We start from the raw sequence: 72,089 nt of genomic DNA on the forward strand, positions 1-72,089 counted from the left end.
GAAGACATACCCACTCGTAGACTTAGAGTCTTTTATATCGGATATCCAACTTGCATCGCTGTATCCTTCGATTACAGCAGGATATCTCGTATAGTGCAATCCATATTCACGAGTATACCTCAAGTACCTCAGTACTCTTGTTATCCCTTTCCAGTGCTCAACACCGGGATTACTCGTGTATCTACTCAATTTGCTTACTACGTAGGTCAAGTCTGGTCGAGTACAACTCATCAAGTACATCAGACTTCCAATCACTCGAGAGTACTCTATCTGCGAGATACTTTCACCTCGATTTTTCGATAGATGTTGACTCGTATCTATCGGCGTTCGTGCCAAAGCAGTATCACCCTTGGTGAATTTTTCAAGAATTTTGTCCACGTAATGGGACTGACTAAGAACAAGTCCTTCTGTCGTTCTAAGAATTTTGATTCCCAGAATCACATCAACTAGGCCCATGTCTTTTATGTCAAATCTTGAGTTCAACATATCTTTGTGGATTTGATTATCTTATCATTACTCCCAATGATAAGTATGTCATCTACATAGAGGCACAAGATGACATAGTCACTCTCTGTGACTCTCATGTAGACACATTTATCACATTCATTGATCTTGAATCCACATTCCTTCATGGCATTATCGAATTTCTCATGCTACTGCTTTGGCACTTGTTTCAAGCCATATAATGACTTCACCAATCTACATATCTTGTTTTTCTGTCCTGGCACAGAAAACCCCTCAGGTTGGTCCATGTAGATTTCCTCTTCTAAATCTCCGTTTAGAAAAGCTGTCTTTACATCCATTTGATGTATTTTGAGATTCCATAGAGCGGCAATAGCCAACAATACTCTAATGGAAGTTATTCTCGATACCGGAGAGTATGTATCGAAGTAATCAAGGCCTTCTCGTTGTCGGTATCCTTTGATTACCAATCTGGCCTTGTATTTATCGATCGTGCCATCTGACTTCATTTTCTTCTTGAAAATCCACTTGCAACCTAGTGGTTTACTTCCCGGAGGAAGATCCACAAGTTCCCAAGTGTGATTTTGCAAGATAGATTCTATCTCAGATGCAATTGCCTCTTTCCAGTGAGGTCCATCAGAAGAGCCTACAACTTCTGAGTAACTACGGGGCTCACTCTCCAACATGAAAGTGATAAAATACGATCCATAGGATTTTTCTACCCTAGCTCTTTTGCTCCGTCTAGGCTCAACCTCCACTGGTTCCTCATTGTCATCATTTTCTTCTTCACCTTGTGTTTCATTCGCCCGTTTTGAGGAGCTAGCATCCTCACGGGTCTTATATGGAAACACATGCTCGAAGAAAGAGACATTTCTCGATTCGATTATCGAGTTCTTATGTATCTCCGGTATGTGTGACTCATACACACAAAATCGATAAGCAATTATGTGCATATCCAATAAATATGCAATCAACAGTCTTTGGTCCTATCTTAATCCTTTTTGGATCAGACACCAACACTTTGGCAAGACACCCCACATTCGTAAATATTTGTAGGACAGTTGTCTTCCATTCCACAACTCATAAGGGCTCTTATCTATTTTCTTCCGAGGCACTTTATTTAAAAGGTAATTAGCTGTTAACACAGCTCCCCCCCACATGAACTCTAGCAATCCAGAGCTTAATAGAAGAGCATTCATCATCTCCTTAAGAGTTCGATTCTTTCGCTCAGCAACCCCGTTTTGCTGAGGAGTATAAGGAGTTGTTGTTTCATGTCTGATCCCATGTTCAGCACACAACTCAGCGAACGGTGACACATATTCACCGCCTCGGTCACTTCGAACCACCTTAATCTTTCTATTAAGCTGGTTTTCAACCTCGTTCTTATAGAGAGCAAATTTCTCTATAGCTTCATCCTTACTTTTGAGAAGATACACATAACAGTATTTTGTGTTATCATCTACAAAAGTGATGAAGTATTTATGTCCACCACGCGTTGGCGTACCTTTTAAATCGCACACGTCAGTGTGGATTAGGTCAAGTGGTTCGTTACTTCTTTCAATATGTTGAAAGGATGACCTTGTCATTTTCGCTTCAACACAAATCTCACATTTGTGTTTTGGGTTAAGATGGAATGTAGGTATGCTTTGCATGTTTATTAATCTACGCAATACATCGTAGTTAACATGTCCTACTCTACCATGCCACAAACACGAAGACTCAAGCATATAAGTGGAAGAGCTTTCAGTTTTATTTATCTTGGGCCTAATGGCTATTACATTGAGCTTAAACAACCCATCAGATACATAGCCTCTTCCTACAAACATCCCATTTTTGGACAATACAACTCTGTCCGACTCAAAAACAATGTGAAAGCCATGCTTGCTCAGAAGTGATCCGGACACTAAATTCTTCCGAATCTCCGGAACATACAGCACATTGTTCAGAGTGAGGTCCTTGCCCGAGGTCATCTTCAACACCACCTTTCCTTGGCCCGTGATGTCCAAGGTTGCTGAGTTCCCCATGAACAGTTTGTCTCTAGTGACTTCTTCGAAGTTGCGGAGCAGCTCCTTGTTACAGCAGACATGTCGAGTGGCTCCAGTATCGATCCACCATTGTCGCGGGTTTGAACCGATCAGGTTCAGCTCAGAGACCACAACGCAGAGGTCGTCCATTTCTGGTCCCTCGTTCAGGTTGTCCTCCTGCTTCTTCTTCGGCTTTCTGCACTCCAAAGATTTGTGACCCACTTTGTCACAGTTGAAGCACTTCCCAGAGAATTTCTTCTTGCTGATGCCTCCTTTGGGTCCTATCTTGGAAGACTTGAGGTTCTTCCGTTTCAAGCTTTGTCCGTGCTCGACCACGTTGGCTTTGACAGTAGCCGGAGAGAACAACTTTCTCTCTGAACTCTTGTTGTCTTCTTCGATGCGAAGTCGAACGATGAGTTCCTCCCCATTCATCTCCTTCCGCTTGTGTTTCAGGTAGTTCTTGAAATCCTTCTAGTCGGGAGGCAGCTTCTCGATGATAGCAGCCACTTGGAAGGTTTCACTCAGAACCATTCCTTCTGAGTGGATCTCGTGCAAGATCACCTGAAGCTCCTGGACTTGACTGATCACCGTCTTGGAGTCAATCATCTTGTAACCGACGAGGTATAGTCATTCTTTCTCCAATCCGAGCATTTCATCCCACAATGCTTTAGTCATTATCTTCATGTTATATACATTATACAATGAATCAGCAAGGCGATTGAGGATGTAACTCCCATAAGGAACTCAAAATGGTTTCATGCGTCAACAACACTATCAACTTGGATATCATTGTCATCCTCAAATGGCTTAGGAGATTCCTATGTTAAGAACCGAGCCAAATTAGTGTGGTCAGACAAAAGATCATCTTCTGCCATCATCCCTTAAAGTTCAACCCAATGAACTTCGTTGGCTTCTCCTCATAGCTAACTCGAATAGTCACAACCGGTGTAGAGGAGACCTACAAGTGTTGAGCATCAACATTATCTGTGGTAAGTTCAACAGAGTGAATATGTTTCAAGACTATTGGAGATATTTGCCGAAGATAATCAAAATTATAGAATCTAAAATCACTAAATGTAAAAGACTTAAGACGACCCGAGCAGATAATTTAAGTTTTCCACAGAGTTGTTCTGTCTCGTTCCTGTGCATAGGCAAAGTTATGAAGTAGATGCAATGCATAGTAGAATCGAATCGGAAAGGGAGTACGTTGAGTAAGACACGAAGGTTCGCGCTCAACACAGTTTCCTTGAAACAGATTCGCCCCACCTCCGGCTGTGCTTCGAGGTTCTCTCGGATCGTCTGTGTTCCATGAGATAATGGCAAAACTACGCACGCAACCAAGCATTTAATTTGTTGTTTGTGACGAACTGAGAATGTATCCGAGTGCTATCACGAATAGTTTAGCCGAATGGATGCACGACTGAGAGAGTATTTGTGGGAGCACATGGAGGAAATTCTCCTTTCGCTTTGCTTTCGCTTTTTTCTTCTTCGCTTTGCTCAAGATCCAGCCTCCTTATATAGGAGCTCTCATCTTGCCTGCAATAAATGATCAAATTATGATCATTTAGTGCTGAGTTTAATTTCGTCATTAATGGCTTTAATGTCTTCATTAATGTCGAGACGTTACAGAATCATTATTAATGAGATTAATGTCGTCATTAATACTGAGACGTTACGAAATCACCATTAATGAGTTTAATGCCGCCATTAATGTCGAGACGTTACGGAATCAGCATTAATTTCACATTAATGCTTCCATTACATCCTTGAGCAAGATTCAAGTGGCTATATGTTGGTTCATTCTTTTGGATAAATTTTACCTCAACCGGTCCGGCATTCGACATGCACAAGTCGTGCTCGCGCACGAATCAACCTTGGTTCGGTACAATCCGGGCCCTGGATTTGCACCCACCCCTGCGCACTCACGCGTGAGAGAGTCTCTCCTCATGCATATGTTTACAACGTCAATGCATGTGTCATAATTTAAACCAACAAGAAAGCCAAGAGACTTCTAATGTGGGACTAAACTCATGCACAATAGAGTCTCTTCGTCTCCATCTCTTTATTCCATTCACATTTCCAACATAAAGGACATGCATTTCCATTTGCATGTACTCTCCATCTTATTGGACGTGGTCAATTGGAGTTCTTAGTCTTATGCAAGCATAGACATATATGAAGATAATACTTTCAAAACAAAAATGTTTTGAGTTCTAATTTGCTTATTTCTTGTTTGTGCTGCAGCTGGTCACAACTTCTGGAAACCCTCCCCCTTCCAAATGTAACTATAATCTTAAACATCTCTTATGTTGTTTCTACTTATAATGGATCCATCATTCTCATAGTATTTTTTTCCCATGTAGATTAAGTGGATATGCCCAACTGCTCCTACCAGGCCTGTAGCTGTTTTTGGAGGATTTCCTTCATCTGCCTGTAAGTTAATTCATGGTTGGGTTTTGGGTCTTCTAAGGGCATCTCTAATCGTTAAAGCTCTAAATGAGTTTTTTTCTATGATTCCATTATGCCACATCAACATTATAAAAACTCATTGAAACATCCCCAATGGTTAAAGCTCTAAGTGAGCTTTTCTGTGATCTAATTCATAACATGTAGTTGGATGGCTCCATGCATATTACATCAATTTCGATACAAAAGAGTAGGTTTGAGTTTTCACTACTGCTCTTAAACTGTAAACTTCAAACCTCACCTCTACAATGGTTCAAACTTTTATATTCAGCTTTTTTTTTTAAAAAAAAAAAAAACCTCTCACAAATCTTACATTGGAGATGCCCTAAGCTCACGTTATCTCATCATTTGTGCAATTATTCAATGTTTGACTTAATTGGAAAAGATAACATGTGATGGAAATTAGCACTACTAAATTTTTTCACGTTATCTAGGGTTTGATGTTGGTGATTTGTCAGAAAGTGGCCCTGATGATGTTGAAGGAATGGATGCATCAGCTGCACATGTCGCAAATTTGTTGTCGGCAGAACCTGCAGATGGTATGCTCCTCAGAAGTTATGCTTGCTTGCTTGCCTCTGTTCCACATAGCAATTCATTGATATCAAATTTTTAAGTCAATGTCACCTATCCACACTAATTAAGTTTTTCTAAATCTTATCGAGTGTTCCATCTAGCTCAATGGAAATAGCGGATGTACCCAGTTGACAAGGTTTTGGGGGTTTGAATCTGCCATTCACCATGGTGGTTTATCCTCTAGTGCAGATTCCAACAAAGAAACTTTGAGAAAAATTCATTTCTTCCCATGGAATGTATTGTCTCTTTCAAAAAATTCATCAAATAACGTTAACATTTTAAATTTACTCGACGGATATGTAGCATGAGACAATGGTGTCAATGAGTTGGGGTGAAATGGTGAGAGTTTGAACATTTTAGAGGATATTTTTGATGATTTTACAATTTTTTACCAGAATTTATTATTTTCCACCGATGAATAAGGCATCTAATTCTGAGCTTAACATAATTTACCTACATTGTTCTTTCTTTTTAATACTGAAATTAAAAGATGTCACTGGCTATTCATGTTGACCAAAAAGAATCATGCATATGGACTCGGGATAAACCACTTCTATAGTATGTGCTGAATACAATTTGATCAGTATAGATTAACAAGTTTGATGATTTGACTGGTTTTTGCAGTCAAACTTGGTGTTGGCGGCTTTAGTATGGGTGCTGCCACGGCCTTGTATTCTGCAACTTGTTCAGCCCATGGGAAATATGGAAATGGCAAGTTGTACCCTGTGAATTTACGTGCCGTTGTCGGTCTAAGTGGATGGCTGCCATGTGCCAGGTAATATTGTTAAGAAACAAAGATGGTTCCTATGACTATACTGTTTCCTTTTTGTAATCTATATCAAGATAGTTCTTATTTGTAATGCCATTTTGTTCTTTTAGGAGCTTAAAGAACAAATTAGAAGGTGATACCGATGCTGCAACAAGGGCTTCATCTTTGCCTATTCTACTTTGCCATGGAAAAGGTATATTGATACATGTGCTTCCTTATTATGTCTTTTAGCTACACCCATTTTTTAAACTTAACTTTTGGAAATAAATTTTCATTTAAATAGATTGAGGGAATTAATGTTTGACTTTGGTGGAATCAATTCTGTGAACAAATTTTCTAGCTATATTTATGAAATTAATACCTGATCCTTTCTGGAATTGATATGATTTCATTGCTCTTAAGGTTATTTTTTTTTGAGAGATCATTGCTGCTCTACTGGTGGGAAATGTTTATATTGTTTTCTGGCCTGTGGTTGTAGGTGTTTGAGCAAAACAATGAAACACTCACCTTAGGCACAATTTTTTTACTTCGATTTGGAAGCAAGTATAGCCTAAATGGGGTATTGCTTCATTTGTTCGACACATCATTTTGTAGAAGTTTTTATACTCGGTCTATGAGGTATCGGTGTCGACATGAGTGGTGCTAGGGAAAAGATCCAACTAAGTGCCATTGCAAAAACTTCTTTTTGGAATAATTGGCATTTGACAGTATCCGTCTTAACTAAACAATTTTATCTTGTTTGCAGGAGATGATGTAGTGCCATATAAACATGGAGAAAAATCTGCTGAGGCTTTAAAATCATTTGGTTTTGAGAATCTTCGTTTTGAAACATACAATGGGTATGTAAAATATGCTTCCTTGAAGATTTTATGAACCAGATAAAAATATTTCTCTTCAGTAAGAATTGTTAGCACTTGAATTATCTATATTTAGGCTCGGTCACTACACGGTCCCTGGAGAGATAGATGATGTTTGCAAGTTCCTTACTGCAACGCTGGGACTTGACGGTTCTCAACCTTAGTCAAGGAACAATCCTTTCGTCATGTTCACCACTGGGATTGAGAAGAATAAATTGTTTGGTGTGGTAGATGAATAGATTTTCCATTTCATACAGTTGGTGTGGGATTTAAGATAAATATGGATCACGCTTGAGTAATGGCATTTCATATATTTGATTTGGGCTTTGTTATAATATCGATCATGCTTTTGAGCAATGGTATCTTGATGGCAATTGTATTAGCCTGAAATATTTATTTTTAGAGATGTTGGTTATTTGTATGAATTTGAAAAGGCTTAATGATAAAATTGTTGTTTTTTTTAAAGAATGCAGGATAAAATTGTATACAATGGACTGATTGATTCTTCTTCTGAATCTCATATCGGCAGGAGTCTTATTTTTTATATGAATTTAATTTGAGTGGTCTCAGTAACTCTTAATCGGGTTGGTACATTACAATTGGTTTTGCTCTCAAAAAAAATAAAAAAAAATGTGAAACTCTGGAATATTTCTGCATGTCAGATAGTTGTTTTTTTTTTTCAAAAAGATGAAATAGGGAGTTTTCGTCTTCTTTTACTTCACAAACTTCATTAGGTACAATTTCAACTTTGTCAATGTATAACCTCGTCCTCATCGACCTTCGTAAGCTACCTCACCACTCACCAGCCTTTTTAGCTTCTCCCGGAAAACTTTCCTTTGCAATTGGAAATGAATTTTCATCAAGAAAAATCTGGGAAGTTGACTGGGTATGGACTTATTTGTACTTTCAATTAAATCAGTTCAATTTTAAATTTTGAAAAACGATTAAACTGATTTTTATATATTAAATAATATTTTTAAAATATATATTAAAATAATTTATTTTTTTATTAAACTGATTAAATTTTTATAATATATATATATATATATATATATATATATATATATATATATATATATATATATATATATATATATATTAAATCAATTAATCCGATTATCAATTGAATAAATTGATTTTATATTCATTTTAATAGTAAAATTGAAGGGGAGCCTTGGCACAATAGTAAAATTATTGTCATATGATCAAAAGGTCACGAATTTGAATTCTGAAAATAATCTCTTGCAAAAAATAGGATAAGGTTGCGTATAATGGATCCTTCCTCAGGACCCCGCATGACGAGAGTTTCGTGTACCGGACTGTCTTTATTTTTAATAGTGAAATTCAATTCATTCAATTGGTTGAAAAAAGAATTTCAATTTATTCGATTTTGGATACTTCGATTCGATTCTATACCATTACAAATTTTATGCTGAAGCTGTTGGATCGAGAAGCGCTAGAGGGGGGGTGAATAGCGCTCGTGGCTTTCACAGTCGATTTTGGAATCGTAAAAGTAAACGCAGCGGAAAAGAGATAACACAAACACAGAAGACACGAGAAGTTACTTCGTTCGGAGCCTATCTCGACTCCTACTCGAAGGCCCGCGGTCGTTGACCGCTTTCAGTGGGCAACAACTATATAGCGCAAATCTTTTACAAGTGAATAAGTACAAGTATTAAACTTTAAAAGATTATACCGACAAATACAAATATGAAGTGGTTGTCTATTGCCGGAGTAGCAGAGTCTAGTTGAAGCTTTCGGAGCAGCGTACAAGGTCACACGTTCTTCTATTCGAATTGATGTCTGAGTTGCACCTCAAGGCCTCCTTTTATAGCTTTGCATAGTCTGATTCAGATCCCCAAGCTTCGGGATCAAGTTTGACCCGACGCGGATCGGTCGACCGATCCCCTGTTCGGTCGACCGATCAGGCGATCTTCTCCCATCCAATCTGCCTGATCCTCTCGCTCCACTTCTATCTGGTCAAACTCCATCCGAGGTTCGGTCGACCGATCACCATGTTCGATCGACCGATCAGCTCTCCTAACTCTATCAACCTGGCCTGATCCAGTCAACGGCCAACCCTGGTTCGGTCGATCGATCCCCTGGTCGAGCCTGGTCCAACCTCTGGAGATCTGATCTGCTGGCTTGTGGGTTCGGTCGACCGATCCCAAGGTTCGGTCGACCGATCCTGGTCATTCCTAACCCTGCACAAAAAGATTAGTTTCCTGCAAAACAGAGTTAGAACACAAAAGATAATATATAGAAGTAAATTTGACAGTCACCAGACTGTCCGGGTCTGACTTCGAGTTTCCGACCGGAAACCCTAGGTCGACCTGACGCCTACTGTTCCCTCTTCCGGGGAATGCGTCCTCACCTACTCCTCTCAGGAGATTTTACCTGTTGCCAGTACGATCCTCCAGATCGATTGGACTTTTGCTCAGCGTCCGATGCTTCCGGTCTTCATGCTGAATGTCTGGTCCTCGACCCATCAGACTTCTACCCGGTTCGCGATACCAGGATTTTAACGTAGGGTTACCACCCCCTAGGATTTTTGCCCGAAGCGTCGACCCGCCAAGACTTCCCGCACAGGGTTACCACCTCCTAGGATTTTTGCCCGAAGCGCCGACCCGCCAAGACTTCCCGCACAGGGTTACCACCCCCTAGGATTTTTGTCCGAAGCGCCGACCCGCCAAGGCTTCCCGCACAGGGTTACCACCCCCTATGACCTAGGGTTACCACCCCCTAGGGTTTTCCCTTGCCTAACCGCAGATAGGACTTTCCTGAAACACTCAGTCAAACACATTAGATAACAATTAAACTTAACTTTGAATCTCTTTGTCATTATCAAAACTAAGGTTCCATTGTCGGATGCTTCCCGCACCAACAATCTCCCCCTTTTTGATTATGGCAACCGAAATTCAAAGTTAAGTGAAAAAATGCAATAGAGGTAAATATTAATGAGTACAAACATAAATAAAACCTAAGCACATTGAAGCTCCCCCTTAATGGGAGCTCCCCCTTAAACTGATTTCTTTTAGTTTTGAATTTTTTGAATTTTAGTTTCCTTTTAGTTTCCTTTGAATTTCTTTATACTCTCCCCTTTTTCCATATATCAAAATAAAGAGGGGAGTAAAAAATGAGTACTGAAGTAAAAACTTAGCTTTTCAAATTAATTTTCTTGTAAACATTAAAGTCTAAGTATTTATTTTAAAATTTTAAAAAAAAATCTTTTAAACTCTAAGTTTAAGAAATAATTTTAAATTATTTTGAAATAATTTTCAACGTATTTTTTCAATGCTTTTTAAAGGATTATCCAAATCACTTTAAAAGATTTTTAAAAGCATTTTGAAATTTATTTTTCAAAGCGTTTTGAAATAAGTTTTCAAAATAGTTTTTCAAATAATTTTTAAAGAAGTTTTTAAATAGTTTTTCAAAGGATTTTTAAATAAGTTTTGAAATTAATTTTCAAAGGATTTTTTAAATAATTTTTGAAATTTATTTACAAAGGATTTTTTAAATAATTTTTGAAAATTAATTTTCAAAGGATTTTTCAAATAATTTTTGAAATTTATTTACAAAGGATTTAAATTAATTTTGAAAGTATTTTTCAAATGAGTTTTGAAATTAATTTTTGAAGGATTTTTCAAATAATTTTTGAAATTAATTTTCAAAGGATTTTTCAAATAAGTTTTGAAATTAATTTTCAAAGTATTTTTTTAAATAAGTTTTGAAATTAATTTTGAAAGTATTTTTCAAATGAGTTTTGAAATTAATTTTCAAAGTATTTTTTAAATAAGTTTTGAAATTAATTTTTGAAGGATTTTTCAAATAATTTTTGAAATTAATTTTTGAAATTAATTTTCAAAGGATTTTTCAAATGAGTTTTGAAATTAATTTTGAAAGTATTTTTCAAATGATTTTTGAAATTAATTTTCAAAGTATTTTTCAAATGAGTTTTGAAATTAATTTTCAAAGTATTTTTCAAATGATTTTTGAAATTAATTTTCAAAATATTTTTTAAATAAGTTTTGAAATTAATTTTGAAAGTATTTTTCAAATGATTTTTGAAATTAATTTTTAAAGTATTTTTCAAATGGGTTTTGAAAAAGTTTTGAAATTAATTTTCAAAGTATTTTTTAAATGAGTTTTGAAATTAATTTTTGAAGGATTTTTCAAATAATTTTTTAAATTAATTTTTGAAGAATTTTTCAAATGAGTTTTGAAATTAATTTTCAAAGGATTTTTTAAATAATTTTTGAAATTAATTTTGAAGAATTTTTCAAATAAGTTTTGAAATTAATTTTCAAAGTATTTTTTTAAATGAGTTTTGAAATTAATTTTTGGATAATTTTCAAAGGATTTAAAATTGTTTAAATAGATTAATTTTTGTTAAATTAATTTGATTAGATTACATTGATTATAGACTAAGTTCAACCTTGATCCATCTCACTTGATTTTAAGTTACCAATCAGGTAATCTTAAGTATTTTTGTGAGATGATTATCTTTGATTTAAATTATTTCTAAGGATTAATTTACATTTGAGTTAAAGTTAGGTTTTCCAATTAGTCAATTAAATAAGTATTTCAAAGATTGATTCCCAGGTCAGGGCGAGGCTCTAGGCCTTCTTGGGTATGAGATCATTCATCCCTTCCTAGACAGAATCGCTCAAAGAAATATATATTTAATTTTCTTTTTGAAACTCATAGATTTAACTAACAAGTGTAAATTATGCCAAGGTCCTTAAAGTATCCTAAATCTAAACATGCATAATGTAAAGGAAAATCAAGCATTAAACAATTCTATCCATTGGAAAAGATGGTCTTTCTATTTGCTCCCCCTGGATCATAGCCTCGATAGGGTCTATCAAGGTAATGGATTTGATCCTTGGGGACCCAATATAGCCCAAGTCCAACTTGATTAACCAAGTTTGTCTTGGGGACCCATGCTTGAACTATAGTTTTATTATTTCTATTTACTAAAGATAAGTATGATTTAAATTTGTTTTGGTCTTAAATCCAAGTCCGGATTTGTTGTAAACGGCTCGCTGTTTTCCAAGAATCAGATCCAGATTCTTGGAACCCAAGGTGAACCGTTCCAACGTGTCCTTGAGTTCTTTAATTTAAGTTTTCAAATTGGAATTTTCTTCCTCAAGTTGTTGGACTTGAGTTGAACTTCCAATTTGAACTGACTCAGTTAGAACTGACTCAGTTAAAGAACTCAAGTCAGTCGCTCCCTTAAGGGCTGTTACCTCCTTCTGGAGCGACTTAACCCGGATGTTGGATTTAGCCAACTTTTTAAGCAAGTATGGAATTAAATTTTCCGAGTCATCTAAGTTAATACTAGACATTAAAGCACTTACTGTGGGTTTCGGTCCTTCAGAAACGGATGCGTATCCATGGTTCGCTCGGACTCAGTTTCCGACTCGCTCTCGGTTTCGGACTCGAATTCGGACTCGGTTTCGTCAATATTTACTTGTACTGGCAACGCGAGGAAGCTTGTCGGTTCTTCTACGTCGGAATTGGATTCATCTGATGACTCGGACCAGGTCGCCTTTAATACCTTCCTTCTTTTCTTCTTGTTTGGACAATCTGGCTTGTAGTGCCCCTTCTGGTTACAGCCATAACAGGTGACTTCAGATTTGTCCTTCATGTTTGTTTGATTTGCCTTTTTCGACTTGCATATCTTCCGTACGAGCTTTATCAGTTCAGAAACAACTTCGTCATCGTCCTCTGCATCTGATTCATCTTTGGACTTGGGCTTAGTTTTGCGCCTCGACATTGGTTCACGCGTTCTGCTAGTATCTGCAACCAAAGCAACACCTTTCTCGACCGGGCGTGCATTAGTCTGTTCATGCAATTCTAATTCCGAAAAAAGTTCGTCTAATTTGATTGAAGAGAGGTCCTTAGAAACCTTGTAAGCATCAACCATGGATGCCCACAGGGTGTTCCTTGGAAAAGCGCTAAGTGTGTACCTTATTATGTCACGATTTTCTATTCTTTGGTCGATTGCGTGAAGGCCGTTTAGGAGGTCCTGAATGCGCGCGTGAAGCTGGCTTGCCGGCTCATTTTCCTGCATTTTTAAGTTATACAATTTATTGAATAATAAATCACGCTTACTTACTTTGGTATCGGAGGTCCCTTCGTGAAGCTTGATCAGCTTCTCCCATAGCTCCTTGATGCTTGAGAATAGACCGACGCGGTTTAGCTCCTCCTTTGTTAGTCCACACCGGAGGGTACAAGTTGCTCTGGCATTCACCTCCACTTTCTTGATTAATGCAGGTTCCCAGTCCTCGCAGGGTATAGGATTGTCGTCTTTATCCGTTGGCAGATCCAAACCAGTCTTGATGATCATCCACGTCTCGAACTGGATCTTCAGGAAGTTCTCCATTCTGCCCTTCCAGTAACCAAAGTCCTCTCCGGTGAAGAGCGGGAGGCGGACAGTGCTATAACCCTCTTGTTGGGCCATTTTAGATCAACTATGAAGAAAATAAACGACAAGAAAATTCCAGGACTTGGTCCTGGATTAGTAGTGCGGGAAGTATTTAAAAGAAAATGTACTCGAGTGGTGTTGCACCAACTTCGAGTAAAAACCGATTCGAGAAAAGAATTAGAATATAGCTATAAAGCTAAATTCTAATTGACTCCGAAAAATCTGAAAATACCACGAAAAATTATTTTAAATGGTGGTTGCACCGATTCAAAACGACCCCGCTCTGATACCAATTGTTGGATCGAGAAGCGCTAGAGGGGGGGTGAATAGTGCTCGTGGCTTTCACAGTTGATTTTGGAATCGTAAAAGTAAACGCGGCGGAAAAGAGATAACACAAACACAGAAGACACGAGAAGTTACTTCGTTCGGAGCTTATCTCGACTCCTAATCGAAGGTCCGCGATCGTTGACCGCTTTCGGTGGGCAACAACTATATAGCGCAAATCTTTTACAAGTGAATAAGTACAAGTATTAAACTTTAAAAGATTATACCGACAAATACAAATATGAAGTGGTTGTTGATTGCCGGAGTAGCAGAGTCTAGTTGAAGCTTTCGGAGCAGCGTACAAGGTCACATGTTCTTCTGTTCGAATTGATGTCTGAGCTGCACCTCGAGGCCTCCTTTTATAGCTCTGCAAAGTCTGATTCAGATCCCCAAGCTTCGGGATCAAGTTTGACCCGACGCGGATCGGTCGACCGATCCCCTGTTCGGTCGATCGATCAGGCGATCTTCTCCCATCCGATCTGCTCGATCCTCTCATTCACCGCTTTTATCTGGTCAAAGTCCATCCGAGGTTCGGTCGACCGATCACCATGTTCGGTCGACCGATCAGCTCTCCTGACTCTATCAACCTGGCCTGATCCAGTCGACGCCCAACCCTGGTTCGGTCGACCGATCCCAAGGTTCGGTCGACCGATCCCCTGGTCGAGCCTGTTCCAACATCTGGAGATCTGATCTGCTGGCTTGTGGGTTCGGTCGACCGATCCCAAGGTTCGGTCGACCGATCCTGGTCATTCCTAACCCTGCACAAAAAGATTAGTTTCCTGCAAAATAGAGTTAAAACACAAAAGATAATATATAGAAGTAAATTTGACAGTCACCAGACTGTCCGGGTCTGATTTCGAGTTTTCGACCGGAAACCCTAGGTCGACCCGACGCCTACTGTTCCCTCTTCCGGGGAACGCGTCCTCACCTACTCCTCTCAGGAGATTTTACCTGTTGTCAGTACGATCCTCCAGATCGACTGGACTTTTGCTCAGCGTCCGATGCTTCCGGTCTTCATGCTGGATGTCCAGTCCTCGACCCATCCAGACTTCTACCCGGTTCGCGACACCAGGATTTTAACCTAGGGTTACCACCCCTAGGATTTTTGCCCGAAGCGCCGACCCGCCAAGACTTCCCGCACAGGGTTACCACCCCCTAGGGTTTTTCCTTGCCTAATCGCAGCTAAGACTTTCCTGAAACACTCAGTCAAACACATTAGATAACAATTAAACTTAACTTTAAATCTCTTTACCATTATTAAAATTAAGGTTCGTCAGATGCTTCCCATATCAACAGAAGCTACAAGCGACGATAACAAATCATTAGATTTTAGTACATGTTTAGTTAGATGGTCTCACTGAAAAACTACCTCACCAGCCTTTTTAGCTTCAATGACCTTCGTAAGCTACCTCACCTGCCTTTTTAGCTTCTCCCGGATAACTTTCCTTTGCAATTGGAAATGAATTTTCATCAAGAAAAATCTGGGAAGTTGACTGGGTATGGACTTATTTGTACTTTCAATTAAATCAGTTAAATTTTAAATTTTGAAAAACGATTAAACTGATTTTTATATATTAAATAATAAATTTTAAAAAAATATATTAAAATATATTAATTTTTTTATTAAACTGATTATTTTTTTATTTAAAATTATATATATTTTAAATCAATTAATCCGATTATCAATTGAATAAATTGATTTTATATCCATTTTAATAGTGAAATTCAATTCATTCGGTTGGCTGAAAAAAGAATTTCAATTTATTCGATTTTGGATACTTCGATTCGATTCTATACCATTACAAATTTTATGCTGAAGCTACAAGCGACGATAGCAAATCATTAGATTTTAGTACATGTTTAGTTAGATGGTCTCACTGAAGATAACATAAATGGACCCATTCAGAGGGGATAAAGGGATCTACAAAGAGCTTGCAATGAGCCGAGATGGGGGAGAAATGTGGAGACGATGGGTGCGGGGATGGAAGGCAGAGGTCACATGGGGAGGTGTAATGGACCCTAGAAAATATAACTAAAACTAAACCAAGACACCCCCCAAGTTGCAGAGACAGAAGAGGGGTAACACCTGCAAGGATGCATAAACCCTTTTCAGGCAGATAATAATTCAGCACTCCTACTAAGTTTTGTTCATACTAAATATTGTTTTGCCAATGCAATGAATCAACGAAGACACTCCAACACATCCCCAATTGAATGTCTCCCCAGTCGTAGCAATTGCATAGCCAACTTTAGGCGAAAGAAAACTTCTCATTAATTTGAACTAGAATATAAACCTACTTGACCCACTGAGAAATGTAATGAAACAACATATGATGTAGGCACTTGGTGTCGGATTTGCAATAACAGCACAGATATGAACATTATTAAATTTTGAACTCATGTATTGCTCGTTAGAATGAGAATGAAGTGCATACATCATATATATATGATCAGGATAGATAGCTCCTTCAATCCGTTTGTTGGAATTTGCTGTCGGGAGCTCTATAATCGGGATAAATATCAGCGAGACGACAGCCACTGCATTAAAAATTTGTGCCTCTGCTACACAGGCGAATAGAAGGGAGGAGCTAACAACCATAGTGACAATTTCTGACCATAATTTGACGTGTTAAATTAGAATAGCTGGAAATGTAAGCTTGTAGAACCATCAGCAAATGATCTGAGGTCTGCTGGTTTCACCAATGCTCTGCACAACGGGCATGTTCTTTCTCGCTCAAACCTGAAAAATAATACTGTGATGATAAAACGCTGCATGTAAATAGAAGTGCTTTTAGCAATGATTGAACTAAAAGAAGGAAAGAGATTTCTCAGTGCTTTTTATATTGTTGGGAAAGAGATAGCATGCTCAGAATCTCCCTCTCACAGAAATTCTAAATTTTAAAGGAATACGCAACTTACCATTCAGAGACGCAATCTTCACAGAAGATATGCTTACAGCTAAGAAGGATTGGAGCATGCATCTTCTCTTGGCAAATAGCACACATATCGCCAGCAGAAATTACCTGCACTAAATCCAAAAGCATCTGGTAAATTGTCCTAGACTGGACCGGAAGCAAGAGTGAGAAGATCACAACATTTCATGTCATCGCTAGACAAGTGACACTTCAATCGGCAATTTCATGAAATTGAGTCTCGCATTAGGCGATCCCATGAGAGAAAAAATCTCCAAAGAAGAAAATGCTATATTATTGATTGAATGAATGAAATAACGAGGGGTGAGTCTCTTTACAAGCTTGTCATATTGTGATTGAATGAATAAAAATGTTATATTATTGAGTCGCTTTATATTATTGATTTATTTCAGTAGAATTGGTAAAAATGAAAAAAATAAACATCCGTATTTTAGACCATCTGAAATTCAAATAGTATATTAGGCAAGGAACCTGTTTGTTTTCTTGGTTTGTTTTCATTCCAGATTATTCTATTTTATGCAAATGGTCAAAACTTACAAAAATATCAACATTTTTTTCTTCTGAGTTCTGAGCACCGTGTTGGGCATAAAAATAAAGATCTTAAATGAGTTACTAATATAAAGTAAATGTTCAAATATGTTTTCAGTAGCAAATGGCAAGATTATAGTGCAATTAATTTATCAAAGACAGTAAGAAGATCATTAATTGATTAAGGGTTGTTTGAGATAGGAAAGATTTAAACCTGTTCAGTTGTTGCATAGGAGCCATAATGTGCATCTTTACGTGACAATGCCTTCAATGAAGTAATCAAGGATTGAACCTGGAATCAGACTTGAAAATCAGAGATTCATGACTCTCTTGCAGGAAAATAAATAATGACAAATTGAGAGATCTTCTAGTATTGATAGAAGAGATGATGGAAGTTCAATAATCATTATGATGAAAGAATAAGAAGAAAAAGGCTACCTTCTCTACAACTGAAGTCAACTTGAAGGTAAGATAAAGACCTGTAGTCAGAGATGAAAAGATGCTCCCATATTCTTTGTTCAAAAAAAAGCGGTACCAAACAGGTGTCGGCAACAATGCCCGGTACAAAAGAAGAGCATACTCTACAAGAGTTAGCATCTGACCCTAAGAACAAAAAAAAAGTAAGCCTTTAGCTAATGGAGCATTGTAAAACAGTATTGAGCAAGTTTAAAAAACACCCTGCACTACCATAACCTAGGGCCATATTAAAGAACTATGCAATTTATATTCGTACAGGCAATACAATAAAGTTTTAGAGAAGTGAAGTGTATTCTTGGTCAATATTAAAGAAGTATACAATTTATCTAACTAGAGGCAAGTACAACAAGGTTTTAGAAAAGTGAGGTGTATTGGTGATATATCTTGGGCATCATGCCAATACAGATTTTTTCCACATTCATGCATTTACCAAATAATACATATTAGGATTTAAAAAAAAAAGATTTTGAAAAAGGGATTTATTCCATGATTGATTAAGTCATTTCTTTTTTAGAATATTTTAATTTATTTCTAAGTTTACTTAAGTTGAAGCCTTCAAAAGGGATCCCAATCACCCCATATTAATCACTGTTCAGTTTAATAATATTCTTCTTTATTAGTTTGGTCCACTGTATGAGATTATTGTTCCTCATGCTGCATCATCTAAGCATTTGCCTCAATATTTCTTTCACTTTCCAGTTAAATAATCTGACGTCTGCATCTCCATTTTGATGATTCTAGTATTTTTGCACAGGTTTACCTATTTATCTAGTGTTCTAACTGATAGTGCTTTAACCTTCAAACTATCTTGCGACTGTAAATGAATTTTAAATACATTCATGTTGCATTTTAAGCCTACATTCATATTACCCATCCTACTGTGGTGAATACACTGTGCAACTATGCTGACTTAAGATAATGTAGCTCCAACGAAACTAAATTCATGTCCCTAATAGGATGCAAAGACTATAAAGGAAAGCCCAGCGCACGAAACTCCCACCAATATAGGGTGTCGGGAAGGATCTATTGTATGCAACCTTATCCTCCTTTGCGAGAGGTTGTTTCTGAATGCAAAGACTATAATGGGAAAAAAAAATGGTTGTCTATATGAGTGGAAAGGAAGAGAGAGAGAGGAGAGAAAGGGATAAAAACCTCATATACTTGGAATTGCTTCTATCCAAGGTTGTGCAAAAGCAAAGAGGAGAAGTCACGTCAGTTCTTGGTTTGCACATAAATCATTTTGGGAAATTTCAAACCATGAATCATAAGATTTTAAAAAACTATAAAGTATTAAAAAATAATTCTGATTTATTCAGAATAATTTTGATATGCAAAAATATAAAATATATTTAATTTATTAGTATAGATGGAGGAATTTGACGCTAATTTATAACAAAATTTGTGTTCATCTCTAACAATGTACAAATTATTATTTATTTTATTCTACTAAAAATTAAAATAAAATAAACTAGGGAACATTCTTCTCAAATGCCTTTGACATAGAAAATAATTGTCGTCAAATGATAGGCAACTTAGCAATGACATGACTTTGAAATGACTATAAATTTCACTTTCATTGTCATTGTGTATTAATATGACAAGATCTATTCTTCACAAATCATTATTAAATATTGAGTCAATATTAACTATTGTCAAGTTAACTTATCTTATTTGGCAAGATTAGACTCCGAGATTCTACTACTTTTACACTTCTATCTATCATACAAAATTAAATTCCCATTTCTTTCTTCTTTTATAATGACCTCAATCTAATTCCTAATATATTGAGCTCAATTTAATTTTTTAATAGGTTAGATATACTTTGAGTTAATTAGATTTAACTTTTACCCATTTATTTTTAGAATTATAGATTTGTATTGGATTGTATTTAGCCAAAACGAATCAGTTCATATGTACAAGAGGAGCTTGGCATAACAATAAAGTTGAAGTGACCTTGTAATGCAGGGTAAGACTGTATACAATAAATCCAATGTGGTTCGAGGCTTCCCCATGCATTGGCAACAATTTCTTTCTTTTTTATTTCTAATTCATATGTACGAATCATATTATTTTATATGTGAATATTAATGAATATATGATATGAACAATTTCCATATTTTATAGTAACAACTCTTCATTTATTATATAGCAAAAAATTATCTTCCTTAACTACCTTTTCAATCTTTTATTTCAAGAGACAAATATTTTAAAAGAAAAAAATAGATTATAATTAATTATTTATTAGGGTTTAAGTATTTTAAGATTTATCCTTATGATGAATTTAAGTAGATTTTCTTGACCACAAAAAAGTTGAAAAAATAGCATGCTAAAAAACTATTGTCTCTGAAATTAAGTAAACAACACAAAAATGGAAAATCAGCAACTTTTCATTCTCCTTTCCATCAAACCAACTAAACATTAAGAGAACTGGATCCTTCCTCCTTTACCCTCCCTTCAAGTCTCCCTTCATGTTTCTTTTATCCTTCAAAGCAAAGAAAGCTTATACAAGGAAATTAATTTACCTGCTTCCGGTACTTACGACCCTTACTATTTTTGTAGTACATCAAAAGCACACATTTGACTACCATAGCTGCTTGTCGCACCATTATATCTGAAAAGTGATAAAAGCATTTGAGTGTGCTCAAAAAAAGAAATGATTTAAGTTTTGAAAAATGATATTATTCAAGTACCTACAGAAAAACAACAATTCAAACAGGAAGAAATTTGAGATGCAACCCTTTAATACACTAATTCTTAGTTTAAGGTTTGGCATGCATCACCAAGATGTCTATGGTCATTCTCTCGTTCTATCAATTGTCAATTCAGATGTAGAAAAGTAACCTACAAGCCTACAGCAGCACGTAGGGAAAAACTACATAAACGTGGAAATAGAATTTGAGATATCATCATTGCTTCTTGATTTACTTCTGAAACTTACATGAACAACTTTTTAGAGCTGCCATCAGAGATCCCATTAAAATTTCTAGCATTTTTTAAGTGTAAAATATACAGACATATATTTAGTTATGCCAATGAAGCACCATATCTTCATATTAACTTTTGAAACTCACAAGTCTATGTTGTATGCCTCATTCCTCCGAGTGCATCCTGTTGGTCATTCCTTTCCAAGTCGCAAAAAGGTGATTTGCTCGCCCCAGCTCCTCCGCCATCCCGTCCCCAGGCCAACACGGAAGAGGTAAATCAAGAGTGGCTACTAGTCTTGTGCAGTTGAATAGTGCATGCGATTTGATAGCAAGGAGGCGACAATGTTAGTGATGATGACAAAGCAAGAATCCAATTGCTATCAAGCTCACGCATGTCTCTTAGTGCAACTTCTCCGGCATGTCTACCTCATCCCAACCCAAGCGGGTCTCTTATGGCTATCAACCAGGACAACATCTCAGAGCCCAAGCTCAATCGGGCTTATCTAGTCCAAGCTAATTCAAAGGTTGAGACTTGTCCAACCCAAACAACAAGTGTTGGCAGTGGTGATTTTTCTTCACATTGAGCCTAGACCCTAAACCACAACCCAAACTATAGTCAGCCTATCTTAAACTCATTCTAGCTATTCTTGGCCCCTACACTTGTCTCAACCTTGGTATATGTCAAATACCGTACTATATCTTCTATGCCTCGCATCTTCTATATCTCAGGTAGCAACCTCTCTCAACTTGTATGGATCCATAATAATTACCACAAAATATCTCAATTGGAAGGACTATCCGTCTTGGGCTACCTCAGTTACTATATGGTTCATCGGTCAAGGCTAACTAATATACATCACTACTTGGACTGAGATTCCAGGTCATCCAAAGCTACATAGGAGCAAATTAATGATCTATGAATCTATTGATCCTAGCCTTCTGAGTATCTACCTTGCTACTTCTCCTGCCATGAAACTTAGACACAAATGAGTGCTCTTTATATGGGTTACATCAAAACTTAAGGTTACGATATAATTGGTAGTCTTTCTAGTTACCAAAATGACCACTTCATATAGTAGCTTCTATCGTTATTAATTTTAGAGGTATATTTCCGAGTAGGTAAAATGGATAAGATATGCAGGATTGCTTTGATTGGTTACTCACCTTCATATTTCTCCATATAGTTCAAAATGAGTTAGAATTGGTGAAATCCTATACTTTGAGTGGTTCTTTTTTTCCTCCTTTGTTTAACATATATGTGCGTATGTTGAAAGCCTTGATCTTGTAGCCAAACTATCTGCTTTAGTTGTTGGCTCATCCTCTTGAGCATCACATGGTGTTCAAGAACACTGATAGGGGAGTAGAGGTAGTCATTTTAGGGGGCAAGATAGGCCAACTGTCTAAATTGTGGTAGCTTGGACGTGCCAAATATACTTGCTCCTCTCTTCATGGATTCCCTAGGTCATCCATCTCAACATGCTCATGTCGCTGCGTTTGAAACTCAATCAACTCAAACAGGTTCCATCATTGTAGTTTTAAGAGGAGTACTCTTAGCATCTTCATCTCCAAGTGACTATCAATTTATTATCTCAGTCAATTAACTCATTTGCTTATATAATCCATACCTCTAGGTCATCCTTTGAATTCAAGGGACTCTTAGCATATTTCTAGTAATGCATCATCCTTCTTTACCCTCACATCAACATAATGCCCTGGCAGTGTCACAATAACTAAGGGGTCTCACTCATCAATTTAGAGCATTCTCTCTTTCACCCATGATTCATTTGACTATCATATTTTATATTCCCGAATTTTGATTGAGGTTATTGTTTATAAACCTTGAATGTAAAATAAGATTGTCTAATTTGCAGGAATACTTCTTTGATCAGTTGTGTCCTGCAAAATATTGATGTCTTTGATAAGTTTTTCAACGTAGAAAGAAATAGAAGAGCAAATGTGAAAAAATAATTAAAACCCTAAGAATTCTTGGAAATGCATATATTGAAGTTAAATGAGACTAATAAAACTAGACCTGATTTCTATTTCACTTGATGCCAAATCATTAACAACAAGAAGACATTTCAAAGCAATCAATTAACAACTGCTGTTAAGAACATAAGATAAAACATGCAAAAACAACAGCAGAATGGTAATTATAAGCATGCTCCACATAGCATGTGCCACAAGAAAAGGCTTAATAACTAGTATTCTAGTGGTTGTTACTTGTTAGTAACAAATAGTGGGCAAAGTAGAGTACCATTAACCATAATGATAAATATCGCATGCCAAAATGGAGGTATTCTTTTAGGGGGAAGCATGACCAGTGGGTACAGAAGGTCATCAGCTCTGTACCACCAGTACAACACTCCAAACACATGCATGGTGAAGACTATTGTAATTCCAATAAGTATCACTATTCTTCGCTCTCCCTGCAAAGACCACATTGAAGTGAAATAATCAAATTCCAAGCCCCATTTTATGAAAGTGATTCTACATAAAGACTTAGGAAAATAGGTTACTAGTTCTAGCATTAGTATAATTAAAACGTTTGTGAGCATAGAAGTATAAAAAACCCATTCCACACTTCTGGAAAAAGGTTACCACCATTTGTCTTAGGAGATTCTCAGGAACCCAAAACATGAGAGAAATAAAGAGCTAAGAGTTACAGTAGTTCACATGCTAGAAATAATAGGACAAGTGAACTGAATAAGGAAATAAGAAAATAGTGATATCCTTCCAAAAAATCTTCCATAGTGCATTGGTAAAAACCAATGGATGTGGGAGGGACAGTAGAGATATCGCGCATCATCAATGCATCCAAAGCCACCAAACAATTGATGATCACTAAGGTATTTTAACAGCACATATGTGATGAACCATAGATACTAGAATGTTGCTGCCTATATGATTTCTTAACATGAGTCCAAAAGTATAAAGAAAAAAAAATCTAGAAAGCATTCTTAATCTTCGGTTTTCCCAATTTTAAACATGAAGATCAGTATAACTTGTTTGTAAATACCTATTGGCTCAAAGTTTCAAGCCATTGGCATCACATCTATCCCAGAGTTTTGTATGGAACTTTTAATGATAAGACACTGATTTCCAATTTTTTCCATTGAGTGAATTCATATAAGAATTAATGCTAATGTGATCATTTCCCAGTTTGATATGTATCATAAGCATGCCAATCTTATACCAAAGCAATTTCACTAGGACAACCTGTGCAAAGTCAGGAGCTTCATCAGGTGGGTAATCCTGAAGAGTAGTTAACATAATAAAATATGATTTGAGAGAGAAGAATATTACAAAGGATTTAGCCTTGCATTGATTTTGATGGAGAGAAAAGATCCATGTATTTGATGCCAAATAATTGGGACAAATGGATGAGGTGCTCTTCTTGAAGATGCATCTAGGCCATTCACAATTCTACCTAGTTATGATGCCCTTTAGGACCCTTGAGGAGAAAAATGTACTAATATATACTAGTATTTGACAAAATTGATGAACTTGACAAGCATACGTTGAGAAAACATTGTAGAACCTAAATGATGGGCGTAGGCATTAACGCTAAACCACTATAAATACATAGTTTGCATTGAATTTTTGTCTTTAAATTCCTATTGGGTCAAATTCCTTGTTAAGTTAGTTTGGGCAGCTTGATTAAAATTGACTATTTGAGATACAAATTCCATCTTACTTTCTATGCTCACAGATAGATAAAATTGAAAGTCACCACCCTAGACCTTGTTAACATAATATAGCTAATAAGATATTCCCAAGTGGAGGCGATCTTTATGGGTATCCAGCTAATCACCACTGCTCCAACAAATTGGTTTTGAATAAAGCTCTACATTTTCTACTCCCAATCCAACGGTGGGTTCTCTTTCCTTTTTGATGTAATGTAGAAACAGAATAACTAAAAGAAAAAAATCAATGTAGTTCACTGGAAAAACATTATCTTTATATTATTCATCTGAAAGTAAAGTCATAATAAATTTCTTGTGATATTTAGTAAAATTTCTAATTTTGCACATGATCCAAGTAAAAACAAGGTGACAGAAGAACTCTGAGATTTTGCCAAAGAAACAACAATTTAGTGCCAACCTTTAAAGCAGTTTGTTTTCTCAAAATATCATTTGACTTAAGCATCACAGCAGCCATCCAGATTGTAATGAAGAAACCTGTGCATAATTTCCCGAGATTATACAATGTAAAGTTGAATGACAAAAAATGAAAGAACAACAAACATAAATCTTCATTATGAAAGAATACTAGAACACAAAATTTTAGAAAAAATATAAAATTATGGAAAAAATATAAGCCAATAACAATTTTCTAGAGTCTACATATCATAAAATTGTTCATCATGTGAGTACATGGAAGCATTTATTGAATGCATCAACATAAATCTGTATTTGCTAAGTATGACCTAGTTTTAGAAGAACCACAAATTGTGGCAGAAGCAAAATCTTCAAGTAAACATAAATTTGGTCAATATCCAAATATTTAAGTTAGATCCATAAAAGGTATGAAGCTATTTTCACTTATAGGCAAATCTAGGATGAGAACAAAAATGAATGAACATGGAGATCCTAAGTCTTTATCGGAGCATTCATTTTCACTTTTTCTCAGAGTCTAGTCAAACCCTAACACTATATCCAATTACTCCTCTGCAAAAGTATGATTATATGAAAATAGAATGGCACCAGAGGTACAAAATATTTGCCTTCCTATCTGGTTTTCTAAACAAAAGGTTATTTATTTTCTTTGGAAAAATGTTCTTAGTTTAGACAACTTAATGAACTTCCAATTCATCATCTCACTGCAAAATTTATTGAAACATAAACAATTATTATAAAAAGAAATCCATCTTATCAAGGAAAACACCATCTCTAATACTTAAGACTCTTTGTATACCACTCTATACCTGTGACAGATATCAACACTCCAGGCAAACATGCAAACACCTTATTCCTAATGGTCATCTGCAAAAGTCCGAGTCACATAGAACACCACTACATTGTGCACATTGTGCCTACCAGAAGCTTCCTCTTCAATACTTACTACTGAAATAACCACAAGAACAGATAAATTACTGGGATTGTAGATGGCTGTGTTCCATTCTCACATAGTGACAGAAGTTATTCTTTGCCCAAAGATCTGTGGTTGAGTGGAAGGAAGTATATGTGCCGTCATGAAGTAAATGGTATTCTCTGTGAGCAATAGTTAATGACATTCATTTGCTAAAGTGGATTATGAGATGGCATACGATGTTTACGGAAAAAAAATACAACGTCAACTACATACAGAGACGAGTGACAGTGTGTGTGAAAGGCATGAACGGTTAAAGTATATAAGGTTATAAAAGATGCCCATCAAGTTTACAATAGAAATACATTACCTTGCAGATGCTGCCGGATGAACACCACCAACAGGAGCAACGAGAAAGGAAGTACCTGCTCAATCCACCTAGCGACTTCCTGTATTTCATATCTCTGGTACGAGGAATCCCTGTTGTTACCACCAGCAGCACTCACCTCACCATCTGAGCTTGAACCAACGCCGCTCGAGATGGAAATCGGTAAAGCCGAAGAAGACGAACCAACCTCCACGACGCCAATATCACTCTCCCCATCTCTACCTCGCCACTGAGACGAACCGCCGTGTAACTCCCCTTGAAGACCGCTACCGCCCGGAATCGCATCCTCCTCCAAGCTCTGCGCCTGGCTAGTCCCGACCCCGAAACCATCCTCGTCCCCGACCCCGATTATCCTTATCTCCACCTCCCCAGCGCCACGCCCGCTGGCGAAACCGGGCTCCTCGATCCGACCAGGTCCGATCGAGGTCTCACTCTCCGAATGGACCGACCGCACACGAAGGATCCCGGAGTACTCTAGCAGAGCGGAGAGCGGCGCCTGGATGAAATTGGAGGGCAGGAAGCCGAACCGCCTCGGCAGACCCCCAGCGCCGGTGCTAGTCTGTACGGAGTACGGATCCGGGATCCCTCCAGAAGAATCCATGGTTCCGGGCAGAACCAGCAGCGGAATCTCAGAAAAAGAAAAAGAAAAAGAAAAAAATCTCCTCAAAAAGCAGCGAACCGCGGAGGAATCGGAGCGACTCGAGGGGCGGCGACGGAGGAAGCGAGGGAGGAACTTGGAAGACACGTCGGAATCAGATCAATGAGGGCGGAGCTGCACTGGGAGAGAGTTAACCTAATCTAACTGAAGGCGAGGAGAGGGTGGAGTCCTCCATGGCGGTCGTGCTCAATGGAACGCGGAGGAGGAGAAATATTTAATTTTTTGTTTCATACCGCATTTTACCTTTTTCTGTAATGGGGGAGTGAGGTGGGGTCGGCTCGGGTCGGCGTCGGCCCATTCGCTTGTATTTTCTGGAGTCTATTTGATTTTGAAATATTATGCATTTATGCCATTGAGTTGGCTCGCATCGAAATCAAAGTTGACTAATTCCTGTTCCATTTTTTTTTAATAATGGCATCTCCCAAATTTCCATTAATAATATAAAACAATAGCACATGTGATCAAGGGGACGTACTTTTTCACCAAATACACTTCTTATTAAAAAAAATAAATATAAATATATATATATATATGTGATAATTAATAAATATATATGCGCCAGGCAGACATCTGGCCATCTAGCTTGTGTTCACATAATTACTATTTCTAATTACTTTTCATAACTATTGTTTACACAATTACTTTTACTGTTCGCATAATTTCTATTTCACATACTGATGTAAGTGTTAGTTTAATTAAGATATAAAATTCGAAAAGAGATTTTTTTTATTTGTTTTTATTGTATAGGTTATTCATGGCGGCGCCATATTGCGCGTGGAAGGAGCACGACGGCGTTGGGCTGCGTGGGGACGATCATCGTTCGTTAGGCAGCAGGCCATGATGTGCTACGGCGAGCAGTAACGAGAGAAAGGGCTCCAGTGGGGAGCATTCCGGTAGGATAGGAGATAGAAGGAAGAAAAGGATTCTTTGTCCGTCTTGTGGAATTAATATCGCTGCTAAAATAGGGACAAAGAATCCATTACCTAAAATCCCACGACAATGTCCAGAAATCGCCTCCACTAGGAGTTCATAGGAAAAGGAAAAATAAATAAATCAGATTCTCAGTGGATCAGCAACATGACAAAGAAATGAAGGAAATAAAAAAATTTTAAAAAAAAAAAGGAAAAAACAGTGAGGCCAGACCGATCGCCACAGCCCAACTACCATGAGCTCGCGGCAGACATGTCTGACCCGCGGACTCTCCAATCTCCATGATGAGGCCGTCAAACGAAGTCGGTGCAACCTCGTGGCCAGCCGAGGTCATAGCGACCTCGCAGAGGCCTTACGGCCAACGAAATCGCTGCAAGAGGTCAGTCATCCATCATTGATTTGCAATTTTTATGGCATATCAAGCCACAACTTCGGTCCATTCCCACCCATCATTGCCATCAAACACCGTTTGTTTGAATGGATCTTTCAGAATTGGAGACGCTTTACCATTCGGCAATTGTCTAAAAGGCACACCGAACTTTGAGATTGCCTAAAAACACTTTATTCTGATTTTATCGAGGATGTAATAGAGTCGAGTTGAGCCGAACTTTTAAATGTTTGAGTTTGACTCGTTTATAATCAAGCCGAACTTGAACTTTATTTAACAAATATATTTATGGCTCACGAGCTTATTCGAGTTTTTATCGAGCCTAAACGGATTTAATAAATATAAATTATAAATTTAAATATTCATTATATTAAAAATTAAATTATATACTTAGAAAAAATTATAATATTCTTATTAAAATTTATAATTTTATTCTAATAAATAAATTTAATATATTTGTCTATATTTTTAATACGTAGAGTGTAAAATTTATAAATTCAATATCAAAACTATTATATTTTTTCATAAAAATTTATTCATGAATTTACTAATGAACATGTTCACGAGCTAAGGAGTCAAGTATTATGAAGCTTGAGTTTGATTTGTTTATCTTAACGAGCCTCATTAAACGAGATCAAATAAACTTTTATCGAATCGAGCTTCAAATAACTTATGAGCCATTTGATTCATTTACACTCCTAATTTTATCCCATGCGTTGACTATCTTTTTATTATTTTCTCTCTCTCCTTTAAATGCAACTATGTTTTTTTCTATTTTTTCCTTTTAAATTAAATTAAAATTCTCTCTCTTTCATATCATGCAATAATCATTGTAGTATTGATTTTTAAAAAATCAATATCAGAATTTAATTACACCAACACTGCTATGATATTATTTTTAAAAACTAGCACTTAGTAGTGCTTGTGTTAAACACACAAACACCACTAAGTACTAGCTTTTAAAACTCAGTATTACAGTGGTCAATGACGGATCTAGGAATTTAAACACGGAGGGACGATCATGATCTGAGTTAAGCACAGTCAATTTTTACACGGAACAAAGGGCAGTATCCTCCATCTTCACCAGTGGAACCCCATAGTACTATAGGTTGCACCGCCGGCAAGGGGGGCAACCGTCGATGTCGCCTCCCTTATGGATCCAACCCTGACAGTGGTGCTGAGCTATGGTGTTAATTTTTTAAAAATAGTAAAGAAGAACATATTTGAATTCTAGAGCATTGTATAAATTCATAAAAGTTGAAATGAGTCTGATAGGAACTATCTAGGTCCATCAATGAATTTTAACCTAAACTCATTGATGGACCAAGGGATTTGAACTTTTGAAAAGTTGACGTGTAATGGAAGATGGTAGTACAATGAAGGTATTTATGATATCCATATATGTTTCTAACATCTCTACGACAAGTTATGTGTGTGTGTATTAATTTTCTTAAAGTCATAATTTTTAAAACCTTCTGATCACTATTGTTAATGACTTCAAGCTGATATCTTTTGGTATATATAGACTCTGGGGTAATTTAGAAATTTGTAATGCTTGAAATGAGTTTGATCGGAGCTCTCTAGATCTGTTAATGGGCTTCGATCAAAATCCATTGACGAACCTAGGAGATTTGAATTTCTAAAAAGCTGGCATGTAATGGAAGAGAGTAGTGCAGTGAATGAATTTATTATGCTCATGCTTAGTTCTAACATCCTTACAATAAGTTATGTGTATGAATATATCAATTGCTTGCTTTTAAATGTCAAAACTTTTGACTCAGGTATCATAATGAGGCATAATTTTTTTTTAAATCAAAGTTCGTTCAGAAATCTACATTTGTTATTAGGTGGAATTTGTAACAGCCTAGTTTCAAGCCTAAAAAACATCATTTAAATCCTTTTAAGAGGGATCAATGGATTTCGATCAAAATCTATTAATGAACCTAAAGAACTCCAATCAAACTCATTCTAAGTGCTACAGGTTTTCTAAAGTGCCCTAAAGTCTATATATGCCTAGAGATATCAACTTGAAGTCACTAACAGTAGTGATCAGAAGATTTCAAAGTTTATGACTTTAATAAGATTGACATGTACACATAACTTATCGTAGAGATGTCAAAACCATACATGAATATCATAAATACCTTCACTGCGCTCTTCTATTATATATCAACTTTTCAAAAATTCAAATCTCATAGGTCCGTCAATGAATTTTGGTCAAAACACATTGATGCACCTAGATAGCTCTGATTGAACTCAATTCAACTCCTATGGATTTTTGTAGTGCTCCGAAGTTCAAATATATATATTTTTTTACTTTTTTTTTTAAAAATTAACATCACAATTTAATACACCAACACCACTATGGTGTTGATTACTAAACACTAACATCACAATAGTGCCGGTGTAATTAACACTACAAGAATTCTGACTTTTAGCGACGCATAGCACGGTCAACGTCGCAAAATATGACCTTTTGGCAATACGTAGAATGTTTCGCATTGTTAAAAAATACAACATTAGGAGGGAATTTTCTCACATTTATTTTGTATCATTTAGCGACGCATTAAACAATATGCATCGTCAAATGAAGGCCTTTGGCGATATGCACATCACTCCACGTCGCTAAAAGGTAGAGCAAATTTTCCCTGTTGTCAAATGTGACACTATGGCGACGGCTTCTGCACTCAACATCACTAATAGCAGTGGAAATTTTTCCCACCTCAAATTGTGATCATTTGACGACATAGATACATTAAGCGTCGCTAAAATAAAATTCGAGATTAAAAATTTTCAAAAAATCACCATAGTGATTGTTGCATGTATGCAAATGAGAGGTAAAAATTTATTGCATGGCAAGAGGAAAGAGAAGAAAACGGCCGCCAATGTAAAGGGGTAAAATTGGTAAAGTACACCTTTTGGACAATTCTAATCTTTGTGTATGTCTTTTGGAAAATTATCATTACAATTACCTCCTCCTATGTCGTATCTTCTTTACCATTGTGGTCACTCTAACTCCTCCTTTTATTGGTCACAAAAGGTGAAACTATTACCTTGACGACCCCTTCAGGATGGTCCCCCAATATCTAAAAGGGAGGTAAATTATAAGGGGTTTCACATAGTAATAGTAACACATGCAAGAAGGGGTTAAGACAACCAGTGAAGCATTCCACATCCACTAGAAATTGACCCAAGTCTATTGATAACAACACTCTTATATGAACCAACTTATCGTATCGTGGGGACCCAACTCCTCCTTTCATTGAAGAATAGACACATGCTAGGCTCAAGCAAAAACTTCTATAGGTTCAGTCGAAAATTTCTTCCTAAGCTATATAGTATTTGGCTTTTGAGTCGTAATGAATTTTGATTTCCTAAGCTATATAGTATTTGGCTTTTGAGTCGTAATGAATTTTGATTTGCATTGTTTTTTTTTTTCATAACTTAGGTGCCCTATTCTTCCTGTCCAATATATTTAGAGCATAACTTATGTACATTTAGAGATAGATTTCTAAAATATTCATCATATTTTAGAAGTGAGGGCATCCGCATTAGTTTAAATTGGTTTAAACGTTAATATATGTCACATCTTCAATAAAACATATGACTCACATGTTACATACCCTTATATTAACACATCTCTATTATCAACACACACCTACGTTCATTTTAATATTAAAACTCATTATTTGTGGATCTCACTGTCCAATCATTCATCATTATTCTTATTTTATATCAAATAAATAAATATATTTTCATTTTTATTCTTGTAATTTCATATTAATTAGTTGGGGACGGATCCTCTGGTCCGTAAAGACTGGACCAATCCATGGTCCAGCCTTTGCATTGGTGAGGGGCAATGACCCCCACCTATTAACAGGTGGGGGCTATTGCCTTCCACCAATCCCCTTGTCCCGGTCCAGGAGCGGACCAGGACAATGGGACCAGAGGATCCGGTCCCTAATTAGTTGTAGTCAAAGAATTGAACGTTGTCATGTGTAGGTGTTTTAACACCCATCCACACACTACAAGCAATACAACGATTTGCGATCAAAATTTCTGACGCTAAATGCGTTTATCGACGGAAATATTTGGTCGCTAATATTTCTGCCATGAATTCATTTAACGATAGAAACTTAAATACATTGCTAATTTAGCAAAAAAAAAAATTAATACTCTATCACTAAATCAATGACAAAAATTAATATTCCGTTGCTAATTTAACAATATAAATTAATATTTGTTGATAAATTAGTAATGGAATTCAAAATTTTATTGCTAAATTAGAGAGGGAACTCAAAATTCCGTCGCTAAATTTTGTGACCAAAATAATTTTCCGTTACTAATTTTAGAGAAAATTTTGGCATAACCCCCCTTAAAATTGATTCAAACCCTACAACAAAATACAATATTCAAACACACTTATCCATGACAAACATAATCAAATGATTCTAGTTTCATCACATCACATCCGATTAAAAAACAAATACACTTATCACTTCTCAGCTTCTTCTTTCTCACTATCTCATCTTACAGCAAATACAATACGATAAGTTTAATAAAAACAAGCACATGCATGATTCAAATTCAGTTAAACAAAAAAATATGATAGATTTAACACTATATTTTCTATTTTGAAATAATCTCATATATGAATCTAAAGTTAAGCTACATATTAGTTGGATAACATGAATTACACAAGGACAAAACTACTTATAAAAAAAATGCACAAACTGATAAACACAAGTTTAACATGTTTTAAAATATATATACCTTAATGAAAGTTTGGATATATGCTGATGGTGATAGAATATAGTCTCAAATCCAAGTTTTCAAGTACTGGCATTTTATCTACATTATTCCTGAAAAGATGTAATACAATTAGAGATGCACCTAGTATCGAATTAATAGAACCATTTTGCATGTTTAATGAGTAATAAAAAAAATTAAGTTGAAGGTCAACACACCTTAGAAGAATTGTTGTTATTATGAGCTACTTATCAGTAGCATTCACATCTTGAGTCTTCTGTCAATCAAAATCATGCAGTGTTGGAAAGTGATATGAACTTTTGCATTTGCAACTCTATTGTCGTCTTGACCCGATCTTCCATCAACTGCTCTAATGTTGTGACCCGATCCATTAATTCTCGATTTTCTCATTTTAATACTTGCACTTCGGTAGATAAAGAACTGGAATGACCCCTGAGCAAACGAGTCATCACATGATCATATATAACTTTTGTCTGGGAGCCAAGGCAATAAAGAGAGTTCTTTTTCCTTCCATGAACAAACTCATAATATATATTATTTATAACATCATGTGATAGAATCTGTAACTCTTCTCCTTCTATAACAAGCGGAGATGTCTATGCAACTCGATAAATCATTCCTTCCTATGTAAAAAGATTATTATTATTATCTAATATATAATTAATAAAGTTAGTCATTATTAAATGTGAGCTGTAATAAAGTGTCTATTCTTATGTCCGTAACTTTTGAGCATCGATAAAAATGTCATCCTTTTTTTATGCATATTGTGAAATATCTCCCAACAAGTGGGAGGTCTCTGTAAAGTATTTGCCTGCATATACAAATTTTTTTATAAATTAAAATAAGTTTATTAATAATTAAAAAACTCTTATATAACTTTATTGTATACTCATCAAGTATATTGCATGATCTACAATAGATGTGATCTGGCTGTATACTTTGTGGATCTCGTGCTTGGGCCAGGAAGCACAGTATTTCTATTGTTTTGAGCAGTCGATGATTTTATTTTGCCATTTTTATGTTGCCCAATTGTTCCTCCATGCATCACAAATCTCAACTGGTACATGAGATGACCTTGTTCCCTTCATTCTCCACTTGTATAACAAGTCCTTGAATATTTTTGACAATAATTATTTCATATTTCTTTAAATTTTGCCTTGTGTCTTGGCTCCCAAACTTTATGTATAACCAAAAGGAATATCTTCCCACACTATTCTTTAATATGTCATATAGTTTTTAAAATTTAGGTGTTGATATTTCATCAAAATTTAAATGATCAAGCACATTTATTGAATCATAAACCATTGATTATATTATATTGCATTGTCATTAGATGGTGACTCCTCTCGAGCAATAGGGTCATATGATGAAGCAATCCAATTAACTCAAATAAATAAGGCTCTCCATTACAGTACTAGTTATAGTAATTTAGAACAAAATCATTTTTACCTAGATGTACTTTCACAGTATCCTCATCACAAAAAGTTAATTTTTATATTTGTAATGATTACACATACAACGTAACTTGTCATTATCCATACCGTTTGGATGATGCTTAGGGTAGTTCACAAACTCTTCAACTCTATCAAAATATTTATCAGTGATATATCTATTTTCTAACCTATTGTACATCAAAGTTTTATTCATATACATTATAACCTAATGAGAAATAAATTTATAATATTATTAAACATTTAAAACTAAGCATATAGTTTAAACTTAAGATTGATTAAACCATTAAAATCTAATACTATCAATAAATAACCATTCATCATATACCTAAAGTCTGTGCACAAAAGAAGATTGTCATCTCTAAAGAAAATGTCAAAGCCTACACAAATAACGTCAAATATAGAAGTTTGCACAAATAACATTGTAAAGTCAACAATTAAATAAAATGGTACACGGACAACAATCAAATATCAGAGTTTCATGCCTGCCCCGGAGGTTGCACGATCGCCAAACTAGGGATGCATGGTCACTTGGCAAGGGTTGCACGATTAATCAGCCAGGGCTACATGATTGCCTAACCAGGGTTGCATGACTGCCCGACCAAGAACGAGGTCGCTATCAAACTACGACCTCACTTCGAGCTTGAGGCTGAGCTCGCGGTCCGCCATGCTTGAGGTTGGCCAGCTCGTAGTTGGCTAAGCTCATGGTAGAGCTCACGGTCAGTCGAGCTCACCCTGGTCGAGGCCGCACCCAACCTCTCAACCTCGACATGAGGTCTTGGCCAAGGTGTGAGGTTGAGGTCGTGGCCAAGGCATCGAGGGCAGGATGAGAGGAGAGGGAAGAGGAGAAGAGTGTACCGACGGGATGTGTGTCAAAGATAGGAGACAAGAGGAGAGGAGGTGTGTGCCAGAGATCGAAGAGGAAAGGAGTGTGCCAGAGATCAAAGAGGAAGAGTGGTCGAGAAGAAAAATTAGGAATCAAAACCCTAATTTTGATTGCTAAAATAACGACGGAATTAAGTTTGCGTCACAAAAATAGCGACGGAATTATTCGCTAATTTAGTGAAGGAATTTAAATTTTGTCTCTAATTTCATCACTATGTGAGAGTATTCTTGTTGTGACATTGGTTGTAACATCATTTGTATGCTATAACATTCACACATTAACATCCATGTGAGTGCTCTATTAATTTATCTATCCATAATTTCATTATAACTTTATTTTAATTATAGTTTATGGTCTAACGAAATAATTTACGTTGAAATTAAAATTTTGTTTTAGGGTGTTTGGCTGAGTTTATAAGCTCTCTCTGGACGCTCAAGATAACGGTGATGTGTGTGTGTAAATATATAGGAGTTTGATACGATGTCCGACTCCTGTCCGCGGTTAGGTGTGCGGGGTGCCCGGATGTCTGTGAGAGACACCTATATATATAGTGCACATCTTAGAGCTTAGGTTTAGAATTTAGAGTTTAGGGGTTGGATTATAGTATTAAAATTCTAAAACTTTTAAAAAAAATTGCACATGATACTCATAAAGTGTGCACCGTTGGGTGTGTATATATATACCTAACTTCGCTGACTTTGCGAAACTCTGAGAACCTTCTGTCACCCCTAAGCGATAGATCAAGGAAAGAAGAAAGTTTGTCTTCACGAGCAAAATACTGATTCGGTCTTGGACGATTTTACAAGGACGACGAAGACTGCGGAGGTCCACTGTCGACGATTTGCTGCAGCACTTTCGTTATTTATCCTAGGATCGGTGGGAAACTTATGTGGGGTCGAGTCTGCCGCCTTTAGGATTAGTTGAGTCGTAAGAATTAGACATCTGTGTTATAAAAAAAAACCTAACAATTTGAATAGTTGGTATTTACATTTGGTGTTGTTGTAATAGGGCCACTGTACTGGATAAAGACCTTGTGATTTACCTCCTTTTCAGATCGCATGTGATAATCCTAGAGGGGCCTCGAGGTGAGAGTTATCACATTTGCTTGCAAAAGGAAAGAAGATAAGGTTTCAACAAATTAACAGATGAATTTCTTTTAATGAACGGTTGACCTAAGAATGCTAAACTAATTGGTCATTCGCTACGAGTGTTTCTCATAAACTTCCGTGGGGCTGCTTTTAATAGACGATTGACCAAAAAATGTTGGGCTGATGGGCAGTCCACTACGAGTGCTTCTCAAAAACTTCTGTGTGACTAGATTGGTCATTCCAAGATATGTCAGTGTAAACTGGATATCTTGTGCCAATTATAAAATATAAAATAAAAAATAAAAAACAATCAAGAAATCATGGTAGGGAAGTGCTCGAGAGGAAGGTGAAGAAGTGCCCCTGGAATAATGGTGCAATAGTTACACCCTTCAATGGATAATTAAGGGATCTAAAGTTCGAGTCTCAACTACGATGCACTGCAATAGATTTTTTTCTCCAATAAAATATAGGCCTAAGAATCTTGACCATCATAATTGTTTGGCTTATTCATCACAGTCAATACTTCGCTATTGAGAATCTCTGGTAGTGTCATTTCGGCTCAAAGCGTCACAAGAAGCGGTACTTCCCTACAGCTTCCCTTGCTGCTTCTTTCCATACTCTTTTGTTGTTTTTCTTAGTTTCAGAATTTGTTTGCTATCATATTGCATGAAATTCTTTGATAAAAATTTGGTATCTTGCATTAATTTGTTATGAACACCTTAGCATGAGGATATCCATCATGTCTCATTTTTCATTTTTGTAAAAATCCTAGTTTTCATGCCTTATGAGCATAATAACAATTGTGTTGTAAAAAAATTAGTAGTTATATAATAATTCCTGATGTGTGCTATATAGAAAAATCAATCAGATGATTTGGACCCATAAGTTCATGTTTTATCTTTCTAATTTGTAAGCAGTGAAATGAGATGTTGTTCTTTCTGTAGTGCAAACTCCAAAGATCCACTTCAAAAGCTGTCACAAATTAAAATATTAGTATGATAACCAAATTGAATTATACAAGCTAAATCAAATCATATTGTGTTAGACTTGGAGTCCAAGTTAACATTGATTTGTTTGGGACTATTATTGCCAAATAAAATACACACTAACTATTTATATATGTTGCTTGTGTTTATATTCATATTACCTTTTATACGAATTGCATAGTTGTTTAGTGTGCATTGTTATAAATTGTGTGCTTTATGAATTGCTTAGGTTCATTTGTGAAATCTTTGATTCTTGATTAATTGATTTACTAAAGTTTTATTTATATTGATTGTTTAAGTTTACATATATACGATAGCGGTAAGTTTACATAGTTCATGATAATTCTCATGAACTTAACTTTTAACTCAACCAACATCAAGTTCATAACCACGAAGATTTTACCAACTAAGTCTGATAAAATGACTTGATTCCAACTGCTTTAGCGTAGAAATCAAAACCAGCCCCGGTCCTAACAATCAGGAGGTCCGGGGCGAAACAATCAAAATAGACCCTTAATTTTTTTTTCATAAAGTAAAAATTATTTATAATGACTTCTTTTAGTTTTTCTAGATGCAAAATCATCTATAATATTATTAATTTCAAGATTTTTTAAAATCTCTTTTTCAATAGATAAAATTGTTAATCCATGCAATCTCTTTGTGATATTATTGATTTCATGTATATTCTTAACAATTTTAATTTCGAGAAACTCCTTTCAGTTGATCTTACGGTAACATACATAGTTAACAATATTTTCTAAGCAATTGCAACATTTGGATAACAATCTATATTTTTCATAAAATTAAAAATATCAATTGCTGACATTATCTCATTTGGTAAAGTTACTTGTAATATTTTTAATTCCGTAAACAAATCATCTAACTCAACATCTAATAAATTTTCATGCGTAAAAGTGTGGATGTTAATACAATATTTTCTCAACTCATTATTATCTAATGATTTTAATGTTTTCAAATCAAACAAAAAATCAAATATATTTTCAAATATTATCATTTCACCAAATATTTTCATTACAATAATTGTAAAACTATAATTTAAATAAACTGAATAAAACTATAATTTAAATAAACTGAATAAAACTATAATTTAAATCAATTAAAATAATTATACCTGGATGAAAAAGATGAGTAGATCTGTAGATGACAGTCCGCAACCATCGCAACTCGCAAACCTCCACACCGTAAGCTCAAAACCTCCAGGAGCAACGTGTCAGAGGTGGTGGTACAGCTGTGTAAAGAAGTGGCAAAGTCACAGCCTCGCTGTGATGCCGTCGCGGTCTCATGGAGTCGCTAGTAGAAAAAAGAGCAAACAAAAATCGGACAACAGTTTACCAAACCTAATTCTTAAAACAATATATATATATATATATATATATATATATACAGTATTGATACTGTGCGTGACACGCACAGTGCGCGACTGTACGCGTCGCGCACAATATCAGTGTTTTTTATTTATTTTATTTATTTTTTTTAATTTTTAAATTAAAAAATAATTAAAAAATTTCTTTACGATTTTATTTATAGGGTTCAGGCTTTGGGTATAGTGTTAAAGCTATTTTTTTTTTAAATTTTACCTATAGGGTTTAGGCTTTCTAATTAGGTTATAGTGTTTGGTTTAAAAATAAAATTAAAATAAAATTAATTTAAGTATTTATTGAGTATTGTAATGTGTTTAGGGGATATATCTATATATTAAATTTTAAATAAGGAAATGTTGAATTTTTTAAATTCAAAAAATTAAAAAAAATTAAAAAAAAATAAAAAAACACTGATATTGTGCGCGACGCGCACAGTCGCGCACAATATCAGTGTTTTTTATTTATTTTATTTATTTTTTTTAATTTTTAAATTAAAAAATAATTAAAAAATTTCTTTACGATTTTATTTATAGGGTTCAGGCTTTGAGTATAGTGTTAAAGCTATTTTTTTTTTAAAATTTTACCTATAGGGTTTATGCTTTCTAATTAAGTTATAGTGTTTGGTTTAAAAAAAAATTAAAATAAAATTAATTTAAATATTTATTGAGTATTGTAACGTGTTTAGGGGATATATTTATATATTAAATTTTAAATAAGGAAATGTTGAATTTTTTAAATTCAAAAAATTTAAAAAAAATAAAAAACACTGATATTGTGCGCGACGCGCACAGTCGCGCACTGTGCGCGTCGCGCACAATATCAATACTATATATCAGTATTGATACTGTGTGTGGCGTGCACAGTGTATATATATAAAAAAGTTAAAAGTTGTAGGTCCCTCCAAGAAGTTGAGGTTGTGCGGCGGCGAAAGACAAGTGCAACAGTGAGAAATTATAAAACTTAATTTTTAAAATAATTAATATATATATATATATATATATATTATATAAATATTTAATATTTGTGGGCCCTTCCAAAGTTGGGGCCCTGGGCAATCGCCCAGGATGGCCCTGCCTCTGGGCCGGGCCTGATCAAAACTATGCATCAACCAAAATCATGTGTCTACTACTTTCTGTAGCTTCTTGAACTTATTCTAAAGAAAATTGAATTTTCCATTGACAATTAAGTTTATCATTTTTATTTGACAAGTATTTTAGTTTGTCACGAGCCTTTAATTCTAAAGAAAATTGAATTTGTCATTAACAATTAAGTTTACGAATTTTATGTGTACAGCTTGCGTGAGATGTAGATTAAGGATATTTAGTTATATTGCGGGGTAAAGCATGATGTTCATACTACTCAAAGGAATGCTTTGCTTTGCTTGTGGCCATGGCAAATGAAAGATGCTGATGTTAAGAGAGTTATCTTCATGGTGGTATGCATATCAAAATTAGTTTGGTTCACCACGACTCTCTCCACCATTTCATAAACTCACTAGCAAAGAAAATAAGAGGTAGAAGAAATTATGTTTGTGTCTGCGCAATTGAAGCATCTATTGCTGCAGGTGCTACCATCGCCTGCTATGATGGCACAGGGTCGCTTGCTGTGTATCCAAAACCACTTGGCCATGGTCTGTGATAGCCTTTGGGCTATCAATTCAATGATGATTATCCCTAAGATGAGAGTGTTGTATAACATGTATTTGCAATCGAAGAAGTTGGATGGTGTGTTAGATGTACCTATAGAATTTGCAGATTGGGAGACAGATGTGGCTGCATCAGTTACAGATGCAGGAGAATTGCTTGGTCGAATCTTGGATTGGGAAGCAAGTCTGCATCGTTACATTGTGGGCAACCCCCAACAGGTGCACTTTCGCCATGTTATTCTAGTAGAGCTGAAAGAGATGTTGTGCTGCTTGAATTCTCTTGTGCTCAGAGGATCTGCAATGGGTCTTCGGAGGGACCCCATGAGTTCTATGAACCCACTCCGAGAAGACTACTCCATCGTCCTAAACAATGAGGTGGTGGGTAGACAGGAAGATATAGAGAAACTCATTGTAATCTTTCAACAATATCAACCGGTACCATCCAACAACAATGGCAATGATAGCGATCCATTTGTGATTGTCATAGTCGGCAAAGAAGGGGTTGGGAAGGCAACCTTGGCACGAATGATCTACCATCACACTTGGGTTTGCAAACAATTTCATCATCGCATTTGGGTGGATGTACCCCGCCTGTCGCCGTTCAAGATTGTTAATATAATTAGAAAAGAATTTGCAAGGTCCATAAACAATGAAGAATATTGCGATTTACACCGTGAGCTGCCGCTACATGCCTTTTGGGAATACATCAATGAACAACTCGATGGAAGGAGATACTTGTTGGTGCTTCATTTTGAATATTTGGCTAGTTTGACGCAACAAGAGTGGAATGAGTTGAAGAACATCCTGTTACCTGTGGGCGGGCCTGGGAGTGGAGTCTTGATCATCAACAGATCATCAACACAATCAGTAAGTGACATGGGTTTTCTACATACGGTGAAGAATATTAGAACATACTGCTTGAATCCCTTATCAGAGGATGCATGGTTGGAATTATTCAAGAGACACGCAGCAACAACAATCCCATCGAAGCAGGACAAATCAGAGATCGATGAGCTCATTCCATTTACTAAGCAACACTTCCAAAACTTGATTCATCAACCTTTATTGGCAAAGATTGTTGGATGGTTAAACCATGATGTTCAGACAACATTTCCTAGTCCCTTACCTGCTGCACTAGAAGAATTTTATATGCTTAGGAATTTGCAACTTGTCAACATACGAGTACTCCAATACCGTATCCTACTTTCTGGTATTCAGAATGAATATAATGCCATCTTACGTGTGTTGACCACTGAATACCTCATACCAACTGAAATGGCCGGACTTGGTTGGATCGAGAGCCATTATACAACACAGGAAGTACTAGAATTCATGATTCCAAGGATGGTCTACTACTTGCGTACGAAGGTCCCTAAAGATTCAACTACTATTCCAAGGTGCTGTCGCTATTTGCGTTTGGAAATTAATCCTAGAGCGACACTATTTCGACTGCCAATCGTGCCAATTGAGGTGAGCAGGAAGCTGATATCGTTGATTCTACAAGAAGATGAGACAGCAACACAAGAATATGATGAGGAGGAAATAACACTTCAAGCATACAAAAAAAGACGCATGAAAGCAGCAACTGCAATATTAAAGTTCCTCAATAATATGTTGGTAAGACTCGTACATTTGCGTATATTAATTGTAGAAACTAGTATAATCCAAACCCTGCCCAATGAAGTTAGTATGTTGGTTAATTTGAGATACCTCCACCTTTCAAAGCTTAAGATGGAATTACTTCCGAAATCACTTTTTGACCTACATAATTTGCGAGTTTTAAGTTTGATTTGTTGCAAAAAGCTTCAAAAGATACCTGAACGAATCTATAAGCTTGAGAAGTTGGAGGTTTTGAGTCTAGCTTACTGCACAAAGCTTCAGCAGTTGCCAAAATCTATAACAAGACTCCAAAACTTACTACAACTTGATATGGAAGGTTGTTGTTGGCTCAGAAAGTTACCAGAGGATTTGTTCAGATTTAAATCACTGAGAGTCCTCCATGTCACAGGATGTGCATCCTTGTCTCAAATTCCCCTTGGGATCGAGCAATTATTTGGCCTTCGGAGTTTGGTAGTAATATTGGCTGGTGTCGATGGATGTTTTGGGCTCGCAGAGTTGCAAGCTTTAACAAATCTTCAACAATTAACATTACAAAACTTAGAACGAGTAAAGGAGACTCAGACTGAAATGCTGATGGGTCAACAAAGGCTTCGGATCTTGTCATTGCGTTGGGGTGGTGAAGAAGCAAATGATAGTTCTGAATCAGCTACACCACTGCAGGTACTCCAAGCTCTCCGACCCAACGTGCATTTGGAAAGGCTAATGATCATTTCATATAAGGGATTGGAATTGCCTACTTGGATGAGTAAACAACAACTTGCTCGTTTTGATTCTTTAGTTGAGATCAGACTCATCAATCTCAGGAGGTGTGCTACATTACCATCACTTGGTCAACTTCCCCGTCTCGTGAAGCTTGAGATAAGTGGCATGGATTTAATAAAGCACATAGACGATACATTTTATGGTGATGGTGACATATTTCCTACATTGATAGAGCTCACTTTTTCAGAAATGCTTTCACTAGAGAAATGGTCTCCACCGAAAAGAAAAAATGTCAAATCATTTCCATGGCTTAGAGAATTGACACTAATTCAGTGCCCTAAATTCAAGGAAATAAATCTACTATATGATTCTATTCTTACGATGAGAGTGTGGTTGAATAATAAGACAATATGGTCTCTTGAATTTTGCAATTGGGACAACCTCCAATACATTGAAAACATAGAGATAGTTGGGTGCCAAGAGCTAAGGCATCTGCCAGAGGGTATGCAAAGCTTGAAGCGTCTTACTCAAATGACAATTTACAGCTGCAATAATTTGGCGACTTCGGTAGCACTGTATTCACTCCAAGTTTTGTACCTTTTTGCTTGCCCAGTACTAGCATTCAACCTAGAAGCATTTACAAAACTTTCTCAACTGAAAATTAATGCTTGCCCAAAAATGCAAATGTGAGTGTGATCTTCAACTCCTAGTGGATTCTTCTAATTACTCCTATGCTTCAATCAAATTAAACTAGTTATTTATTCTCTTCTTGCTTGTTTGTTCTACCTATTAGATGCTACTAATGGAATGAACTTTTTATTTTGATAAACAAACATTAACTGAGTTGTATAATTAGTAATATAATGTGTTTGATAAGAAAACTTAGTACTTGTCATTTGCTTAGTCATTGGGCATATTGAAATAATAAAAAAGAGAGGGAGGAATTATGAAATTTATTGAAAGGTTGACTGTCAAAGTGTAGCTGCAGTGGTTAGAAAAACTCAAACCAAGATTCATATCCTCAACTGATGTTATCAAGGCAAATTATATTGCCTGACTAATAATTGTTTATCATTTCAGTTATTATGATGCCTGGATGAAAAAAAATGAGGAACGACGAAGGGCAGCAACAGAAGAAGAAGAAAGAAGAAGAACCTGGATGAAAGAAAGTGAGGAACAATGGCAGGCAATAGAAGAAGAAAGAAGAAGAATCTGGATGCAAGAAATTGAGAAACGATGGCGGGCAATAGAAGAAGAAGAAGATAAATATCACATACGAGGAGAAGCGGCACAAGGGTATGGGTCAGAAGAAGAAGAAGAAAGAAGAAGAACCTGGATGGAAGAAAATGAGAAACAATGGCGGGCAATAGAAAAAGAAGAAGAAGAAAGAAGAAGAACTTGGATGAAAGAAAATAAGGAACGATGGTGGGCAATAGAAGAAGAAAGAAGAAGAATCCGCATGAAAGAAATTGAGGAACGACAGCGGGCACTAGAAGAAGAAGAAAGAAGAAGAACCTCGATGAAAGAAATGAGGAACAATGGTGGGCAATAGAAGAAGAAGATAAATATCACATACAAGGAGAAACTAGCGGAGAAATGGCAAAAGGATACTACGAAGAAGAAGATAGTTCTCTTCACCGAACTGAATGATTCTTTGAACATGTTGCAAGCAACAATAGATTTCACAGAGATTCTAATTGATATTGATCTGCTTGTTGAAATCGTGTCTTCTTGGCGTGTTTTAATTTGGTTATTCATTTAATTGGATTTTTATTGTATGAAATTAATGTGTGTTTGTTGTGACACTCTCTACTTGTCCTGCATCATTAATTAAATACAAGTCATGGCTATGGAACTTTCTCAGGCTTAGATACTTTTTCAATGAATTTATGCTACTAATTAAATCGATTTATTAATATTTATTAACAATACAAAATTCTTTGCCCTCGAGGGCAATAGTGGTACTTTCGTAATTTCTCAAACATTTAAAAATTGAGTCCTAATTTCAATAAATTAATGGATATATATTTTTTTTTTTAATGATGGTGGATCTAAGAATAATGGATCAATAGACCGTTCGCTGTGAACATTTCCTAACAACCTTATAATCCTACCTAAATGATCACCCTTAAGTTGCGTTTTGTTTAACCTTAGGTATATGACTACCAAGTAATCACATAATCAAAGTTATAGGGAATGAAACATAACCATTAGTTGTTTGGTTCAATTTAGGTAATCCAGTAAAATCTCGTTTGTTTGAAGGTTTTAGTACATAATCTAATATGATATTTTACCATATTATCCTTGATTTAATAATGATAATATTATATTACTAATAGTTATATATATATATATAATTAAATTTTTGTTAATTATTTTATGTTTTTTTTTTATTTTTAGATAGTTTTAATTAAATATATAAGTTTTTATGCAAAAGGTATTAATGCTTGGATAATACATAAGTTTTTATTATTTTATTTTATTTTTTTCAGTTATTTAATAATATTAGATAGTGATAAAAAAAAAAGAGGAAGAGATTAAAAGAATGAGAAACATAAAAAAAAAAATATTGATTAAAAATAATTTGTTGACCATAAAGGGATGGTAAATTAGGAGGAGAAAAAGGTCGCACGAGAAAGACATAAAAATAAAATTAAAGAAATGAATGGAAAAGAAAAAATTTCAACAAATTTTTACACACGTTTCACTAAAATCATGTTTATTTATCAGTGAAAGCAATGCAAAAAAAAAAAGGAAAAAGAAGCGATTCTTCTGTCACTTCATCCTTGGCTCGTAATTCACCCTTTAACTTATTTAATCAATAAACAAACCCTAAAACATAGACAAAATGCACACGATGAAAACATATACATAACTTCTTGAAAAAAAAAAGGAAAACAAACTATCTCGAATCTACCATTTTTTCCAAGCTAAGAAAACGTAAACCCTGTTCATCATCTCTCTTTATGGACGTAGATACTAACTAAGATGATCCAGATTCCATGTCTAAAATCTTCAAAGGCCAATGTCTTGCCCTCTACAATAACAGCAACATTTAGTTGTGGTAAGTTGATGAATGTGAAGTTGGTCATTAATCATGCACATTATGTTCAAAAGCGTGTGTTAATGACTCAACTTCAGATACGGTGGTATTGCAATCTGAACTTGGGCTCGATCTCTAGTGCAGTCAATGGCCACACTGAAAAGAAGAAAACATCGAAATATTTTGTGATGAATATGTAACATGTTCGCAAGTAGAGGAATCACGAATCTCTAATCTAATAAAAACTTCTGGACGTCGACTCCTCCTTCCTCACCAGCAAACTTTTTTAGAAGCACTGCACACATTGAAATTGGATATTTAAGTGTAGACTAGTACTAAATTGTAAGTTAATCCTATCAAAAGAAGAAGAATGTTGAAATGTCACAAACCAGTAAATAGACCATAACTCACAGCTAAAAGAAGATCAAAAAGATCCCCTACGAGAGACCGCAGTCCATTGCTGTAGAAAGTTAATGCTCTTTCAATCTCACTTCTTTTAAACAAATGACCACCATAACTATGCATTAGATATAAATCAATTGGCAAATTAAACAAGTAGAACATGAAAGAGCAAACAAATTGTCCACTATCAAATATTCCATGTAATAAAATCAAGACCAAATGATAATAACATTAAGCTGCTTAAAGTTCAATCCAATAACATCCAAGTTCAATCCAAAAAAAAAAGATTTATCCAAGTTCAATCCAAACAAAAAGGTACATCCAAGTTCAATCCAAAGTATATCAAAACATAAGTACCAAGAACCTAATTCAAATATTTAATTTATTTTGGATGGATCTCATTAAGCTGCTTTATCACATAATTTCTCCTAAATGTCTTTGGCAATGTAAAGAAGTTGTTAATCTTGTGTTCATCCTTGAGAATATACTCTCCGACATCCATAATTTATTGCTAAGAGAATTCAGAAAGTTCTATTAGCTCATCATATATCTTCATTTTTCTATCACCACTTTCGATTTGTTTCTTGAAGGAGGTGGAAATTCTCTTTATCTCCTCATTAGCCTCAGTAACAGCAATAACATCCTTGTGAATCTCTCCCACCAAGTCATCTAAAGTATCATCAGCCTTTCATTTTCTCTTTCTAGTGGTTAACTTCTTGTTTGATGGACAAATTGATAAATCTAGAGTTTCAGATTTCCTTATTACTTGGTTGGCATGATCAAATTCTTTATCTTTTTGACATTTAGTATGTTCATCTTTTTCATGCTCAAACGTGTCAGTCTCTTCATCGCATAAATTTATTTCTTCTACTCTGCATTAGCTCCTGTGGCACGGTCTTTCCCCCACACAAACATCAAGTCATCAAGGTGGGGGAACTCTTTGTTCCTTAAACCAATAGCAGCTGGATGACTCTAAATTAAAAACATATCATTAGCAAAAAAATCCCACAATTATCAAAGAAATGGAAATACACAAAGTAGAAAAAGTTACCTTAACCTACTCATCAAATACATCTTTTGTTGTAATGATACACTTCTCAACATCATTCCATCCAAATCCACTGCTATGATTCAACATCTCGGTGATAGCATGGAACTGTCTCTTCAGCAGCTTATACCTTGACTCAATATAAGAAGTAGCCTTCAAACTGCTTGATGGCAATTTAGCAGCCATGAGTTTCTCTAAATGTAGCAAGTATCCAGTTCGAAAGCCATTCTCGCTCTTCTAAGCTGAATCTTTGCTCAACTCAACAAGGGTAGTCAACTAATACAACATCCTCTTGTTTTGTCCACAAGTGTTTGGTGTTTTGAGTTTTTCTTTTGATTCTGAGTGTCATTGAACTTTCTACTTGTTCAACTACTTTTGGCATCTTTTGGCTATTTCCTTCCATTGAAAACTGAAATTAAACAATCCAAATAACACATTGTTCTTGCATAAAACATAATCAAATTGTTCAAATGAATAATATACAAAATGCAGATATAATCAAATAGTTCAAACTTAATCAAATTGTTCAAATGATCCAAATGGATAAGAAACTCAAATATAACATAATCAAACAGTTCAGTACATGGAAATGAAACCTAAATTTCAAGAAAGAATATTAAATTTAATGAGTTGATGATTGCCAGCTCATGAACATATCATCTGCAAGCTTGTCTCTCCATTCAGTCCAAGCAGAATTAGTCTCACAATGCCTAATCAACTCATCATCATCATCAGCAGCAGCAACAACAGTAGCAGCATCAGCAACATCATCAATTTCATTTGACTCAAGCTCAGTCTCTATCAGATCAATTGTCATTTCATATCTTATGAAATTATGGAGAATACAACAAGCAAAAATAATCCTACACTGAGTCTTAACATAATAAAATGACTTATCTCTCAATATAGCCCATCTAGCTTTTAAAATGTCAAAACACCTCTCAATGCAATTTCTTGCTTGAGAGTGTTTCATATTAAAGTATTCTTTTGCTGTCGCTGGTTGGTAACCTTGCCTCCATTCAGTCAAGTGGTACCTTTGACCTCTATATGGCGCCAAAAATCCTTCCCCATTTGTGTATCCAGCATCACACAAATAATAACAACCTATATATATTACAAGTCAACAAGTATTAATATATAAAAAAACCAAATATTTGTTAACGGTATTATAAGTGACTATTATTTTTACTATAATTATAACTTAATTACCTTGAGGAATCTTCAAGCCATTCCTCCTACTAATAGCATCCCTTAAGACTCTACCATCTGCCGCAGATCCTTCCCAACCCGGTAGGACATAGCTAAATTACATGTTCGGTATGCATACTCCCAAGACATTAGTTGCAATTTCACATTTTCTGGTCCGATACCTAAGTTTATCATCTATTGGGGCATTGACATTAATATAAGTCTCATCTAATGCTCCCAAACAACCCTACACTCAAAGAAGTATCATAAAATCAAATTATTTTTATTATACACATTAAATTGATTAAAAAAATAAAATTATAGAAATTATGTACTTGTACCTTAAACCATTTCCACCTCTCATCCGTGCAATTTTCTGGGATTGGTTCTAGCTTCTTAAACAAAATATTGTGTAACCGTAGAACAGAGTTCAAAACTAAATGAAATTTCCTACTAACAATCTCACCGGATCTAGCTGTTTGGCGTTTTAGGATCATATTCTTCACATTATGTGCAATAATGTGAAGAAAATATATTACAAGTTCATTAATTGACATATTTTTGTTTCCTTTTAATTTTCCATCAGTCGTTAGCAAATAACAAAGTTTGGCTAAAAACCTTCTATCCATCCTACAATTATCAACACATTGTCGATCACTCTAAAAACTCATCTCATTTAAGTTTATAGACCTAATATTATATCTAGACAATGCCTGATAAGCATATGATATGCTTCTCCTCAATCTAGCACTCCTTCTTTTCATAGATAAGATCATTGCCAACGATAAAAGCATAAATAACTTGGTTTCCATCATCTTTATGCATATAATGAGTACATAAATCATCTTCATCTCTTGCCTTATTGCTAATCGAGTCATATCAGCCTATCATGTAAATAGAACAATGAACCAAACAGTAAATTAGCAAGGTGGAAAATCTCAACTTCTAATAAAATTGGAAAACTAATAATACTGAATAGAAACCTACAAATTTTGTTTCAAACAAGAATTCTATTTGCAAGTTGGACTTACAATATGACATTAATCATTTTTGCAAGTTAAACCAAACATTAAACTAGCACGCTAGAAAAATAAAAAATATGAGGTAGAACAAGAGAGTTAAAGGTCCAACAAAACTAATAATACAAAACATAAACCTCTCTGTTAGTTTTTGGCTTTCAAAACTAATATCATACAAAATTGTTGAAACGGACATATAAGATGATGAATAATAGTTTTAAATATAACAAAACATAATGCAAACTTATCATGAATGAGTGCCATTTGAAATTTAATGTAAAATGATCAATATTTGCTCTTTTTATTTATTTTCATACCATTTTGACTTTATTGATCAAACAATCCTACTACGACAAATACAAATGTTTTGACCATTTAATCTCAATAATAATGGCAACTTTTGACAACTCATAACAATTTATCATTTAACATTGTACGTTACCCAACCCATCAAATCTGTACAAAAGAAAATTTGCATTAACCAAGACAATATGTCAAATTAAAATATGCTTCATATGTCAATCTAGCAAAACTGGTTTAGTGAAATCATGTTAATTTCATGTAGCTAATTTTACAATTATATTTTAATTTCGTCATTATTGTATGTTACTATTGATAAGATTGAAAAAAAAATCGGTTAAATTTGGTCAGGTTGTGAAAATTGTTAAGTTAAATCAGGTTAGGCTCTATTCCTTAGGATTTTTATATGAAACAAGTTGGACAAACCTTGCTGCCATGGATCCATACATCAAAATCGAAAATCGAAAAAAATCAGATGACATTTTTTTGTCAAATCAAACCTTGTGAAATTGTGAATGATCTTGTTCACCTATTGTTGATTAACTAAGGAAGCACAATGATATGAGTTTTCCATTTTTCCTTGGATGAAGTACCATGAAGCTAGCAAACCTACTCTAAGATGTCTCTCCATGCAAACGCAGGTTGAAGATCATACCTTTTTCAAGAAGAGGAGTGGGGAATGTTTGCGAGTGGGATGCATTCCGAGGGGGAAGTCGCTAGGGCTCTCGCGAAGGGGGAAAGAGATCACGACAGGGAAGATCGCTGCAAGATCGCCGCAAGGAGGATCGCCGCAAGGAGGTTCGCCGCAAGGATGATCGCCGCGCTAGGGTTTCTGTGAGTCAGGAACACACGAACACGGGTGGGAGGTTTTCGCTTGGGTTTTCTAGCGTCAGTGGCAGATTGATATTTGATAAACTTGTAGGGTTATTTTTGTCACAATGGATAAAAATTAGAGGCTAATTTTGTCTAAAAAAATCGTTAACCCCGAAATCAAGAAAAACCTCACTTTTCTGAGGTTTTCCGATTCCGGGTTGGATGCCCAAATTGCTGACGTGTCAGGCATGCATTATGACTTGGGAATCGTTGATTACTTAAACCAAACAAAGGTTTTGTTGATAACCCTGGATAGATAACCAAGGCTATCAACAATAACCCCCAACCAAACGCACCATTAGTGTTAGCAGATGAGATGAGTGTCCAAATGACTCCTCATCCTACAAATTGGTCATGCGCAATCGCAGATGGTGAAGGAGTGTATGGTAATCTATATTACAACATTGTTCTTCTACAAAGGCACTAAAAATGCTTAGAGCTTTTAGTAATAACTTGACCACTAGTGTATATTTGTTGAGCAGTAGCCACATTTCTCCTTCCATTTGCTATCTTTTGAAAAATAAGAAGGGTTGTCTGTTTAAAACATGAAAAATATAAAAAATGAAATCTATAAATCATAAAAACTTACAATGCTCTTGGAGAAGAAATCGGTGAAGGAATCGAAGAATAACTAATCGTCGGAAAACCAATCACAAACGAATCAAAAAACTCTTCAAGATTTACAAACCAAATCTCAACCCGATGGTAATGGATGAACCAAAACTTATGTTCTTCGTAGCAACCCCTTCTCTCTCTTTTGTATACATAGACGAACCTTGGACAGAGATCGCATACACTGGATGAGCCCTTTCTCTTTAACCTTGCACTGACTTCGTGCACAACTTGTCTCTTTTACTTCTTGGACCTTGGACGGGATTTTATAGGAGGAAGATGACTCTTCCTCTTCCTCTATTAATGGAGGAATTTGAATGGGCTAGAAGATGAAGGGGAAGGGGTACCCTTACATCTTCTTAACTCTAGCATCTCTCACTCATCTAAGTCAATCCAGAAAGGTCATCTAGTCACAAAGACCATGAACATTCAATTCATAATTCGGGGAAAATAGTTTGTATGACAGTAAACACACCAAGCAATTACTGCTAAAAAAAGTTGTTATACTTAAATTAGCTACTCTATAGAACGAATCTATGACATCAAAAACTTACTTTTACCCTAGATTAATTATTTACACCATTATGAATATCTCTAATATCTCATAATGACTATTATGTCAAGAGCATATTCAATATCTCTAATCAATATAATTATTCACAATCACATTTTAAGTACTCAATAAAAAATATAACTGGTTGACCAGTGAATAAATGTCAAAGATGTAAATCAATATTAATCTTCCTTTTTAGCTAGAATATATTCATTCTAATCAGTCGCTTTCCTAGTTATACTCCATAGATCAAATCATCCATAGCCAATAGGATACATACTAAAGTAGCAAACACTGATTAAAACTTCAAGTAAAGAGTTAAATAGTCACTTAGAGTAAGATTGAGATTAACTTATAATCTCAAGGGTCTTACATAGTAGAGAAGTAGGGATTCATTTTCCTACTACCCTTATTGTCGCCATAACATATGTGGTATGAATCGCATGCTACAATGTTATTCTCTTTACTAAAAAGAGTGCATGCTTTTCTTAAAATTTAACATCATATAGATTTTGATCTAGATATACTTAATATCTAATCCTGAATTCAATATATGAATTTCATCTCTTGACTCTATTTTAGAGATAGTTCCACCTTGTTACTCACTAATAAAAATATTATTGGATCGTAAGCATGTGAGGAGGGAGATGAATCACGTGATTTTAAAAAATCTTTCTTTTCTTTTTGAAATTAAGTGCGCAGTGGAAATATAAGAAAAGAAAATGAGACAATAATAAAACAATCACTAACATAGGTTCAGTTTACTTAGTTCGGAGCCTTTGATGACTCCTATTCCAAGTCTTACACTCATTGAGTACTTTCGTTAGATAATTACTATAAGCTCGTAAACGTAAAGATTACAAAAAGTTAAGTATAATGTAGGAATAATAAAAGAGTACCTACAATTGAAGGATAAGAAACTTGATTGTTGGTTATCGAAGTAGCCTTTCGTTGTCGTAGGAGTCTTCTTGGAGTAACGTGCAAGAGCTAAAGCTGGATTGAATGTTGTACTAAAACTTTTGGCCGAATGCCTTTTTATAGGTCATTTTCGGGCACTCGAACTACCCCTTGGGCGCCTCCAACAGGGGTTGATACATCGCTGACATATCCTCCTCCGAGCGCTCGAAACACCCCCGGTCGCCTGGGTTGCTGACGTGGTGGCTCCTTGGTGAAAATGTATCTCTAAAAGTTTATCCTTCTCCGAGTGTTTGGACCCGCCCGGGCGCTCGGACCTGCAAGGGCACCCAGACTGTGGCATAGGCAGGCCAAATGCGTCACCTCATCCAATCGCCTACTATTTCGCCTCCTTGCCCAAGCAGCTGGACCACCTCCGGGCACCTGGACTGTGTTCATGAGCTTGGAGCCCCTTTTTTAGCCACATGATTTTCCTATATCACAAGGTTAGCACTGTTGGGACCGTTGGACCAGCTAGAAGGGGGGTTGAATAGCCCTACACAAATTAAAAGCAAAACCCTTCTCGGACTTTTAAAATAACACTTGCATAGAATTAAAGAAAGAACTAAAAGGTAGAGGCACAGGAATTTTTACTTGGTTACAACTGGGGAGGTTGTTAATCCAAGGAATGAATCACACTAGTATCTCCTTCAGGCAGAGAAACCTCTTACAGCACTGACGTACAAAAAATAAGAAGCTAAACTAAATAAGAGAAGTGCACAAGTGTAGAATATGAAATTACTCGTTGAAATTGAAAAGTTTCTGGACGAAGGATGTATTTATAGCCTTGGTCGGGGTGCCTGGAGGGTTCCAAACGTCTGGAAGGGGGATAAAGTTTTATCCTCTTCGCAACGGATCATGATCAAACATGATCCGATCAAAATCGGGTTCCGAGCACCCGGAATCACTCAGGGCGCTCGGACTGATCCGGGGGCCCGAACCACTAAAGTCAACTTAGTTGACTTTTGGTCTGGGCCCTCTGCTCCGATGCTCGCCTCGGTTCGAGTCTTTCGCTCCGGCTCCACTCGCTTGGGTGATTTCGACCATCTGGAATAGGGCTCACCCGAACCCAACTTCCGGCCTTCTCGAGCAACCTTCCACTCCGGCTTCTCGTCCCTCGGAAACACCGCGTGCCTCCTTCTCATCCGCCCGCGTACTCTTCTGCAGCATCTCATCCCTCGGATGCACCGAGCCCGTCGGCTCTCTCCTGTGCCGTCCTTCTTGCTAGTTGCGTCTTTTGCTCGACTCCCTATGCTCCTAAGATCCTGCACACTTAGACACATAGTTAAAATATCAGAGGACCTAACTTAACTTGTTGATCACATCAAAACAGTCATTGGGGTTCCAACAATCTCTCCTTTTTTGATGTGAGCAACTCAAGTTAAACTAGGGTAAACAAATGTAAAGATAAGACAAATAATATTGCAATAAAATGCAAAAAATAAAAAAATTGATCTACCTCCCCTTAGACTTAACATTTTTCTTCTCCCCCTTTGATCACATAAAAAATGGGGTTCCAAGAAAAATCTAAGGGTTATAAAAAACTTTGTAAAAATTTGAAAATTATTGATATCATCAAAAATTTGCAATAACTTTAGAAAAAAAAATTAAAATATTTTTGAAAACTTTTCTAAGGAAAAATTTAAAGCAAGAAAATTTTCTAAGATTAAAAATTCTATGGTTAAAAAGAATTTTAAGTAATTTTCAGAAAAAATGTTTGAAAAAATTACTTTTTAAAGTATTATTTAATTTTAATTTTAATGCTTTATTAGTAAGTTAATTAAATATTTTATTTCAATATTTTGGCTTCCAGGCAGTAGCGAGGCAATAGGCCTTCTTGGTTATTAGAGCAACAACCACTTTCTTAGATAAAGTCTTATAAATAAATTTAACGTTTAATTTTTCTCACTGAAAGCGCTAAGTCTAATTTAGAGTTTAGGTTAAACAAGACTTTAGAACCTAATATAGGTTCCAGCCAACTGGATTAACCAAGAATTTCTTAGGGAAATACTTTTTAGAAATATTCCTAATTTGTCCCTTATGATATCTAAAATACCAATTTAGATTGTTGTATTTTCTAAAATTTGTATTATGTGAACATGCATGATTTTTTAAGTTATCTACTTGTATTTTTAAATTATTATTTTCTAATTTTAATTTGTCTAATTCTTCTAATGGGCAAGATTTAGCTAGAATTACTTTTAAATTTTTAATCTCTTTTTCTAACTTACAGCAATCCTTAGTTAATAATTTAACAAGCTTAAATAATTTATCGGGAGGAAGGGATCATAACTGACTTACTTTGTCGATCTCGTTATCCGTGTCTCCCCTGAACTGCTGCTTTCTTCCGACGTAGCTCCCCCTTCATCGATGCTCTCGATGCTCATTTCGAATGAGCTTGAATCGTAGTCCTCGTCTTGATGACTTGCCATTAATACAAGTCTGAAGAAGGCCCCAACTTCCGATTCGGACGACATATCATCCCATGACTCCTTCAGAGTCTTGTGCTTGTTCTTTCGAATAGGCTTCTTTCTTTGTCCTTGTCCTTGTTCCTTAGCTTAGGGCAGTTGTCTTTGACGTGCCCTTCTTCGTTGTAGTGGTAGCATCGGATCATCCTTTTCTTTCTACCCCGCGGATGGTTAGTTTTTCTAGATTTACATAATTTCTTAAATTGCCATACCATTATAACCATTTCTTCATCGTCGAGAGAGGATTCTGACTCTTGTTCGTCTCTCGATGCCTTTAGGGCGACGTTGTGCTTCGGCTCCTTTGTACCTACACATCTCGATTCATGCACTTCAAACGTGGAAAATAATTCTTCTAAGGAAATAGATTCTAAGTCCTTAGAGATATAGAAGGTATACTAGTGATGCTCATTTAGTATTTCTAGGAAATGAATTGAGTGCGTACCTTAGCGAATCTCGGTTACTTACCTTTTCTCTGAGATTCGAAAGTCTGGTGATAAGCTCCTTAATTCTCAAGTGCAGATGTGTAACTGTTTCGTCTTCTTCAAGTCTTAGGCTGGTGAGCTAGTTGTGAAGTAAATCCCATCTTGCGAGCTTGGCTTCAGACGTCCCTTCGTGCAGCTCAAGGAACTTTTCCCATAGTTCCTTTACTCAGTCGTAGTTACCGATCTAGTTGACTTCTTGAGGTGGAAGGATGCTCAGCAGATGGAATTCTGCTTTGCCGTTTGCCACATAGTCGGCATGCTCCTTTTTCGTCCACTGGTATTGGTAATTAAGCCCTAATCACAATAATCCACACAAGAAAGAATAGATAAATCATATAAATAGGAAATTGACATATCCACAAGAGTTTTACATCAAATCATCCTTACAATTACTCCCTCCATCCTAGAACAATAGATCTAGTCCATAAAACAAGGAAAGAAATCCAAAAATGAAGAGATTAAAAGCATCTTGATTCCCAAACCCAAGAAAGAAAGGGAAGAAAAGCTTATCTTCGATGAAGAACGGTCTTTGGATCCAATCCTCGCTTCCCCGGAGTTGAAACGATGAAGATCTGCCCTTAGATGGCCGGAAATCCCTCCAAGAAGGTGGAGGAACACCCAAATCTTGAATTCCCCCTAAAAGGGAGAAGATCCCCCTTCAAATCTTGAAGGAGGCCTTATATAAAGGGGAGGTTTGGGCGCCACACGGCCTCGAGGCACGGCCGTGTAAGGTTCACACGGCCAAGGCCACTCCCTTCTCTGCCAACCTTACACGGTCGTGTGTGGTACACGGTCGTGACATGCATCATCCATGACCGCCCTTGCATGGTCGTGTAGATCTACACGGCCTGGACTACTTCTGCCTCTGGAAACCTGGCACGGTCGTGTAGTGTACACGGCCAGAGCCTTCTTACTCACTGGAAACCCTGCACGGTCATGTGGTGTACACGGCCGGAGTTTCCTTGGTCTCTGGAAATCTTACATGGCCATGTAGTGTACACGACCTGGCTCCATTTGGCTTCAAATCTTGGCACGACCGTGTGAGGTTCACACAGCCGAGCCATCTTCCTTTCCTACTGCAGCTACACGACCAAGGATCTCCACATGGCCTGGGCAACCCCCCATGGCAGGGCCGTGTGAGGTTTAGGTGCAATGCGTTCCTCCTTTGCTCCGCTTGCAGATTTGACCTTGAACATGAATTCCTCACCAAATTCGACTCCTATGTACAGAAAATGCACAAAAGTATATTTCCGAACAAAAAGAGTAAATATGCTAAAAGGAAAGCTGGAAGTATGAAAATGTATAGATTAAGCATGCTCAAAGTATGTGAATGTGCGTCAAAACATGCATAAAAGTGTATATAATCTACGCACATCACTTAACTTGTTGATCACATCAAAACAATCCTTGGAGTTCCAACAAGCACAATAGACAATAATATACAAAGAAGAGTAATATTTGACAGTCTTCTAACTGTCCAGTCCTAACATTGAATTTCACTGAAACCCTAGGTCAGACCGACGCCTACTATTCTCTCAACTCGGAATGCGTCCTCACTGGATCTCTCCTCTAGCAGTTGGACCACCTTCGGGTGCTTGGACTATGTTCATGAGCTTGGAGCCCCTTTTTTAGCCACATGATTTTCCTACATCACAAGGTTGGCACAATAGACAATAATATACAAAGAAGAGTTATATTTGACAGTTTTCGAATTATACGGTTCTAACTTTGAGTTTCACTGAAACTCTAGGTCAGATCGACGCCTACTATTCTCTCAACTCGGAATGCGTCCTCACTGAATCTCTCCTCTAGTTGCTTACCTTTACCTACTATTTGTGGACTTAGTTGACCTTGATCTCTTGACCCACTAGGTCTTCCTGTCAGATGGCTCATCTGGATTTCAGCCAATCGCTTGGTCCTCCCAGACCCGACTGAACTTCCTACCAACTATTTAGTCCTCTTTGACTCAGTTGGACTTCCTACCAATCATCTGGTCTTCCTAAACTGACTAGACTTTAGCATGGTGTTTGGTCCCTATCAGTCTTTCAGTTCTGCACACTTGGTAAGTGGATTAAATCACAACATAATCTAACTTTAACCTTTGTTATACATTAAAAATTAAGTTTGATTATTAGTATAACCTGCACCAACAAACATAACCCTTAGAAGTACTAAAATACCTTATAAAAATGTATTTCTTAACTCTGGATCCTAATTTTTTATATTTGTGAGTCTTATAATGAACATAAGCAGCTGACCCCTAAGGTCTCAGATTATTTAAATATGGTTTTCTGTCTGTCCAACATTCATATATAGTAGATGAAACATATTTAGAAGACACTCAATTAAGTATATATGTTGCAGCTAATAATGCATCTCCCCAATAGGAAATTGGTAAATTAGGTTGACCCACCATAGACCTAACAATATTTAAAAGAGTTCAATTTCTTCTTTCAGCAATCCCATTTTGTCGGAGTGTTCCAGGGATAGTGAGTTGTCTAATAATCCCTTTATCATTACATATTGTCTTGAACTGATCAGACAAATATACACCTCTACGATCAGTGCGTAAGGTTTTAACCTTATGTTCCAATTGATTTTCAACTTCGTTCAAATAATGTTTGAAGCAATTTATTGCTTCATATTTGTGAGAAATCAAATATGCATGATCAGAACATGTGGAGTCATCAATAAATATAATGAAATAAGAACTTCTATGTCTAGCCTTCACATTCATTAGACCACAAATATCTTAATGAATTAATTACAATGGTGATTCAACCCTAATAGTCTTACCAAATAGTTTCCTAGTTGCTTTTCTAGCAAGACAATGCTCACATATAAACAAGTTAATTTTAGCATGTGTTGAGCAGACCCTTCTTAGCTAAATTATTCATTCGTTCTTATCTTATATGTCCTAATCCAGCATGCCAAACTTCATCATTTACATCAGCGTCGCTAATAAGAGCAATGTTTGAAAAAACAACCATTATTGTCGTAATCAATACCTGATTCTACATCAAGAATCATAAAACCATTTAATACATAACCATATCCTATTAACAGAAAGTTAATTTTTAATTCCACACAATGATTGTAAAAGTTTATACAATAACCCAAATCAAGAAGGCTATTAATGAAAATAATATTTTGTCAAATCTCAAGAGCATACAGGACATCATGCATAACCAAAGTATGTCCACCATATTGGTTGAGTTTGCAAGTGTCAACTTCTTTGACTTCCTTACATTATTTCCCATATATATCTATTTGTTGCTAGCTGGTACCCGACGGTACTCTATGTATGTAGCTCAATCATGAACTACATGATTCGTTGTCCTAAATTTATAATCCACAAAGGATAAGAATCAACAAACAACATTGAACTAGCAACACAATGCTCATAGAAAGAAGATAAAAATGGATCTACCTTTTTTGGCTCAGTACATTCTTGAGCAAAGTGACCATTCTCGCCACAGTTATAGTAAGTCAGCTTACTTTGAGGTTTCTTTCCATACTTCTTTCCTTTCCTCTTGATTGGACCTTGCCCATCAACAGCTTTAGCGTCTTTTCCCTTTCCCTTTCCTTTCTTAAACCATCTTCTATTATTTTTGGATCCAGAACCTTTGACTACAAAAGCTTGACCAAATATCCTTGTATATTCTATTCTCTCCCCCTACAGTTCAGCATGGCGTGAGACATTAGTGAAAGTTTTGATACTTTTACTGCGAGTTAGATTTTATTTTATCGTTTCCCAAGAATCATGAAGGGAATAGATAACTGTTTGAACCTGTTGTTCATTAGTCAACTCATGATCGACAACCTTTAAATCCCAAATTATATTTGTCATTTCTCTCAGATGTTAGGCCATGATAATATTTGGGCATTTTTTGTAGCTATCAAACTTGATTGTTAGCTAATGAAGATTGCTTAGACTTACTCCACTATACTTCTCTCTAAGGGCTACTTGTTGGTGCAGGAAGCACCAGATGATCAAATCTAAGTTTTGATTATGGAAAAGGGTTCAAAGTTAAGGTTTCTTATTGTCTAACAAGTTGAATTAAGTGTGCAGAAAAGTTCTAAGTGATCTTAAGCAAAGGGAAGTCCTAGTTAAGGCTAGGTAGGTGGAAAGTCCTAGCTGTGGTTAGGCAACGAAGTCCTGGTTTAGGGAACTAGGCAAAGTCTTGGCAAGTCGAGGGCATTGGGTGAAATCTTAGGGTCGAGGACGCTAGGTGAAAGTCCTGGGGGTCATGCACACCAAGCGGAAGATTAGACGGGTCAGGGATCTAACGTCCAACATGAAGTCCTAATGTCTCAAACATTGAGTAAAAGTCTAGATGATCTGGAGGACTGGTCTGACAAAAGATAATTTCTCCAGAGAGGAGTAGGTGAGGATGTGTTCCCCGAAAAGGGAACAATAGGCATCGGTCTGACCTAGAGTTTCAACGAAACTCTAAGTTAGGATCGGATGGCCTGAAGTTTGTCAAAACTTATTATGCTTCATATATTATTGCATGAACTAACTTTATTTTGTATGAAGAATAGGTTGGAAAAGAAGTTGGTCCGGGCGCCCAGAAGGGATCCGAGTGCTCGGAGTCTAGGTGCCCAGAGTTGCTCCGAACACCAAAGAAAGCTTTATCGAGGGAGAGCCCAGGGCAGGTGTCTGGCCAGGCACCCGGTGTCCAGGAGCCCTGAGTTGCTCTAGGCACCCGAATCAGTGAAAAATTATCTTTACGCTCAGGTGGAGCGTAATGACTAGTTGACCCACGTTAGTAGTCCAGGCGCTCGGACATGAATAAACTTTAAAGATGAAGTTTCAATGAGAGCTCACAATGTCAGCACAGTCCAGGCTCCTGAGAGGGGATCCAGGTGCCTAGGTGGGGCTATAAAAGGAGGCATTGACCAGCAGCTTCAACACATCCATTCAAAGAATTTACTCCCCTATGCACTACTCAGAAAATGCTTCTATGACGCTCAAACACTGTTCAACGACCGAAGGCTCAATTCTTCAAATCTGTAAATTGTCAGTACATTTAAATTATTTTAATTATAAATCTCTACTTATACTCTTTCGAAATGATAGTGATTGCCCATCAAAAGCACTCAAAGAGTGTGGGCCTTAGAGTAGAAGCTGTCATAGGCTCCAAACTAAGTAAAAGTTGGGTGTATTAGCGTGTTGTTTGTTCTTTATTTCTTTCTTCTGTGTTATTCTATATTTTTCAAAAAAACATGAAAGCCACAAATACTATTCATCCCCCCTCTATTGCTTTCGATTCTATAATTGGTATTAAAGCTGGGTCGCTTTGAATTAGTTCAACTACTGTTCAAGCATTTTTTTCATTTTAAAATTTTTATCATAAGTTAGAATTGGTCTAATAACCTCTCCTGACAAATTTGTCGATTCGTCAATTTTTTTCTCAAAATTGGTGCAACACCACTCGAGTCAATTTTTCACCTTATTTTCCTACCGTACTAGTAATCTAAGACTAAGTCTTGGAACAAGTTTCATTATTTTTATCTGTGCGAGATTCTTTAATGGACCATCAAGAAGGTTATGGTAACGCATGTCTGCTCTGTTGGAGTGTATACTTAAAAGTTTAGCTTTTGTACACATTTATTTTGAAATAAAGAATCACATTGGTCAAATGTTTACATTTATTTGTTAAATGTAATTGTTCAATTAATTTATATAGTAGATAACATGGAGTGTGGAGTCACACTTAGAAGATCATGTTGTCGGTTCTCTATAAATTATAAACAGTTGCTTACGACTAAGATGGAAAGGAACAAACCATCAGAATAGACGTAGTGTAATTAAGTATTAGTTTATCTTGACTAATAAATTACACTGATACACTTTAAGTGTATTGAGTAGGATCATTTAGGTAAGTTCTTTTTGTACTGACTTAGTAAAAGAACTAGACCTTAGTTATTATGGAAGTGTGTGCTCTTAATCCTAATATAATAACAAGCATGTATATTTAATATTTATTTCTTTGACTTATCAAAGGGTGAGGTTTAGCTCGATAAATCAATATGCCCGATAAGTTGGGAAATGATATTATTTATAGTATGTGTTGTTGATTATAGAAGGAATCTGTGTCCTAGTTATCTAGGTTGAGAATGCCCCCAAGAGGAGCTCATAAGGATTGCTATGTTAAACCCTGCAGGTGGACCTAGTCCAACATGACAATAAAGTTGAGTGGTACTACTCTTGGAGCTAGATATTAATTAAATGAGTTGTCAGTAACTCACTTAATTAGTGGACATTCATAATCTTAAACACAGGGAGACTAACACACTCATGATAAGAAGGAGCCCATAATATAATTTGGGATTGGTGCGGTAGTGCGGTAATAACTCTCTAGTGGAATGAGTTATTATCGATGAACTTGAGTTGTGTGTTCGGGGCGAGCACGGGATACTCAAGCTCATCGAAAGGCCAAAACCAATTTCTCCTCTAGGTCCCTGTTGTAGCCTCAATAAAGCCTCAAGTCCATCCAAAGAAAAGTCTATCTTAGTGTCCAAGAAGGGGCCGGTTCATTGCTTGGTGACCAAGCAATGACCGACCACATATTCTCTAGAAGTGGTTGGCCCTTGCCTTGGGCAAGGGGGTCGGCCGTAATATTTAAATTAGGAAGGTTGTTTTTGAATTTTTAAATTTCCTCAGATATTTATAATTTGTAAAAAGAGAGATTTTAAAAATTTATAAAATTTTCCTAATTTAAATTAGGCCACAAGGTTTTAAAAGAGAGTTGTAAAATTTATAAAACTTTCTTTTAAAAAGAAATATTATTAGAGATGTTTTAAATTTTAAAACTTAGTTTTAAATTTTAAAACTTTCCTTTTAATATCCACATTAGAAAAAAAAGAGTTTGTAAAATTTTATTAGAAGTTTTATTCTTTTAAAATTTTATAAAAAAATTTTCTTTCTTTCCCTTTTAATAAGTGGTCGACCACCTTGCTTGGTGCCCAAGCAAAGGGCCGGTCAAATAATTAAACATCAAAAAATAGTTGTTTAATTAATAAATCAATTTAGGATTGATTAATTAAAAGGAAAGAAAAAGAAAAAAATTAAAAGGAAATAGGAATGAGTCTAATTTTTTATAAAACTCTTTCCATAATTTTCCGTTGGGAAACTAATATAAACAGGGGGGAAGGTGAGACCTTGAAAAACACAACAATTGATATTGTGTTGTTAGAGATCATCAAGTGGCCGACCCCTCTCCCTCTCTTCCCTTTGCTCTCTTTTGCTCCTTTGTGGTGGTGGTGGCCGAATTCTAGAGAAGGAGGAGAAGCTTTCCGAGTGGTGTTCGTCTTAGAGGATCGTCGCCCACACGACGTCTAAGAGGAGGCGAGGGATACGACAGAAGATCTCGAGGTTTTTAGCATACAAGGAAGAGGTATAACTAGTATTTAATTTCCGCGTCATTCTAGTTAATTTTTCTTTGTATAAATACCAAATACAAGAGGCATTCGATTCTTGTTTTTCGAATTTAATTTCGATGTTGTGTTCTTTTTCTTTTTTCCTTGTGCTTTGATTGTTCCTTTTGGTTAACCTAGAGTTATATAAGGAAATTAAATATTAACTTTCCTTAAAAGGTTTTGTCTAGTCGGTGGTGGTTGCTCCCATATCCAAGAAGGTCAAGTGCCTCGCCATGCAGCACTGGAAGCCAATTTTGGAAACTAATATTTAATTGAATTTATAACCTAAGTGATTTGGATCAAACGTGTTAAGTTCCGCAGGAGATCCAAATCTAAACCTAAAAGAACATATAAGTTAAAATTGGAATCAAACGTGTTAAGTTCCGCAGGAGATACAAGTTTAACTTAAAAGAACACATGGTAGCTAGGAAAGGTTCAGATTACGTACAAAATTTTTGTACAGTGGAGCCATTGGATTTTCCGAGTAGCAACCAACATCCTCTTCTTCGGTGAGGATTTCGGGTACTGGAAAGACTAGATGGAGTACTAACTGAAGACCCAAGTTGAGACATGGATCATGATCCAGACCGAATTCATACTCCCTATTGAAGACGGAGTGCACATCGCCTATGACAAGTGGGATGCACAAACAAGGAGAAAAATCGAGGCAGATGCAAAAGTGACATGTACTCTCCTATACATACTAACAAATGAAGAGCTTGATCTTCAACAATGCTAAGGATCCTCAGGAAAAATTGATCTAACTTCCACAAGATTCCGTCAGAGCCAGAAGACCAAGTCAAACTTGAGTTCGATTATGAGTATGAATTCCTAGAGTCAACCTCCAAACTAGACGAATTGGATTAGACCAATTTCATAGTACTAATGGCCAAGAAAGAGATAGCTGAATCTAAGTCCAAATTCAAGATAACAATAGTCAAAGGGGAGAATCCTATCATGGATCTAAAAGGTAAAATTATAAATTCAAATTTTAAATTTTACATAATTTGTTTTAAGTGTAGGGAGAGAGGGCACCACAGAAACCAATGCCCTACTCATAAGATTCTAATGGCACAACTGGAGGAGAAGGAGATATCGAAGCCAGGAGTCCGGAAAGGGAAGGAGCACATTGAATGTTTCAAGTGCAAACGGATAGGGCACTACAAAAGTCAATGCCCAGAACGAAAACCCAAGAATCTAGGGAATAAATCAAGGGTAGTAAATTTACATTATATGAAAATCTAATTTTTGCAACACTTGTTGATACCCTAGCTAATCATTGTTGTTTTAGTTTAGATTTATCTCGAAAATCAAATATGCATGCTAATAATGTAATCAATAATGTTGATTCAAATCTGAATAAGAATAACTCAAAATTATTTAATAAAAATAAGAAAATAACTTTTAGAAAATTAAAAAAAATAAATTAATATTTTAAAAGATAAAATTGATAAATTGGAAAAGATTATTAATAATTTAACCAAATCATAAAATCTTGACTTGGGTTACAAGTTAAAGGTAAAACTTAAACTCTATAAACTAAGTTACAATCAAGTATCTTTTAATTATGAAACTAATCAATAAACCATAAATTAATAACTTAAACTTAAAACTCAACTTAAAAGGTTAACTTAAATTTGAAACTTAAAATTAACTAATAATTGCTTGACTTGGTTGATTCATGCATAATTGTCATGAATATGCATATGCTTAATTAATTGATAAATGTCATGTCATTCATGATTACTAATTGCTTAATTTAGAATAGTTAGATAAGAACTTAGGTTTGATCGACACTTAACTAGTTAGATCTAGGATTTTCAGAAAGAAAATTAAATATTCAATTTCCATAAAAGGCTTTGTCAAAAAGTGATTATTGCTCCAATACCCAAGAATGCCTCGTGCCTTGCCACAACCTGGAAGTTGATTATCGAAATAGATATTTAATCGACTAACTGTTAAATCTAAGTCTAACTCAAATGTAAATCAATCCTTAGGTTTCACTTTGAATTGAAGATAAGTCATCTCACAAAACTCATAAGGTTCCCTGATTGAAAAACTCGAAAAGGGTGAGATAGATTTAAGTTAAAAAAAGAAAATTAGTCAAACCAAACTTGATTAAAACTTAACAAAAATTCAATTATTTTCAAACCTTAATTACATAATTATTTTTAAAACTTAATTAAAATTTTTAAAATTTAAATTTAATTATTCAAACTTAAATATTTTTTTTAATTCAAACTTAAATATTTTTCAAAATCAAACTTAAATATTTTTTAAAATCATACTTAAATATGTTTTAAAATTTTATTTTTCTAAAATTCATTCATAATATTTGTTAAAATTCAAATTTAATTATTCTTTAAATTCAATTGTTTTTCAAAATTCTAACTTAAATTCTTCAAATTCAAATTTATTTTTAAAAAAAAAAAATTAAAGTGTTGTTTGTTCTTTATTTCTTTCACTACGTTATTTTGTGTTTTCTGAAAAACGTGTAAGTCATGAGCACTATTCATCCCCTCTTGCGCTTTCGATCTTACATTACCCAGACAGCATCAGCCGATGGTAATGACTCATATTCAAATACAGGTCATCTACCATTGAACTAATCAGTATCCCCTTAGAAGTGGAGTCTTTTTTCTTCCATACTTTATAGACATCAAGATCGTGTCTATGTTATGTTGTAGTACCATCAGCAGGTTCATCAATGACCTAATTTACAGCCTTTAGAACTTCTTGTTCTTCAAGAACATATTATATCTTGAGGTGTTATATTTTATAGTTATTCTCATATAATTTTTCTCCCTTATTGAGTTCAGTTATGATGCTCTTAGCCATGATCTAACATAAATAAATATATTATTTTGTAATTCAATATATTTTATATGTATATAATTTATGATTGACTCAATATTAATTTGAGTTGGTTTACAAAATCAAATGACAACTATGTTTTCACTCATTATTTGTATAATCCAATTTAACCAATATTGATCAATTCTATTAGACACATCTCATCAAATGAACTGATCATTAAGTGAACAAATCATGAAATGAACTCATCATTTAAATGAACTAATCATTCTTTTAAAACTGTTAACACATAATATTCCTTTTTCTTATTTGTTAACGTATAACATAACATTTCATAAAGTAGTACTAGTCGTATATAACAACAATTTCTACTACATGATTTTATTAAACTTAATGAGCTAACATCACTGCCACTAGGACAAATACTAGTGTAGCGGTCAACATTATCTCTTTCATCCTGGACTCAATTTGGCAATGTCAAGTAGACCAACTTCAAGATTCTCTATTGGATCTACATTCGGATCCTCTTGTGGATCCTCCTCAAACTCTTCGAGATCCTCTTGATCAACATGGTGAAGTAGCTTCACACATAATTATGCATATGTGATTCGCCCTTTGGAGAGCCCCCATAAATGATGTGTTAATTCATTGAGGTGTATTAGTAGCGATTAGACTAAAAACCCAGATCCTATAATTATCCAAGATTAGAAACTCATCCTACTCGAGCTTCGATAACAGTCAATTGAACCTTCCAATATGTCCTCTGTTTCCGTAAATCAAGTTATACTCAATCTCTTCCCTCAGCTCGTTGCATCGCACGTTTCAATGGGTCATTGTATATATCATCCCCAGCATTTGGAATTGAAAATAACAATGTCAGTACAAAACTGACAAACCAGTAACAAATCAGTTTATATCAATTCATATATATATATATATATATATATATATATATATATATATATATATATATATATATATATATACATGAAAACATACACAGAATCCATAAGCAAATAATATATAATATAATATATATATATATATATATAATTTTGAGGTGCTCTAGTTAACTGACACACTAAATCAGTCGATTGAGAAATTTGATCCTTAGCATTAGCATAATCCCTTGTCTTCATTAGAACTGATCTAATTGGACAGAAATAACTTATACTCATGTATTGTTATTATTCAAACTAAACTCATTTAAGCCATATACAAACCTATTGATCAATTTCAATATCTAGCCCATTTAAGTTCAACAATAAATCATGAACTGTGAATTAATTGAACCTGATGTGGATATATCTAGAGGGCTTAGAAAAAATTAGGGAAAAGAGAAGGGACAATTTGGTCTTTTCACATGTGGAGGGTTTAGGGATTTTATGTGGCACTGTTCATCACATTATCAAGGGGGCTTCTTCTGCGTTTTTTGGGTCCACCGCCACAATGGAGAAGAGGTCGCCTTCGCTGCCACCTTTTCCCTCATCGTCGGCGAGCCACTGCCCCCCTAGTCTACTCTCTCTCTCTCAAATCCTCTTCGCCTCATGCACCGCCGCCGCCGCACGAGCACATGTCGTGGCCGCCACCAGGGAGCTTGAGGGGTGCTGGTTGCTTCCATCGCTAGGAGGAAGATGCATGAGGTGGCCACCTTTGTTGCCTCTAACACTAGCCAAGTCCGATGTCGGCAACCCCTTACACTCATGTCGCCGCCTAACGCATGCCAACGCCATCTCATGCGTCGGCGTCGTCTTCTTCGCAACACACACACGCGGTCGCCACTCCCCTCCTTCTCCTCTTCACCCTGCCTTCCTCACGCAGCCCACCATTCGGTGCCACCTCTTCCCTTCCTCTTCTCTCTCTCTCTCTCTCTCTCTCTCTCTCACACACACACACACACAGTCACCTCCTACCATCACCAACTTAGACGCACGCTGCTAGAGTCCTCATTTTCTCCCTCACTCACACTGCCATGCACCGACAACCCACTGCCCTCCTCTTCCTCACTTCCTGCTGTGTCGTAGTTGTCGGAGCCGCTGTCGGCACTACAATCCATTGCCATAGCCGCTTTTCCCCCTTTTTCGCATGCCTCTTCCATCCCTTCTCAGTCGTCGCCGCCCTTATCACCGGTTAGGCACGCCACTGACCATCCCTTCTTTTTCCAACGTCGTCACCCACTCCGCAGCCCATGGCGAGTAGTTCTTAATCATCGGCGCCACTGTCGGCACCTCAGATCCGTTGGTTCGGTTCTTTGATGCTTGATCCGCAGTGTCGTATGCCTCCGATGTTGATCAAGTCCCCGAGCCCTCACTGTCATTGTGTTTGGACCAGACTTGTGCGATATTTTTATGTTCTGACCTTCGTGTCACCATTGTATCCCGGCCTGCGTGCCAATATTACCTCCCAGCCTATGTGTCGCTAATACCTTCCGGCCTGCGTGTCGTTATTACCTCCCGGCATGTGTGTCACTATTATCTCCCGACCTACAACTCATCTTCCAGCTCCGTGTCACATCCTTCTCTGCTTCGTCAGATCCAACCCTTCATCCAGCTCAGAGTCATCTATTCTTTCTTCCAGGTCACGATAATTTCAGCAGCGTCCCATCCGAGGGCGCCCTCCTAGGCCAGGGTAAGTTCTTCGTTCATATTCTATATGCATTTCATTATTTTATATCATAATCTGTTACTTATATACTCATTGGACCTACCTTGCGCATCAGGGTACCAGGGATCGGGGTGACCCGGTCGCTGGCTGCAAGTAGCGTTGACCAGAGGACTTCCGACAACTTGGTCAACATAGAAGCCATCTCAGCACCCCCCCCCCCCCCCCCGGGACATTGCGATTCGGTCAACATTCTATCTACCTCACCCGACAGTCCCTCTAACTCATATTCTGAACAGGATCAATTTGACGCCGTCTGTGGGAACTTCTCCACCTATTCTGGAACGTGAAGATGGACGACGTCGGGAAGTTCTCCACCATTATCATAGTTCCAGAGGATCCTGACGAACATATTATCTTCTACCCTCACTCCATGGGTATTCAGAAGTCGAGAGATTGAGTTGGAGCTTCAGCTGGCTAACAGGCTCCGCTTCTATGGACTTCAGGGCTTAATCTCCCCCATTCGGGGTCGAGCGGTTTTCATTGGTCTCGGACCAGCCTATCGGATCCCTTATCTCCCTTGTTCAGGGTCGAGTAGTCTTCACTGATCTTGGACCATCTTATTGGATCTCTTATCTCCCCCGTTCAGGGTTGAGCTGTCGCCACTAGTCTTGGACCAGAGTATCGCCACCGATCTCTGACCGGAGTATCGCCACTGGTCTCGGACCAAAGTATCGTCACTGGTCTCGGACTGGAGTATCACCACCGGTCTCAGACTAGAGTATCGCCACCAGTCTCAGATTGGAGTATCGCCACTGGTCTCAGACCAAAGTATCTCCATCGGTCTCAGACTGAAGCATCGCCAACGACCTCTCGGTCGGGCTCCAGACTCTCGTCCCAGCGTAAGTTATAAACGAGCATACTCTCACGACTAACGACCTCCCGATTGGGCACCAAACTCTCGCCCCAGCGCGAGTTATAAGTGAGCACGCTCTCACGACCAACGACCTCCTGGTCAAGCTCCAGACTCTCGCCCTAGTACGAATTATAAGCGAGCATGCTCTCGCAACCAACAACCTCCCGGTCGGGCTCCAGACTCTCGCCCTAACGCGAGTTATAAGTGAGCATTCTCTCACGCCTCCAGACTCTCACCCCAGCGTGAGTTATAAGTGAGCATGCGCATGCCTCTAGACTCTCACCCCAGTGCGAGTTATAAGTGAGCATGTTGTCACGCCTCTAGACTCTCTCCCCAGCGCAAGTTATAAGTGAGCATGCTCTCACGTCTCTAGACTCTCGCCCAAGTGCGAATTATAAGTGAGCATGCTCTCATGCTTCCAGACTCTTGCCCCAGTGCGAGTTATAAGTGAGCATGATCTCATGCCTCCGGACTCTCGTCCCAGTGCGAGTTATAAGTGAGCATGCTCTCACGACCAATGGCCTGCCGGTCAGGCTTTCACGCTTAACTACTAGTCGGTCGGGTTACTCCCTAGTTCGGGGCTCGCCTCACTCTCCGCTCTGCCTGACACTCATCACACTTGCTTCACCCATCGCTCTGCCTGGCACTCACCATTCGCGTTTTGCTCATCGTTATTGCCCAGTCATAAGTTACTGTCTCTCGATCGACATTTTCTCAGTCGCGCGCTTGACACCGCTCGTCCATCATCTTTCGATCCGCTCGGCATTCTCCCTATTGCCCGGTCGGTATTTTTGGGTCACTTGGTTGCATTCTCTGATCACCTAGTCGACATTTTCTCGGTCGCACGCTTAACACCGCTCGAAAATCATCTTTCGACCCGCATGACATTCTCCCTATTGCCCAGTCAACATTTTTGGGTCGCTTGGTTGCATTCTTTCTATCACCCGATAGACCTTCTCTTAGTTGGCCGATCAGTATCACTTGGTCGTTCACTCAGTTGATTCGCTTGGACCCACTCGGCATTCTCTCTGTTGCCCAATCGACATTGTTCGATTACCTGGTCGCGATTTACTGTCGTTTGGTCAGCATTTTTCTTGGTCGCGCTCCCGACTCTACTCGTCTATTATTCTCTCTATTACCCGATTGCGATTTACTATCGTTCGGTCGGTATTTTTCTCGGTCACGCTCATGGCTTTGCTCATTTGTTGTCGTTTCACTTGTCCAGCATTCTCTCTATTGCCCGATCGCGATTTACTGTCACTCGGTTGGCATTTTTCTCGGTCCTGGTCATGACTCTACTCGTCCATCATTCTCTCGATTACTTGGTCGCGATTTACTGTCGCTCGGTCGACATTTTTCTCGGTCGTGGTCACGGCTCTACTCGTCCATCATTCTCTCGATTACCCGGCCGCGATTCACTGTCGCTCGGTCGGTATTTTTCTTGGTCACGGTCATGGCTCTACTCATCCATCATTTTCTCGATTACCTGGTTGCGATTCACTGTCGCTCGGTCATCATTTTTCTCGGTCACAGTCACGGCTCTACTTGTCCATCATTCTCTCGATTACCTGGTCACGATTCACTGCCGCTCGGTCAACATTTTTCTCATTCGCTCTCACACCTCTGCTCGTCCATCATTCTCTCTATTGTCCAGTCACGATTTACTGTCGCTCGATCAACATCAGCTCATTGCTCACTCGTACCGCTCAGCCACTCGCTCAACATTCTCATAATCACCCGGTCTGCATTAGCTCAGCCACCTGCTAAGCCACGTCTGACCATCTTCTCGATATCACTTGGTCTCCTGAATGACATTCAATCAATCACTTGCTCGGCATATGCTCGGTACAATTTTTCGACACTCACTCGGTATTACTTCAGTCACTTACTCGGCACCGTCATAGCTACTCATCTGACACTGTACGACAAGCCCAGCGATCCTACTCTGCATTCAGGCGATTTTGTTTTTCGTTTGGTTGGGTCTAGTCAGTCGGACTTGCGCCTTCTTCGACTAGACTTGAAGGGGAGACTTGTGATGTGGATATATATAGAGGGCTTGGAGGAAATTAGGGAAAAGAGGAGGGGCAATTTGGTCTTTTCACATGTGGAGGGTTTTGGGGTTTTATGTGGCACTGTTCATCACGTTATCGAGGGAGCTTCTTCTACGTTTTTTGGGTCCACTGCCACAGTGGAGAAGAGGCCGCCTTTGTTGTCACCTTTTCCCTCATCGTCAGCGAGCTACTGCCTGTAGTCTGCTCTCTCTCTCAAGTCCTCTCCGCCTCATGCACCGCCGCCGCCGCACGGGCGCATGTCGCGGCCGCCGCCAGGGAGCTCAAGGGGTGTTGGTTGCTTCCGCCACTAGGAGGAAGATGCACGGGGTGGCCGCCTTCATTGCCTCCGACGCCAGCCAACTCTGATGCCGGCAGCCCCTTGCGCTCACGCCGCCGCCTCACGCACCCCGACGCCATCTCATGCGTCGGCATCGTCTTCTCCGTAGCACATACACGCGGCCGCCACTCCCCTCCTCCTCCTCACACCGCCTTCCTCACGTAGCCCGCCATTCGACGCCACCTCTGCCCTTCCTCTTCTCTCTCTCAGTCTCTCTCTCTCTCTCTCTCTCTCTCTCTCTCTCTCTCTCTCACAGCCGCCTCCCACCATCGCCGACTTAGATGCACGCCGCAAGAGCCCTCATTTTCTCC

General features: G+C 36.8%; 4 protein-coding genes across 5 annotated transcripts in view; 3 read left to right on the forward strand and 1 right to left on the reverse strand.

Annotated features, from left to right (window-relative positions):
- Positions 1 to 7,576, forward strand: part of LOC121981321 (acyl-protein thioesterase 1 homolog 1-like) — an 11,528-nt gene extending 3,952 nt beyond the window's left edge. Inside the window, exons 4-10 of the mRNA XM_042533775.1 lie at positions 4,731 to 4,767; positions 4,850 to 4,919; positions 5,387 to 5,491; positions 6,150 to 6,300; positions 6,405 to 6,487; positions 7,040 to 7,133; positions 7,228 to 7,576. Coding sequence (XP_042389709.1) covers positions 4,731 to 4,767; positions 4,850 to 4,919; positions 5,387 to 5,491; positions 6,150 to 6,300; positions 6,405 to 6,487; positions 7,040 to 7,133; positions 7,228 to 7,315 — 628 coding nt within the window. The 3' untranslated portion in view covers positions 7,316 to 7,576. The remainder of the gene's footprint in view (positions 1 to 4,730; positions 4,768 to 4,849; positions 4,920 to 5,386; positions 5,492 to 6,149; positions 6,301 to 6,404; positions 6,488 to 7,039; positions 7,134 to 7,227) is intronic.
- Positions 7,577 to 16,280: 8,704 nt separating this feature from the next.
- LOC121981322 (RING finger and transmembrane domain-containing protein 2-like) lies at positions 16,281 to 27,057 on the reverse strand. Of its 2 annotated transcripts, none has more exons than XM_042533776.1 (8): positions 26,169 to 27,056; positions 24,872 to 24,948; positions 23,025 to 23,196; positions 20,366 to 20,454; positions 17,805 to 17,969; positions 17,581 to 17,658; positions 16,825 to 16,928; positions 16,281 to 16,645 (listed from the first exon to the last, which is right to left on the reverse strand). In XM_042533776.1, the coding sequence occupies exons 1-8, from the start codon at positions 26,785 to 26,787 to the stop codon at positions 16,540 to 16,542; spliced, it is 1,410 nt and encodes a 469-aa protein (XP_042389710.1). In that variant the 5' UTR covers positions 26,788 to 27,056; the 3' UTR covers positions 16,281 to 16,539. The 2 variants fall into 2 exon arrangements, 1 of the variants encoding a protein (XP_042389710.1); XR_006111798.1 differs by having other exon boundaries at positions 16,627 to 16,645; positions 16,825 to 16,933; positions 26,169 to 27,057.
- Positions 27,058 to 28,009: 952 nt separating this feature from the next.
- Positions 28,010 to 42,840, forward strand: LOC121979872 (putative disease resistance protein RGA3). The gene is made up of 3 exons (XM_042531855.1): positions 28,010 to 28,153; positions 40,290 to 42,650; positions 42,769 to 42,840. Exons 1-3 carry the CDS (start codon positions 28,010 to 28,012, stop codon positions 42,838 to 42,840), a joined length of 2,577 nt encoding a protein of 858 aa, XP_042387789.1.
- Positions 42,841 to 42,936: 96 nt separating this feature from the next.
- On the forward strand, positions 42,937 to 44,437 carry LOC121983102 (trichohyalin-like). The gene is made up of 2 exons (XM_042536076.1): positions 42,937 to 43,378; positions 43,773 to 44,437. The coding sequence occupies exons 1-2, from the start codon at positions 42,942 to 42,944 to the stop codon at positions 44,242 to 44,244; spliced, it is 909 nt and encodes a 302-aa protein (XP_042392010.1). The 5' UTR covers positions 42,937 to 42,941; the 3' UTR covers positions 44,245 to 44,437.
- Positions 44,438 to 72,089: the final 27,652 nt, after the last annotated feature.

Source organism: Zingiber officinale, chromosome 5A (genome assembly GCF_018446385.1).
Source record: "Zingiber officinale cultivar Zhangliang chromosome 5A, Zo_v1.1, whole genome shotgun sequence".
Lineage (NCBI taxonomy): Eukaryota > Viridiplantae > Streptophyta > Magnoliopsida > Zingiberales > Zingiberaceae > Zingiber > Zingiber officinale.

Excerpts from the sequence above, each read along its gene's own strand:
- LOC121981322 (XM_042533776.1), bottom strand. The coding sequence starts at position 26,787 with ATGGATTCTTCTGGAGGGATCCCGGATCCGTACTCCGTACAGACTAGC. Across the intron at positions 23,197-24,871 it reads GAAAACAAACTGCTTTAAAG|GGAGAGCGAAGAATAGTGAT; the intron begins GTTGGCACTAAA and ends TGGTCTTTGCAG. Across the intron at positions 20,455-23,024 it reads ATTTATCATTATGGTTAATG|ATATAATGGTGCGACAAGCA; the intron begins GTACTCTACTTT and ends ATCACTTTTCAG.
- LOC121979872 (XM_042531855.1), top strand. The coding sequence starts at position 28,010 with ATGAGCTCGCGGCAGACATGTCTGACCCGCGGACTCTCCAATCTCCAT. Across the intron at positions 28,154-40,289 it reads CAACGAAATCGCTGCAAGAG|GTGCTACCATCGCCTGCTAT; the intron begins GTCAGTCATCCA and ends CTATTGCTGCAG. Across the intron at positions 42,651-42,768 it reads AATCAGCTACACCACTGCAG|TTGAGATCAGACTCATCAAT; the intron begins GTACTCCAAGCT and ends TTGATTCTTTAG.
- LOC121983102 (XM_042536076.1), top strand. The coding sequence starts at position 42,942 with ATGCTTTCACTAGAGAAATGGTCTCCACCGAAAAGAAAAAATGTCAAA. Across the intron at positions 43,379-43,772 it reads GCTTGCCCAAAAATGCAAAT|TTATTATGATGCCTGGATGA; the intron begins GTGAGTGTGATC and ends TTATCATTTCAG.